Consider the following 68,362-nt stretch of genomic DNA (forward strand, 5'->3'; position numbering starts at 1 on the left):
CTAGGCTAGTAGGTTTATTTCACTCTGTTAATGGGATAAGTTAAGTGTGTTGGTTAAACTAAAGCGGGGAGGTCCAAGTTATTCTGGTTCAGGTTCCACTTTCAGCCCAGTTTGATCTCAGTCAAATGAAGACAAATACACAAAACATTTAATAACAGACTGAATATTTGTAAAATTACACTGATTTTTGTCACCATATTTCATATTGTTTGTATTTGTTCACATTTGTAGTGAAAGGGTAGTTTGTAAATGTGGTGTAATTGTCCTTGTTTTCACTGTAAAACTGACACAAGTTCACAGTCGTCATTTTTTATATTTTATTTTGTTATTATTTTCCTGTAGATCATATTATTCTGAATGTGGAACCTGAACTAAAATGATTTCAACACCACTGATGGTTAACACTTTCAGGCATTTTGTAAAGTTAGTCAAACTTTAATTAAAACCACAATATTTTCCAATAATTAGTCCAAACTAATAGTGTTAATAGTGTTCTATGACTGCAGCATGGATCACCTGATAAGTAATGCTTCTGTTATTTTAACACATTATCAACTCAATAATATAATAATCTATTTTTATTATTAGTTTATTATTATTGTTTACATTTGCATTTTTATTTATCCATTTGGCAGATGCTTTTTTCCAAAGCAACTTACAGGAGAAAAATCAAACTAAAAGAATAAAATACAAGAATAGATTAAAAAGACAGAAAAACAGTGAAATAAAAATACCAGGTAAAACAACAGAATAAACCTAATTATACATTTAAAATGGAATGTTTGAAGGTGCCAGGACAGGATAGTTATTATTATTCTGTGCATATTATAATATATCATGATTGATTTTTTAATTATTACTACTTTATTATATGTTTCCACTAGTACTTTATATTGTGTAATTGCCTGTTTTTCACTACTTTTACATAGTTGTTACTATTTTCTTGTTATATTTATTATATGTGCTGATACTGGAAGCTTAATTTCCTGAGGGATCAATAAAATTATATCTGATTTGATATTTTCTACTGATGAATACGGTGGCCCAGAGGTGCAACAACCCAAAAAATATCCACTATAAGAAAAAAAAGAGAACAGCCCAAAAAATTATCCACTCTTTTTTAAGTAACTTTACTTTTAGCGCACTCGCCTCCACTTCTGGTGGGTGACTTCGTTAGCATTAGCCACATTAGCTGAAGGCCTTAAACATTTTCAGCCTATGCTTTTATTTTTGTGGTCGCCTTAATTTTAAAACAAGAGACCTTTTGGGTAAACAGCGCCCCCTTAAGTGAAAAGGAGGATGATGGTTTTTTTTTCTTGTACTGGATAATTTTTTGAGCTGCTCTCTTTTGTTTCCTTCGAGTGGATAATTTTTTGGACCGTTCTCTTTTTTACCTCCACAGGGAGGTTCTGTCTGTTTGTCTGTCTGTGTGCAAGAAAACTCAAAAAGTTATGGACGGATTTAGATGAAAATTTCAGGAAATGTTGATACTGGCACAAGGAACAAATGATTAAATTTTGGTGGTGATCGGGGGGGTGGGGGGAGTGGGGGGGCCACTGATTGGCCTTGGTGGAGGTCTGTGCTCTACGAGTGCTGTTCTAGATAATTTTTTGGGCTGTTCTCTTTTATTTCTTAGAGTGGATAATTTTTTGGGCTGTTCTCTTTTATTTCTTAGAGTGGATAATTTTTTGGGCTGTTCTCTTTTATTTCTTAAAGTGGATAATTTTTTGGGCTGTTCTCTTTTATTTCTTAGAGTGGATCATTTTTTGGGCTGTTCTCTTTCATTTCTTATAGTGGATCATTTTTTGGGCTGTTCTCTTTTATTTCTTAGAGTGGATCATTTTTTTGGGCTGTTCTCTTTTATTTCTTAGAGTGGATAATTTTTTTGGGCTGTTCTCTTTTATTTCTTGTAGTGGATCATTTTTTGGGCTGTTCCACCTCTGGGCCACCGCAGATGAACCAAATCAGTCTGTGTTTACGAACATGTTTATGTAAAATCAGATTTTTCCCATTAAACTACTTTCAGACCGTCCATATTCACTCGTGCATCTCAGTCCAAATCAGACATTTATCTGATTGGACACATGCGTTTGTGTCTGTTTCATCATATTTCATGTATTAAAGGTGTTGTTTTTACACCCCGCTGGTCAGACTGGACCCTGTGTGGTCCGGTTTTGGTCGGTGGGCCGTATGTTTACCCCTCTGACTGTGTTTCCTGTCCCCAGTGTTCTCTAAGGAGCAGGAGAAGGAGAAGGCCCTGGAGGAGGAGCGCTCCGCCCCCCAGTCCGCCTTCCTGGGCCCCACCCTCTGGGACAAAACCCTGCCCTACGATGGCGACACCTTCCACGTCCTGGAGTACATGGACCTGGAGGAGTTCCTGTCGGAGAACGGCATCCCGTCCAGCCCCTCCCACCACCACCAAGCCCCGCCCCGCCAGCCGCCCATCATGCCCCAGGCCCCGCCCACACCCAGTCCTACAGTGATGGACCTCAGTAACCACGCCTCCACGTCCGTCCACAGCAACGCCGTGTCTCCCAACTGTCTGCGAGGCAGCCCGGGCCGAGCAGGTACGAGTCCGACACCCCCCCCCCTTAAAAAAATACAACTAAGAAAAGGGATTGGACACAAAAAAACACGCATTTAATATGAATTTATGACCAAAAAGTCTAATTATACACAAAAAATACGACTGTCATTTAAATTTTATACCACAAACACATGCATTTAATGTAATTATACAACAGAAATACTAATATAATCAAATTTTATACCAAAGAACATGCATTTAATACAAATACAAAACGGGTCATAATTTTATGAGAATAAAGTTGTAGCTAGTGTGTTGGCCCGTGTGGATCCACAGGTTCTAGATGTGGTCGTTTTTATGCTGTTGTGTATTCATACATGTTGTACCGCATTTGTCCAGCAGTCACCGCCAAAGTGCTCTGCGTAGTGCAACGTGATTGTTAGGCTGTTGTATTCAAAATTACTGATATCTCTCAAAATATTGGTCCGATCAACTCACCGTTTTCACTAGTCTGTTCACGGAGCAAAAATACACAAGTACAACAAACTGCAGCAGTCAGCTGTGTACGGGTTTAGTGTGAATCCCCAGACACACACACACACACACACACACACACACAGACCACTTGGCTTTTATAATATAAATATTTCGAAAATGAAGCTATAATATTATAAGAATAAAATAGTTTAAAAAAACCCTCATAATTTAACGAAAATAATGTCATCTTTTATGAGATTAAAGTCGTCATATTTCAAGAATAAAGCCATAATATTATGAGAATAACGTCGTAATTTAAAAACAGGTGGTAAAAATAGAATAATTTACCAGAATACAGTTGTACCCACTCATTGCATAATGGAGAACTTGGAACATTTTCTAGGTTCTACTTTCATTTGGGGTTTACGCACAAAGAACAAATACTGAGACTATTAGCCCCACCCACCAAATACTGAGACTATTAGCCCCGCCCACCAAATGCTGAGACTATTAGCCCCGCCCACCAAATGCTGAGACTATTAGCCCCACCCACCAAATGCTGAGACTATTAGCCCCGCCCACCAAATACTGAGACTATTAGCCCCGCCCACCAAATGCTGAGACTATTAGCCCCGCCCACCAAATGCTGAGACTATTAGCCCCACCCACCAAATGCTGAGACTATTAGCCCCGCCCACCAAATACTGAGACTATTAGCCCCGCCCACCAAATGCTGAGACTATTAGCCCCGCCCACCAAATACTGAGACTATTAGCCCCACCCACCAAATACTGAGACTATTAGCCCCGCCCACCAAATGCTGAGACTATTAGCCCCGCCCACCAAATGCTGAGACTATTAGCCCCGCCCACCATCAACACATTAGCATAAGTCGTCCGCTCCAACAGAAGTGAAAGTTGTTGTTTCACTTGTTGCATTCACTGTAACTGGAAACTCTGTCATCAACAAGGTTTAAGGTTTATAATTTCTAAATTATGAGATTTTATCGCACTTTTGAGAATTTATTTTCAAAATATTACGACTTGAATCTCATAAAACTACAACTTTATTCTTATAAAATTATGACTCTTCTGTATTTGACTTACGGGTTTTATCTCGATATTTTACGACTTTATTCTTGTAGTGACAAGTGTTTTTATTTTCTCCTGTGGCTCTAATACGCCGTTGTTTAAACTAAACATACGATCGAACACCTGCGTTTTTCTTTTTTTTTTTAACGAGCTGATAAAAGCTGAAGACAGATGAGCGTTAAACGGTTTCCCTCTCATCGTCTGAGTCGTGGAAAACAGACGTGTGGCGTTCGGAGGACAGGTCTGTCAGCTCTGCGTCTTTAGGTCACTGATGTCATTGATGGATGATGCGTTCAGGGACGCTGGGACGATTTTAACCCTTCGAGTTCATCACAAATAAAAGCCAAGTGTGAAGTGTTGCCTGGCGTTTGGTGTGACAGTGACATTTACATAGCAGAGGTGTCACAGTGTGTTCGTGGGAGTGATTGAATGTTTATTTCATTATGAAGCGATGACAATCAGACGTTCCCGTTCATGTTGGAATGTGTGACATCATCAAAAAAACAGATCATAGTTCAAATACTGTCAGTCACTGAGCTTCGGTCAAAGAGGACGAATGAATGAATGATGGTTTGGACTGAAGTTTTAGTCCTAGAGGACGGATCTGAGATGACGAGGTCTGGGATCCAGAGTGTTCCAAGTCCATGAGTAAATGAGTAAAAAAAAAAACACCAAAATGATCAAGACTATTAACAAAACATTCAACAAAAAGAACAAAATAATCAATAAAATGAGCAAAAAAGATCAAAATAATCAACACAGTTAACAAAATAATCAACAAACTGAAAAAATAATCAACACAATAGAAAAAAAAATTAACAAAATAATCCATACAGTGAACAAAAATGTTCAAAATATATAATAATTTTGATTTAATGATTTCTCTCCTAAAATTCCACCAGACAGCTTCATAATGTTTTAAAACTACATCTTAAAATACCCTTAAACTTAGATGGATTTTGGAATAAACACTGTAATACAAACATGTCCATTCATTATGATGTCATGTGGGCGTGGCTACATTACCAAGCCAAAACCTGTTACATAACGTGGTTTTTTTTGAAGCTGATTAGTGAAAGTTTTGCATAAATTCTTCATAAATCCTGGGTTCAGACTCAGATGGAACTAAAACCGCTGGTTGGAATGAACGTGTCAAAGCCATTTTTTCAGTTTCAGACCCGGTTCATGTGATCGACACTAATCTAGTGTTATTTCACCACCGGCTGAAAATAGTCTGAAGTGAGAGAAAAGAGTCCAACGTCCACATGTTTGACCTTTTATCACCGACAGAAAAGGAAGAGGTGGAAGGTGAAGGCCACAGCACAGAAAGACTGAACATGAACGAGTGAAAGGAGAAACATTTACAGCAGGTTCAGTTTGTAATGACGCCTGGATCAAAGAATCTAATAAAACTGATGGATACAAATATGAAAACTAATACGAATCATTCAACACATAATGGTTGAACATGGGTGGGTTTATTTTCCTCATGCTGATTCCTTTTCCTCTTCTGTTTAAGGTGAAATAACTGAATATCACACAATGAAACTAAATGATGTGATGGAAGAGGTTTATATGAGGCCATAAAAGACTGTTCTGAAGGAGAAAAAAAGAAGAAAAACAATCTAAGTAGTCGATATTGAATAGAAGCAACAAGATGGAAATGATGGAATGAGTTGAAAATGAAATAAAATATGAAGCAAAACAAATATGATGTAAAAGACGAGAAGGATTTAAGATTTAAGATGCAGAAAAGAGTCAGAGATGAAAACGTAGAAGACGCAGCAACATGGAATTAGATACAAGATGAAAATGAGGTATACATATATATATATATATATATATATTTTGCATGTAAGTAAATATCGATTTTTTGGCATATATAATCTTTATTACTGTTCATGTTAAAAAAAAAGCATTGATCTTCACAAATTACTCCTCTGTTTTGTTTCGCACTGTAACGTCTGTGTTTATATGACAATATTCATGTAACAAAGATTCACAAATTAGCTTTTTTTCTTTCTTTTTCTTCCTTTCAGTGAGCAATATTGACATCCTTTTTTCTTTAAAAAAAAAAAAAAAAATAGAACAGTGGTTTTGGTTCCAATGATGTCCTGTGCAATATGTTCTGAGACTGTTTTGAATAAAAAAAATTGAAAATTTTATATATATATATATAATTTTCGATAAATATATATATATATATATATATATATATACATATATATATATATATATATATATATATATATATATATAATGAAATATAAGACGCAACAATATGAAAAACATGTAAAAGACATAAGACAAAAATGAGGGAAAAGACTCAAAAACACAAGATAAAAAAGTTGATTTAATATAAATGAACATGATGTAAAAGAAGTAAATAAACTAATGTAAAAGGTTTAATGAGATGAAAACGTTAACGATTCAACAAAATGAACTTATTTTAAAGATAAAAACAGTCAAACATGGATGTGTTTTCATCTGGAGTCAGAGGGAGTTTATCAGTGGGTGTGTCTGTGGATCGGTCACAGCTGAGTCCTTCCACTCCTGTATTTTCACTCCACAGTAGAAAATGAGTGGAGTTTTTCCACATCTGCCCACTCTGAAAAACTGCACCACCTTCTGTTGAACCCACAGACGGACAAGAGTGGGTTCAGACATGAGTGGGTTCAGACCCACAGAGACATGAGTGGGTTCAGACCCACAGAGACATGAGTGGGTTCAGACCCACAGAGACATGAGTGGGTTCAGACATGAGTGGGTTCAGACCCACAGAGACATGAGTGGGTTCAGACATGAGTGGGTTCAGACCCACAGAGACATGAGTGGGTTCAGACCCACAGAGACATGAGTGGGTTCAGACCCACAGAGACATGAGTGGGTTCAGACATGAGTGGGTTCAGACCCACAGAGACATGAGTGGGTTCAGACCCACAGAGACATGAGTGGGTTCAGACCCACAGAGACATGAGTGGGTTCAGTCCCACAGAGACATGAGTGGGTTCAGACATGAGTGGGTTCAGACCCACAGAGACATGAGTGGGTTCAGACCCACAGAGACATGAGTGGGTTCAGACATGAGTGGGTTCAGTCCCACTCATGTCCGTCATGTGCAGGGCCATAGAACAGCGTCGGTGTGGATCCACATGTGACTGAGTGTTTTCAGAACACAGTGTTCCAGTGGAAGTAGGTCAGGGGGCGGCGGCTCTTTACTGCCTGTTTACATTTACATCCAACATGTGGTTCAACATGTGGTTCAGTGTCCAACACAGGCCCCGCCTGCACACAGACACCACAGACAGAAGAGAATAGAATAGAATAGAATAGAATAGGCTTTATTGTCATTATACAAGTTGTGCAACTAATAAACGACACAATAAAATACAGATAAGTGTATAAATAAATATAAACACATTGTAAAACCTGTCTGTACAGTTTACATTTGGGATCATCAGGTTATTACAGTGAAATGTTCAAAATGACGTTAGTTTAAATCAGACAGAGTTCTTGTACAGTGGATGAAACTGAAGAAAACATGTGGTATTCAGTAGTTTTAAATCAGTGAAACAAGACAAAAAGTTTATCAGAAAACCCGAAAACTGTAAAAACAAACAATAACAGGAGAACCTCATAAAAAGACACTAACACAAAACCAGTTTTAAAAAAACACAGTAACATGAAAACTGTAAAAAGACGTAATAACACAGAAACACTATAAAAAGACGCAGTAACATGAGAACTTCATAAAAAGATGCAATAACATGTAAACTGTAAAGACTCGCTAATGTGTAAACTGTAAAAAAACGTAGTAAGACGAGAACTTCATAAAAAGATGCGACAGGATGGAAACTTTGTAAAAACAAACAAGATGAAAACTTTGTGAATGACAATAAAACAAAATCTTTGCAAGAAGTTTTTGTCCTGTTACGTCTTTTTACGAAGTTTTATCCTGTCTTATTTTTCGTGTTATCGCAGGTTTTTCGGATGTTTTTTTTATTGCGACTTCTGATGAACTTTTTCTCCTGTTTCTTTTATAAATGATGTAAAACCGCTAATAACCACCTTTATTTTTTAACTTTAACTCGAGTAAAAACACATTAATTTGACATTTTTATGATAATTAATATTGACTGTTTTATTCTAATACGAATAAAACCACTTTATTTTATGTTCTGATCGGTGTTTGGACTCTTTGAGTTGGAATATTTTAGCAAATTTAGGTGAAAATCAGATTTTTAATGCAACATAGTTTAGTTTTTTTTTTTTTTTTTTTTTTAAACGCTGCAGATGTGAACAGGTCTGTTTTCTGTCCATCCTGACGTTGCGTTCAGGGTTTTATCCTGGTCCACGGTGATGTTCGCTCTGTAATCTGCCTCTGCCTCAGGTCTAAAAATAGCAGATAATCTACAGAATAATCTGGAATATTTGGATTTCCCAGAAGGCCGAGCGTCACAGAGTCAGATAAGGAGCAGAAAGAGAAAGAGAGCAGGTTTAAATGTGGTTCAGCTGATAATGAAAAAGAAACTGAGGAGGAGGAGGAAGAAGAGGAGGAAGAGGAGGAGGAGAAGGAGAAGGAGGAGGAAGAAGAGGAGGAAGAGGAGGAGGAGGAAGAGGAGGAAGAAGAGGAGGAAGAGGAGGAGGAAGAGGAGGAGGAGGAAGAGGAGGAAGAAGAGGAGGAAGAGGAGGAGGAAGAGGAGGAGGAGGAAGAGGAGGAAGAAGAGGAGGAAGAAGAGGAGGAAGAGGAGGAGGAAGAGGAGGAGGAAGAGGAGGAGTAGGAGGAGAAGGAGGAGGAAGAAGAGGAGGAAGAGGAGGAAGAGGAGGAGGAAGAGGAGGAGGAAGAGGAGGAGGAGGAGTAGGAGGAAGAAGAGGAGGAAGAGGAGGAGGAGAAGGAGAAGGAGGAGGAAGAAGAGGAGGAAGAGGAGGAGGAGGAAGAGGAGGAAGAAGAGGAGGAAGAGGAGGAGGAAGAGGAGGAGGAGGAGGAAGAGGAGGAGGAGGAAGAGGAGGAAGAAGAGGAGGAAGAGGAGGAGGAGGAAGAGGAGGAAGAAGAGGAGGAAGAAGAGGAGGAAGAGGAGGAGGAGGAGGAAGAGGAGGAAGAGGAGGAGGAAGAGGAGGAGTAGGAGGAGAAGGAGGAGGAAGAAGAGGAGGAAGAGGAGGAGGAAGAGGAGGAGGAAGAGGAGGAGGAGGAGTAGGAGGAAGAAGAGGAGGAAGAGGAGGAGGAGAAGGAGAAGGAGGAGGAAGAGGAGGAAGAAGAGGAGGAGGAGGAGGAGGAGGAGGAAGAGGTTAAAACCCAAACCTTCTCATCCTGAAGCAGAACCAGCAGAACCAGCAGAAGGTCCAGATGTGAAGGTGTTCCTCTGGTTTCAGACGCTCACTCATTCTTTGCTTTCATGGGTTCGGAGTAAAACAGGAAATTAAAAACACACATTTCAGACAGAAGACAAGTTTCTTCTGGACCACAGTGGAGGCAGAAGGTGTGGAAGTCAGCAGAGTCCTTCTAAAAGCTCCAGTGTGTGTTTGTCCGTGACGCTTCACAAATGATGGTGTTAAATGTCTGTTTGCACGTGAACATTATTGGATGTAAAAGGTGAAAAAACATGAAAACAGACTGAAATGACAGCGGATGTGACGTCACTTCTGTATGAACTCATCCTCATTTATGTGAATCTGAAAAGTTCAGTTCAGTTCTTCACGTTTGCACATTAATCACCGTTTCTGTTCATTTTATGATTCAGTTAAAAAGACGTGAAACAGCTGGAGAAGAAAAACAAACCAAATCTCACGTGAAAACCCATAAAACGACAAACAGAACTTAAATTCTGTTCGGTCTCAGTTGGACTGTGTTTTTTCGGAGCCTGGAAACGTCAGGTTAAAGGTGACGGTCCAACAGCTGAGACCACCTGAGCTTTTCACACAGTTTAGGAGGAGTTCCAAATAAAAACAGGTTTCATCTGGTGTTTGTGTCTCCTCCTGCTGGTCACAGGCAGAACTGCAAAAAAACAACATTTATTAGTTTTACCTTGAACATGGGTCAAATAATCAAGAATAAATAAAACAATAACAACCAATAAATGTACAGGAAATGTTCTGATTCACTAGTGATGATAAACTTCTGTCTGTGCAACAAATGAATGTCATATTTTAGGGGTTTTTTTGTTAGTTTTTTTTTTTTTTGCAGGCATTGTTATGATCATTTCTGTAAAGGAATAAAAATATAACTAATCCAAATAGTCCATCACAATTTCTTATTTTATTTTTTCTATCCATAGTTTGTGAACAAAAATAATTGAACATTGATAATTTGGAAAAATAAATGAAATGAAAAGAGAAAATCTCTAATATTCACCAAGATTAAAGTAGTAAATTATGAGAAAAATGATAATTTTCAGGAGATTCAAGTTATATTTTTTAAGACTGAATTTCTTTTCATAAGCATCAAGTTTAGTTTTGAATAAAAACATAAAACAGCTTCACTGACTGAAATGAAAAAACCTTAAGTTTATTCAACATAAAATATGAGTATTTCAGGTGGATATTCAAACTATATATTATTAAACAAACCTTACATTAACACTAAACTTAATAAAACTGAACAAAAACAAACTAAAACAAATGAGGAAACTTGATTTTAAAGACCTGAAAAACCTACACAACAATGAAACTAAAGACAAAACTCAAACTGTTTTTTCATCTAAATTAAACTCAAACTCAGACTAAACCTGAATGCTCCTGGTTTCCTTCAGGACACCCCAGCTCCAGAAACACTCCAAGCCCCATCGATCCAGACTCCATCCAGGTACCGGTGGGCTACGACCCGGACCCGGCGGACCTGGCCCTGTCCAGCGTCCCGGGTCAAGAGATGTTCGACCCACGGAAACGGAAGTTCTCCGCTGAGGAGCTGAAACCGCAACCGATGATCAAGAAGGCCCGAAAAGTCTTCATCCCAGAGGATCTGAAGGTAAGTGGGATCTGGTTCTGACTAAGACCTGGACCTGGATCTGACTAAGACCTGGATCTGGTTCTGACTAAGACCTGGACCTGGATCTGACTAAGACCTGGATCTGGTTCTGACTAACACCAGGACCTGGTTCTGACTAAGACCTGACTAGTGGATTTTTGAAGATTAGAAACCGATAAATTAATATCAGTTCAATAATTGTATATATTTAAGTGTCACTCATCTGTAAATCACCCTTATCCTCATCATATTTTTACAAAATATAAAATCACAGCTAAAAAAATCGAAATAAAAACTTAACAATAAACCAAATTTTACATTTAGATAAATTTGAAAATACTGTCATTTATGTGGTTAAATTAAGTGAAAAATACTATTTCTACCAGATTTCAGGTGTTTTACTTGATCCTTTTTCATTATTTAACCCTGTTTTTAACTTGATTTTTTGTAAATTATGTCCCAGGTTAAATACACAATATGGAAAAAAGCTAATGTACATTTAATACAAAATACATATTATTTACTGTGTTAATGTGTAAAACTTAATTTCCATGTTACTTTATTTTCTGACACTGATGTACAAATGTTTTCACCAAAACCCTTTCACATGGTGGCAAATAAACAGTTAGCTTAACTCACAGTTAGTGATTAGCATGAAATAAACATTAATTTGGCTTATAGTTTTTATCTTTTCTGCATATTGTGATAAGAAAGTCAATGTTAGCGATAAATACGCTCCATATGGATGGAAATACAACAGAAGGAGGTCATATTTAAAGAAGAAAGCATGCAGCTAAAGTTAGCTTTAGCTTGTATAGCTTTATTCTGCCAGTCTGTGTTGTTCACAGTGGTTGAACCGACGATAAAATGTCAGCTTCACAACATTTAAACAGTATTACATGAACAGTGAAAGTGACGCTAACTGTACATGGAAACTAAAATCATTCATTAAAAAGATTTACATATACAGAGGAGTTAGAGGACATAATGCCAATTAGCAGTTAGCTTTCACCTAAAATCCTGCAGTATGAGCCAAGAGTTCACAAAGTTCACTAGCATGGAGGATAATTAGCAGTTAGCTTAAATTGCGGTTAGTGATTAGGATGAAATAAGTGTCAGTCAGGCTCTTATGTTTTATCATGACCACGTATTATCATTATGGACATAGAGCAGCTAGCATTAGCATTAGCATTTATAGCTTTATTCCATGGTATCTGAATTTTGACAAACTAAAATTAGCACAAAATTAGCATTAGAAAATTAGCATTCCTCAGCCATCTCTCTCTCTCTTTTTTTTATTATTCCTAAACAGGTTTTATTGAACAGATTAAACTAAGATGGAAATAAGAAGAAAGAAACACAGTGAATTACAGAATAAAACCGTAATTTAGGCTAAAAAAAAACAGCTCATGTAAGTTAAATAAACTGGAAAAACAGCTTAAATGTGTTATTTTCCTTCTTCTGATCTGTTTGTTGTAGATTTTATTAATTTTTGACCCTTTTTCAGTGCATAGAGGGTTAAAAAGTCTTTAAATTGCCTTTAAATTTAAAATAAAAACCTTATGATAATTAAATCAAAGTGACAGTGAATGAAACAGACACATGGAATAAACGCACTCTGTGTTATTGTCTGTTCGTTTCTTCTGCTCGTCTGTTCTTGCATCACATCAAACCATTAGTGTGATTACTGTCCACCTGGCTTTAAGCCACTCGGCATTCTGGGAAACGAAACAGGGAGCCTCTGCCGCTCTGTGATTGGTCTGATCTCACTCAGGGGGGCGTGTCCTGGAGTGTAAGAGGATTATGGTGCGTCCTGCCCAGAGGTCGGACTCAGGGATTTGGATTTAATTTAGTGAAAGTCCAGTGAGTGTGAACAGACTGCAGTACTCAGACTGACCACCGGGGGGCGGAGTCTGTCTGCACTGACCACCAGGGGGCGGAGTCAGTCCGCACTGACCCCTACTATGACCACAAACACAGATGTGACCGTTACTGGTGGAGGTTTGACTTCATTTATTTGAATAATTGAACTGATGATAAACAGAAGACTGAAGGACATGAGGTGGTTTGCACCGTCCGTTTTCTGTTTCGAAGAAGTTTGACTTTGATTTCAGTTCATATCCTACTCTTTTTTTTCTTTTTTTTTTTCTTTTTGCCAGTTTTTGTTCACCTTTAGTTCATTAAATCTACCCTTTTTTCTATTATGACCCATTTTACTCTATTTTTTATTTTATTTTATTTTGCTTTATTTTGTGTTTCATCCCTTTCTATTAACTTCTGTTTGTTTTTGTCTCAGTTTTTGTTAACCTTCTGCTTCTCTTTAACTGATAAACTTACTTTTAATGCAGGTTAGTTTGTAAAAATTTGCTTTTTTTTTTTTATTTATTATGACCCATTTTTGACTATTTTAACTAATATAATTTTATTGGTTTTATAGTTTACTGTCATTCTTTTTTTGCTGTATGCATTTTCCCCCTCATTTTATTGTTTTTAAGCATTTATGTTACTATCTTTCAGTGTTATTTTGTTATTTTGTTTTATTTATTTCATGTTTCATCTCGTTCTATTCTCAGTATGAACTAGTTCATTTAATTTCTGTTTGTTTTTGTCTCAGTTTTTGTTAACCTTCTGCTTCTTTTTAACTGATAAACTTTTAATGCAGATTAGTTCAGAAAAATGTGCCTTTTTTTATTATGACCCTTTTTTGAATCATTTTTTTGTTTTAATAGTTTACTATCATTCTTTTCTTAATTTTTGTTTTGTTTTATCTCATTTTATTGTTTTTATTTATGTCGCTATCTTTCAGTTTTATTTTTTATTTTATTCTGTTATTTTGTTTTATTTATTTCATTTTTCATCCCTTTCTATTCTCAGTATGTACTAGTTCATTTAATTTCTGTTTGTTTTAACTCTGGTTTGTAGCTTTTAATTCTTATTTTATGCAGTTTTACTCTTGATTTCCACGTAAACTCACATTAAATCACTGGTATTATGTATAAAATTTATGGAAAACATGATGTAACTTGGTCCTAGTGGCTACTCTCCATTTTTTTTTTTTTTTTTTTTTTTGTAAAATTGCAAAAAAAAAAAAATATATATATATATATATATATATAAAAAAAGCACTGGCAGAAATGCATCCAGATCTTTTCTTGCTCTGTTATTCTATGATTTACTTATCAGTTCAGTAGGTTTGTTTTTCTCTTACATGTTCAAACACCAGGGTTTAGTCTTTATCTCTGAGGTCAAATTTTAGTCGCAGTTTTCCGTCTAATAAACCTGTAACGGTCTCTTTCATGTCCTTTGTGTTTTTTGAGCAGGATGACAAATACTGGGCCCGACGCAGGAAGAACAACATGGCGGCCAAGCGTTCGCGTGACGCCCGGCGGCTGAAGGAGAACCAGATTGCCATCCGAGCCGGCTTCCTGGAGAAGGAGAACTCGGCTTTGAGGCAGGAAGTGGCCGAGCTGAGGAAAGAGCTGGGACGAACCAAGAACATCCTGGCCAAGTACGAGGCTCAGCACGGACCGCTGTGACCGCCCACGCCAGGCCACGCCCACACCTACACACAACAACGTCCACACACAGCAGGCGCACGGTTCAGGACACGCCCACTTTGAATCCGACACCCAAACTGCCTTCAGGTTCATTTTAGCGCCTGGGTTCTAAATTCAAACCTCCGTAAACCACAGATTATTTAACAGACGCAAAGTTAAAACTGTTTTTTTCCGACTTTTTGTCTTAAATATGACGTTAAAGGCCTTGAATGACGCGCAAATATATGAACGGAATATCATCAAATCCACATTAATGCTGCTGATCATCTGCAGATGGAGTTTGTCACATTCTCATAAATGCTCATAATCTGAAAATGCATCTCCAGATGAAATTCTAAAAGATGTTTGTTTTCCCGTCGTGTTTCGGACTCAGATGAAATGAAAAACTCTTTAAACTTATTAAACCAAAGCAAAAAAAAGGTCTAAATATCCGACATTTTGTGCTGAATTTGACAAACTCTCAGGTATTTTCAGCAGGAAGTCGTCTCCTGATGATGTTTTGGGGGGGTTTTTGCACCAGTTTCCATGGCAGCGGTTGCCGAGCAGCAGCAGTAGAAATAGACAGATGATGATGATGAGGAGGAGGAGGCGGAGCTGCTGATTGCGAACCGTCGCCTGCTGTGAGTTGACGACAGCGTTTAACACGAACAGACAAATCCCACAAACCTGAGTCCCGAGTGCGTCTCCTCCCCGACCTCTGACCTCCGACCTCTGACCCCTCCCAGTGTTTGGTGTCAGAACTGCAGGACTGCTGACCCCTCCCACCTCAACTCACCTGACCTGACAGACTCCGCCCCCTGCAGGTGAACGTTTGCAGACGATGATGTTAGTGAATGAACCGACGTGTGCTCTGCTTTACACGAAAAACACACAAGGATAACACGAGAAACACACGTGCAACTGTCAAATGTGGATTTATGACATGTTTGTGGTGTCGTGTACGTAATTCACATGTAAAACTACTGAGTACATGTGACACGAGAGGAAATACATGTGGAACTATTCATATCACATGTGAAACCATTGGAATTACACATGAAACCATTGGAATTATAGGTGAAACCATTGGTAATACATGCAAAAGTATTGGTAATGCATGTGAAACTGTTGGTAATACATGTGAAACCATTGGAATTACACATGAAAACATTAGTTTTACATGTGAAACACCCAGTATTACATGTGAATGTTATGTAAAACATGACTCGACATGGCCACGGACCACATTACACCATGAAAAGTTCCAAAACCACAATGTGACTGAAACATTTGGCTAAAACACATACTGACCTGCAAAAACATGTGAACTTGATGTGTTTTTCCGTTAAGGGCTGCTCTCCTATTGGTCAGTTCCGTCTGTAGTTTGACTTCAGTAGAACCATTTTTTTTAGGAAAGTGAAAAAAAAAACAAAACATAAAAAGTAAATGTTAAGTACAACCTGAATGCCAAAAATGTTCACTGCTTCTCCCAAAATGTTTTATTTTTTTATCCTGAAAACCCAAAAACTGTCCCAGGTTTAATTTTCCAGTCATTTATTTATTTTTTATAGTGTTGTAGGGCTGCTTTTCTACAAAATGTAGTTAAATAAATAGACAAATATTTACCAGTAAGGCAGAAAAAACAGATTTCTTGTCGTGAATATGACATGAAAAGCCTTTAACCATGTTTATTTATTCAAGGATAAAGTAGAATCGTTCTATAAAAAACAAATTAAATGCCAAAAAGACATCTTAGTTTTATAGAATTTATGCTGTGGGCCAAATCGAAATATTAAAATTAAAATTAAAAATGTACCTGAAGGGTTAAAAAACAAACAATCAATGCTGAGGCAATGAATATTAATAAAAAAACAACCAAAAAACACTCAAATACTTGTGTGTTTTTAGTCCCTCTGACTCTGGAGTTCAGTGAGTTTGACAATAAAAGCTTTAAATGTATTTTACAATCACAGAGTAAAAGGTGTTTTATATGATTTAACAGAAACCGTCACCCACATTCATCTGCATCAGGTCAAAACATACGAAAACATGCATTTAAACAAAGGAAAGAAAGCCTTGTTTTTGGGAAAGATGTCATACTTTTCAACAACAGTGTTAAAATAAATAAAAAAAAACTGATAGAACCAGACTAAACAATGGAAAAACCAACAGAAAGATACTGAAACCAGTTTAAAGTTAATCAAATCAAACTGAAAAATGGTAAATCCAGACTAAGAGTTGCCTAAACTTGTCTTAAAGATGGTAAAACACGACTGAATTCTAAGACAATAAAACCAGTGTTAAAGTAGATGAAACCAGACTAAAAGATGACTAAAATGGACTCATGGATGGTAAAACCAGTGTTAAAAATCGATAAAAGCAAATTATGAAATAGTTAAACCAGACTGAATGATGGTAAAACTGGTCTAAAAGATGGTTAAACCAGACTAAAGGATGGTAAAACTGATCTAAAAGATGGTTAAACCAGAATAAAAGATGGTAAAACTGGTCTAAAAGATGGTTAAACCAGACTAAAAGATGGTTAAACTGGTCTAAAAGATGGTTAAACCAGACTAAAAGATGGTTAAACTGGTCTAAAAGACAGTTAAACCAGACTACAAGATGGTTAAACTGGTCTAAAAGACGGTTAAACCAGACTACAAGATGGTTAAACTGGTCTAAAAGACAGTTAAACCAGACTAAAAGATGGTTAAACTGGTCTAAAAGATGGTTAAACCAGACTAAAAGATGGTTAAACTGGTCTAAAAGATGGTTAAACCAGACTACAAGATGGTTAAACTGGTCAAAAAGATGGTTAAACCAGACTAAAAGATGATAAAACTGGTCAAAAAGATGGTTAAACCAGACTAAAAGATGATAAAACTGGTCTAAAAGATGGTTAAACCAGACTAAAAGATGATAAAACTGGTCTAAAAGATGGTTAAACCAGACTAAAAGATGGTAAAACTGGTCAAAAAGATGGTTAAACCAGACTAAAAGATGGTAAAACTGGTCAAAAAGATGGTTAAACCAGACTAAAAGATGATAAAACTGGTCAAAAAGATGGTTAAACCAGACTAAAAGATGATAAAACTGGTCTAAAAGATGGTTAAACCAGACTAAAAGATGATAAAACTGGTCTAAAAGATGGTTAAACCAGACTAAAAGATGATAAAACTGGTCTAAAAGATGGTAAAACTGGTCTAAAAGATGGTTAAACAGGACAAAAAAAAAAAGTCAAACCAAATTAAAGGTGGAAAAACCAAAAGAAAACAGATTTAAACCTGACTTAAACATTGTTGAAATAAACTAAATCATGGTAAATAAATCACATTTTCTTCTAGATGTATTTTTTCGACAGGATTCTTCTTCTTAGAAAAAAGCCTGTTCTGTTTCACGACGTCCCTTTTGTTTGTTTTTTTTTAAACCGTCTGTGATTGTGTACCTGTTTTAAATGGAACCTCATTTTTAGTCCGGTCTAAAGGTGGAACAGTCCAGTTCATGTTCAGCTCCACTGATGGTCTAACTGCAGTTCAGCTGTGGGATCCAGACGGTGCGTTAACAGTGCAATAGTCTTCTCCTTCTCCTTCTTCTTCTTTGGTTTTCCTGTGCGTGGTGTTGCTGTTTTTTGGCAGTGGTGGGTGGGGGGGTGGGGTGGGTGGGGTGGGTGCCCCCCCGCTGGCGTGTCACACATGAATGTAAATGTAAACCAGTCACTTTCTTTACTACAGACCAAAAGACGAGCAGAGTCTCCAGAGGATATATTGATATATGAAAGGTTTAATGTTTCTACAGATCTTACTATTCTTCTTGTTTTTGTACAGACTCTTTTCCTACGTAGATACTGGGTGTATTTTCCAGGGTTCGACATGTGGATCTAAAGCTCCAGCTGACTCCAGCTGATGCATGGGCATTCAACCCCTGTGTGTTGGTAGTTCCACACCTCACTGTGCAGCTTCATTTATTTACTCCTGTTTTTTCTGTGTAAATTCGATGATGAATGTTTTTACCCCAACGTGAAGCACTTATTCTCATTTAATTTTTTTGATTTGTCCGATTTTCTCCTCATCCTGGTGTTTTGTTTTTGTTGTGCTCAAAGATATTTTTTTTTCCTATATTTGTCCTCGATTTTGTTTCTCATGATTAAATGAATTATTACAATGATGATGATGATGATAATAAAAAGAAGTAAAAAAACAAACAAATAACTGTGTCTGGATTTGAATTTGTGTTTCCTGCTACTTATTCTTTATTGTATTTGGGATTTTAACACTTATACATAATGAATCAACTCCAAATTGTGTATTTATTTGGCAAAATCAGTCACAGTATTGTCACGTCTTAGATCAGGGCTGTCAAACTCATTTTCTTCTACGTTCCACATTCAGCCCAGTTTAATCTGAAGTGGGCCGGACCAGTACAATAATAGCATGATAGAAAAATAAATAATGACAACTCCAAATTGTGTTAGTGCAAAAAATAATGTTCATTTATGCCAATATTTACATTTACAAACTATCCAAACAAAAAGGATGTGAATAACCTGAAAAAAACTGAATTTATTAAATAATATAAAGTACAATTTTATCAATATTATGCCTCTACTTATTTATATTTACATTACATTTTACATGTATGCATTTGGCAGACACTTTATTGCAAAGCGACTTACAGGGGAAAACCAAAAACTGAAAAAATAAATAAATAAATAAAATAAAATGCAAGAATAGATTAAAAACATAAAGCAGCTGTACAATTAAAAATAGTGTCGTACAGAAGATTAAAAAGCAAAATTATTGACTAAAAGTACAAGAATTAGATTAAGAAGACATAAAAACAGCTGAACAATTAAAACTGAAATAAAAATACCAAGTAAAACAACAACATCACTTACACATATGCACAAAACATTTAGTAACAGGCAGAAAACTGTTAAAATTGCACTTAATTTTCTTCATTTCTCCATATTTGTTCAGGTTATTCACATGTTATTGTGAAAGGATAGTTTGTTAATGTAAACATTTTCATAATTTAATGTTTTTTGCACTAAATCAAAGAAAAAAATCAGTGTTGTCATTATTTCTAGGTTATTGTGATATTATTTTTGAGTTTGATGCACTAACTTTCACTTTGCAAATTCATCCCAGGGCCGGATTGGAAACTTTGGCGGACCGGTTTTGGCCCCTGGGACGCATGTTTGACACCTTTGTCTTAGATCAGACTCACATTATAATATTAATACTAAATTCCTGAACTTTATAATGAACAATAATAGACAAAATAACGTAAAATAATCTACACTATATGGACAAAAGTATGTGACTGTAGAATCCAGGTGTTTGTTTTCTAACGGGGGTCTGGGATCCAAAACAATAATGACTAATGTCAGAATAGTTTTATATAATGGGATAAATATCAGTGCATTGGTTTGGTTTAAACTGTTTTCTTTGATTCCAAAATGAAACACATTTGTAAAAAAAAAAAAAAAAAAAAAAATGAAGCTCAGGTATAAACGACTGAATGTAAGAACAAACAAAAAAACCCCCTCAGAGATGGTTTTGACCTCATTTCTATCAACATTTTAATTTTTTTTTATTTTTTAATTTTTTATCCATGACTGATTTTAAATGTTCTTCCTCTAAATTTCTATAATAGTTTTCCTGCTCTGACTGTAAATAATAATTTTCTTCCTCATCTAACCGTCTACTGTCATCACATCTGACTGAGGAAGAGAAATCTACCATTAAACTATAAGGAAATACTGATGTGGTAGTTTTTAGTTGTGGTAGAAAATTATTATTCACAGTCAGAGCAGGAAAAGTATTTTAGAAAGTTAGTGGTAGAACATTTAAAATCATAGTCATGGATAAAAAAAAAATTAAAATAAAATAAAGTTGAGAGAAATTACGTAAAAGCCATTTGAGTCATTTTGGAAGCAGAGATACCAACTAAACCCAAACTAACCAATGCACTGATGTCTATCCCATAATATAAAACTCTATTCTGACATTAGTCCTTATTGTTTTGTATCCAGACCCCTGTTAGAACAGAAACATCTGAATTCCACCTGTCCACATACTTTTGTCCACACAGTGCAGTTGTATTCCAGCTGTACTTCCTCATGTGTCCACCAGGTGTCCTCATAAACCACCTGACTCCACTCACACACCTGAACCTCTGCACTTAACTCACACACAAACACACAGCTGAGTTCATCTGCAGTCTGACATTCAAAGGTAAGGAAACATTTGTGTTATTATGACTTTTACCTGTTTTTCCCCCAGACAAGACTGGAAGATCAGTTTAAACAATGATAAAACCAAAACTAAAACAGATTAAAATGTGACTGAATCCACCTAAAAATGAGAAATGGGTCCATCTGTCTCAGACTAAAACATGGTTAAAACAAAGTAGGTGTTTTAAACCCAGTGTTAAAGGAGATCAAACCGAACTGAAACATGCTAAATGTCCGCTCAGAACCCCAACCTGCTGCTCTGTTTATTATTCACTTCAGTCCTGTGTGTGTCAAACCTGCTAAAGTCAAATATTCATCAGATCAGACCATTTCCTCCCAGTCGAAGGCAGCAGAGGCGGAGGTTTGTTCATCCACCTGTTCCAAACCACTGACACAGAAAGGATTTACCACAGACCCAAGCAGAAATACACCCAACAGACGGGTTTAAAACAGATTTTATAAAGACAACAAACAAGTTAAAGCACGCATCACCTGTTTTTAACGAAGAAATAAAACAAATACTACATGCTAAGATCTCGTAGCTATTACTGTTTTTAAAATTAAGACAGGATTTCGTCTGTAGAAGCTGTTAGCACGCTAATATGTTAGCATATGTAAACCGCAACATTTAATAAGTTAGCATGCTAATAGGTTAGCATGTATAACCCGCAACATTTAATCAGTTAGCATGCTAATAGGTTAGCATGTATAACCCGCAACATTTAATAAGTTAGCATGCTAATAGGTTAGCATGTATAACCCGCAACATTTCATCAGTTAGCGTGCTAATAGGTTAGCATGTATAACCCACAACATTTAATAAGTTAGCATGCTAATAGGTTAGCATGTATAACCCACATCACTTCATCAGCTGGCGTGCTAATAGGTTAGCATGTATGAACCACAACATATCATCAGTTAGTGTGCGAATAGGTTACATTTATTGATTTAGGAATATGCATTTTTTCCAAAGCGACTTAGAGGGGAAAAAACAGAAATAAAAGAATAAAATACAAGAATAGATTAAAGACATAAAACAGCTGTACAATTAAAAACAGTAGGTTAGCATGTATAACCTGCACCATTTCATCAGTTAGCGTGCTAATAGATTACATTTACATTTGTTAATTTTGGCAGATGCTTTTTTCCAAAGCGACTTACAAGGGAAAAAATGAAATAAAAGAATAAAATACAAGAAAAGATTAAAGACATAAAACAGCTGTACAATAAAAACAGTGTCATACAGAAGAATAAAAAAACAAAATGATAGACTGAAATACAAGAATAGATTAGAAAGACATAAAAACAGCTGTACAATTAAACACAGGTTAGCATGTATAACCCGCAACATTTCATCAGTTAGCATGCTAATAGGTTAGCATGCATAATCTGCAATGAAATTAGTTTTAAATTGAATAAATAAACTATTAGTTGCTTCAAAATATCCTACTTTATTAAATATTTTAATAGCTCTTTTTTTTTTTTTTTTTTTTTTTTTAATAATTTTATGAATGCATCTATACTAGTTTTTCCTGCATTTCCTCATATTTCTGCACGATATGTTGAGAACCAAAGAACAGTAGATCATGTATAGGCTGTTTTTATTTAGTAAGTCCCTTGTTTTATACAGTATGTCTAGATTTGGACAATTTAATTTTAATAGACTTAATATGGGGTTTCCAACACAGTTTACTGTGACACCTAAAAATTTAGCTTCATAACCTCTTTCTATTTCCACTCCATTTAAATATAGTTTTGCATTTTCAACATTTCTGTTACCGGAAAAAATCATAAACTTTGTAACAAACACAAAACAAAACAAAAAAAGGAAGGGGTGGGCACAATAATTTTCATTTCATTTCATTTATTCATTCCAATCTAAATGATTGGAAAGGAGCAGAATGAAGAAAACGTATAATACCTGCCCCTTTCTTCAAGCATCTGCTTACATCAGATACGTTGCCATTACAGCTATTACAAGAAACAGTTTACACGATAGTCAATGCAAATAAAACAAATCCAAAATCTGTAAGTAAAATTATAAGTATTATTAATAGAAATCATGTTACGGGTAAATTAAATAAAGGACACTTTCATGCGTTCTCTCTATCGTACAGGGTATATGATGCTATGGGAGGGTGTTGAGGCGATCAAAATACAACATTAAGGGTCCCATAGCTTATGAACTTTCTAATTGATCGTCTGGTGAAGTACTTGTTTTTTTCTAATTTTAGGTAAAACATCAAATACCCAAGACAACCAGATGCTTTTGGTGGGTCAGGAGATTTCCACTCTAGAGCTGTTCTCCTCCGAGTGTGAAGGTAGGTAAAGGCATTGGTCCTGTCTGTGGACAATAAGAACTCATTAATTAGTATTTACAGTTTATGTGGACCACAGGGACATGTTTGAAAATGAAGAATTCCATTTAAAAAAAGCAAAATATCACTCCTTTAACACTTGTAGCTGTGGCTACAAATGTAGTTTACCACCACTAGAGGGGGAATGTGAGAGTGAATGAATAATGGGTCAATAACGCAAAGCGCTTTGGGTGTCTAGAAAGCACTATTTAAATCCAATCCATTATTATTATTATTATTATTATTATTATTATTATTATTATTATTATTATTACTTACAGGAAATTCACAAACAACAAAAAATTCCAGAACTGTTCATAGTGTTATTTAGCAGAACTTCATAAACCGGTTTATTTTATAACATGAAGTGCAGAGTGAGTATAATACGCTCACTTGGATACTAGACGGTAAATCAGACATGGCTTGAACAGGGTTTGTTACTGTGGTGTGTTCACTGACAGTGGGACTCTTTAGCGTCCTGTCCTTTACCATCAGTCTGGATTAAACCTGACGTCATGGACAGTTTTTCGTCAGCGTTGCGTGCAGCGAAGCCCAGTCCGGTTTCTGAACCAGATCAGACCTGAACGCCACAAAATCTGACAACCTGAAACTTGCATAACCGAAAAAAAAAACAAACAAAAAAAAACATCAGCAGCAGCAGCAGCAGCAGCTGTACAGGGGACAAATGAATACATAATACATGCTCCTAATACTGTGGCACTCAGTTTATAATCCACCAACATGAAATATGGGCCTGGATAATTGTACGGTTCATATCATGGATGAAATACAGCCAATGGCGGCGGCTCTTGGCTGTTTTTATTTATTTATTTATTTATTTATTTTTTCATGTAAGAGGATTGAGTCTCGGTGGCACGAGTCCTGTAAAGTCTGGCTTGGGATCATCTGTCAAACGAGTCCAGAGCCAATGAACGGACCGAACTCAGATTAAATCTGTTTGGACAGTTTTTAGCATTTGTCTTTTTGTGTTTTTCAGTTATTACATCAGTATTTATGAACCAAAACCTTCAAACAAAAGGACAGACTGAACCTTTAAGCCTCAAACACCTGGAGGACCATTAGCAGAGTTTCGTTTTCCTGCGTTCTTTTACTTTTTCTAATGTTTTCAGCCACTGTCAAGTATCATCTGATTCAGGGTTAGGGTTAACCCTAACCTGCGAAAACATGAATAACTGTATTTTACACCAATTATTGACATGTATTAATCAGATTAACGGCTCAACAGGAATTACACAGTTTAGATCAGTAGATGGTTCTGGTTAAAGGTGGATTTTTGGGTCTTTAACCCTTTCATACCCAGTGGTCACTCCAGTGGACAGTTCTTCTACAGCTGTTCTCTTGTATATTCATGGGTTTTGTCGTTTTAATTCCATATCAGCTGACACAGTGGACGCTCATGCACCATCCCATACACTGTATACGTTCATAAACCTGATCTGCACTAACATGTTTGAGTGACAATCAATTGCTTATTATTGTTAGACTGTAATTACCAGTTTGGGGTTATTTTGATACAAAAAGTTTTTTTTTTTTTTTTTTTTAACATATTATCTCTTAAAATGTCAGAAAACATCAGATTAACTGCATGAAAAAATGTTATTTCATACTGTTCTCACAATATATCAGTAAATATGTTTCTTTACTTCAAAAATTAAATGCATGGTTTCCAGCTGAGTGGACATTTTTGCAACTCCATGAAAAAAGGGTTCACGAAAATGCTTTAATCGCATTGTTTTCTTAATGCCTAGAGGAATAAAAACACTCGGGGCGGGGGGGGGGGGGGACTTGATTAAGGCTCTCATAAGTCGTGCACGAAAGGGTTAAAGGTTTAATGTGATGCAAACTTTTGTGTCTTAAAACATTGTGCAGTTTTCTAATCATTGTCTACTCGCTGTTTCATGAATTTTATTTCACAGGTTTGACAATAAAATAACAAAATAAAATCCTAAAACATGTAGACACTTAAGTACCACACTTCTGTAGAATTTTATTCCATAGTTCAGTTTAAAACCACATCCTTAAGCTAATGTGGGATAATTACAGTAACTCTGACAAATACAAACACGTTTCCCTTTGTTCAAAGTGAAATAAAAGAAAATGTATATTGTGTGCAGACGACTATGCGTTCTTTGTACTATGATTTATTTCAAATCACATTTACAGTATGTCTTTTCTACCATTATATGGTTTAAGTGGAGCACCAAAGTCACTCTGGGAACCATCTGAGGTAGGGTGTGGAACTCATTTTAGTTCAGGGGCCACATTTAGTCCAATATAATCTGAAGTAAAATAATAACAGTAAAAATAGTAAAATGACATGAAAATGTTTACATCTATAAACTATCCTTTAACTTTGTTTTGGTGTAAAAAAAAAAGTGAAATTACAAGAAAAAGTGTTACTTTACAAACTAATCTTTCACAAGAAAATGTGAATAAACTAAAATTTAGTAAGAAAAACAGGTATGATTTTAACAATATTGTGCTTCAGGTCATTTACACATATGCATTATTACTTATAGACTGTAGTGGATCTGAAAATGTACAACATTATTTAGTAAGAGGCAGAATATTATTAAAATGGCACTGACTTCTTTTTTTTTTTCCGGACATTTCAGGTTCATATTTGTTCAGATTATTCAGACTAGTTTGTATATTTACACATTTTCAAGTAATGTCACTTTTTTTTACACTGAAACAAAGAGGAAACATTTGGTGTTGTCATTATTCATAGATTATTATTCCATTATTTACCTGGTCTGATCCACTTTAAATCATATCCTCCTGAGACCCAGGAATAGGAAAGGTTTGGCTTTTTTATATTAAACTAGAGCTGCAACCGATTAATCGACTCAAAGTGATCCAAAAAAAATCATTCAGCCACGGTTCTCCTGAATCAAAGCTTTGTTTCCTTCATTTCTCTGCTGTTAAACATTGGTTCCACTGTTGTGTTTCAAATGGATGCTTATTGTGACGCACAAATAAGCTTCGATTCATGAAAACTGCAATAGAATATTTCCCTTCAATCAATTCGAGTCGATTAATCGAATCGTGAATTTTTGCATTCACTTCAAGCGCCTAATCGATTCATTGGTTGCAGCTCTATATTAAACAGTTATCTTGATTGGAACCTGCATAATACAACAGTTTCAGGTACATTTTTAAATTATTTGTATTTATTTATTTATTTTTTAATGGAATGTCCTTGGCAATGGACAGCATTTTGTAGGTAAAACTGAAACTTTTGTTTGTCCTACAGAGGACAAACATGCACCACTGGGTCTCAGGAAGATATGGGTCTGTGTGTGGAACCTCAACTAAAATGATGAATGGTTAAATATCTTCAATGTCATTTCTGCATTTTACAAATTCATCTCATGGGCTGGATTGGACTCTTTTGGCTGGGGGGGCGGTTAGCCCCCAAGCCATATGTCTGACACCCCTTATCTATAAGGTCATGAAAAATCAATGTGAAGAACATCAAGACTCATTAGAACACTGAAGGTCATCCTTAGGCGACTTATGGGAGTCTGGTTTTTAAGTTTTTTTTGATGCCTAAGTCTATACTTTTTACTAAAAACTGAAATAATTCTTTAGTAGAAGGACTTCCAGACTTAAAGGGAAAATACTCCAACCCAAATATCATCTGTTTATTTCCTTTTGTTAGATTTATATGTAATTATGAACTGAAACTTAACCTGTGTATAAAGACACATATCGTCACTGTTGGGTGGAAACGTCATAAGTCCATTTTTGGCCTTTTTTTTTATTTATTTTTTTTTTTATCATAAAATCATAAATAATCAAAAACAGACCTATTGGTTGGCCTGACAGTTTTAAAAATATTTAACCAATGGAAAGTGTTGAAAATGGCTCGTGACTACATCTCTGAACTCCATTTATTTATTTTGAATATGCATCGTTTTTGCAGTTTCCTGAAAAATAACCGTGTTGGACATAAGAGGTTTCCACCCGACAGCGTAGATATTGTAGTGTTTTCCCTCCGTGATGACACTCAAACACAACATGTAAGTGGTACGTTACAGGAATTAACTACTGCGTCCTGTATATTGTACTAAAGTTTTATAGATGATGCACATTTTCCGGTTCTTTTGCTGCATTTACACGTTGTGTTCAAACTCCTGTTTTTGAGTTTTTTAATTTTGGGACACAATTTTTAGAAAGTCATAGACCATGGAAAGTTGTTTACAGTGAAAATACTTAATGTTAGAAATGATGATGTAGATGTAAATCCACATATTTTTTCCTGATTCCTTTGTCCCTTTTCACAGGAATATTTCCAGAAATAAAGGGAAGATGTCTGGAGCAGCTTTTGTGAAGGTAAATCCTGCTTTTTATCATAAAACTGACTGAAACTCACCTCATTTTATCCACTACATGGACAAAAGTATGTGGACACGTTGAATCCAGGTGTTTCTTTTTTAACTTTTTTAACAGAACATTCATCCACACTAAAGTATGTTCTGAGATTCCTCATTAACCTTTAAGTACATTCACTGTGTGGACTGATGTCTGTGGACATACTGAATTCAGGTGTTTCTTTTCTAACAGGGGTCTGGGATCCAAAACAATAATGACTAATGTCAGAATATAGTTTTATATTATGGGATAAATATCATTGCATTAGGTCGTTTGGTTTAAATAATCTTTGTTTCCAAAATGACTCAGATGATTTGGACTGAATTTCTCTGAACAGTGATTTTTTTTTTAGTTTTTTTTTTTTTATCCGTGACTCTGATTTTAAACATTCTTCCTCTAAATTTCTAAATATTTTTCCTGCTTTGACTGTAAATAATAATTTTCTACCAAAACTAACCATCTACTTTCTTCACTTCTGACTGAGGAAGAAAATTCTACTTTTAAACACTAAGAAAAGATTGATGTTTTTATCTCCAATCCTCATGAACAGCAGGTTACAGCTGTAGACATATGTCCCAATATTTATGTCCATGTAGTTTAGAAACAACAATATTTCAATGAAAATATCTTAGAAATCTAGAGGCAGAACATTTAAAATCATAGTCATGAATAAAAAAAAAAAAGTTAAAAAACAACACAAAGTCAATGTTGAAAGAAATTCAGTCCAAACCATCGGAGTCATTTTAGAAACAGAGATAATTTAACCCAAACTAACCAATGCACTGATATTTATCCCATATATAAAACTATATTCTGACATTAGTCATTATTGTTTTGGATCCCAGACCCCTGTTAGAAAAGAAACACCTGAATTCAGTATGTCCACAGACATCAGTCCACACAGTGAATGTACTTAAAGGTTAATGAGGAATCTCAGAACATACTTTAGTGTGGATGAATGTTCTGTTCCACTTCAGAATCCAAATGCATTACAGTTGAAAAGGTTGAATTTTCTAAACTTTCACCCTTTCACTGACACCGAATCCAACCACGTCCTAACAACAGAAGCAGCAGCTGAATCCGGTCACATGTCAAATTGAACTCCCTCGTCTAAAAACACACCTCTGTCCAACCCCCAGTTTTAAAATGGTCCAGTGTTTTGACAGAACTCAGATGTCCTTAAAGGGTTAAAGTCGAACCAGGAAGTGTTTAAAGTCCTCACACTGGACTCAGTGGACGTCTGCAGACTGGACCTTCAGTACTTAAGGAGGATGAGTTCTACATGAGTCCTCAGGGGTCTCTGGGTCTTCAATCTCATGGGTGTCCATCAGACTGGTCTGATCGGCGTCTGTTTCGGTTCTGTCGTGTTCTGGTTTCAGTTCAACGTAAACGTCTACAGATAGTGTTGACGTTCACCTCGTCACTGTCTTTTCCTTAAACTGAGTCCCATGTGGACGTGTTCAGGTCCATGGTGGTCCATGGTGGTCCATGGTGTCCTCCATCGGTCCCATGTTCTGCAGGTGGACAGGTGGGAGTTGCAGGGGCTTCTGGGATTTGTAGTCTTCTCAACAGGAGACCCTTCAAAACCAAAAGAACAAATTAGTTTCATGGTTCCATGTTTCAGTTTGACTGTTACGTCCATTTATTTTACATTTTTAAGATAATTAAATAAAATACTACATATGCTCAAGGAATGGAACCAATAATAACATGTCAGTGATATGTCAAATACCAGTTTGCTTATTTTCATTTTTTTGTAACTTTTTCTTTATTGGAAATCACAGGTTATCACATGACCCTCAGCTACCATTGGACAAAAAAATAAAAATAAAAAGATATACAGTAACATAATACATTTGTTATTGTACAAGATTGTACATAGAATAGGTTGGTTGACATGATAACCATTAGGCTGAAAAAACACTAAGAAATTATTAATAATAAAAATAAATATTTAAATAAATAAATAAATAAGTCACAGTTTGCTTATTTTCCTTCCCTTATCCTTTCGGTATCTGCCCATAGATGCTCTTCATAATCACTAAAAGTGCATAATCTGCACAGCGCTGTAGTAAGGTCAAAATATTTTCATAGGTTTTTTTTTTTAATCTTTTGCCATGTTTTTTTTTAGTATTTCATCAACTTGAGCCATAAATAAAAATACCAAATACTCAAGAACGGCCTTTTTTTACACTTTAAAACTGCGAGAGACTTTGATGACTAATTTTTCATCAAATCTGTGAAACCTCAGTCATAGCCTAAGTATCAAAGTGCCATCCACCATGAACAGATCATATGTTTACATCCAGAGCTGGGAGGTCACTTGGGCATCTTCAGAATTTTGTTGCGACGTGCATTGTGGGAAATGCTGATTTGCTCCGCTGTCTGGCAGCGGCAGCTGCTACAGACACGAGGCGGAAACGGCAGGAGCTCCCTTCCCTCTATGCATGTTCCTCCAGCCGTTTCTGCGTTTCAGCTGTTTCTGTGTCGTGTTTTTTTCATCCATATAATATCATGAGGTTGCGCTGCCTTTGTCAGGTGGTGGCTCGAGCCTTCGCCTCCCACAATGCACATTGCGACAAAATTCCGAAGATGCCCGAGTTACCTACGGGCTCTGTTTGTAAACATACGGTTTGTTTCTGGTGGATGGCACTTTGAAAGTGTTCACCGTAATGCAAGAGATACAGGTGAGTAATGACAGACAGACTGACAGATTCATGAAACTGAGGATATGACTGAAGTTTGACACATTTGTGAAAAATTGGTCACGAAAGTTTCCCGCAGCTTTAAATGCCATGTTTGTAATGTAATAAACCATATTTTTTGATGCAAAAAACTTCTTTGCACACATGTGTTTCAGTCGGTCGATGGTGGGGTGGGGGCTCAGTTGCACACATGCATTTCAGATGGGGGGTGTGCATGCGCATGCATTTCAGTCGGTAACCGCATGCATTTGTCAGTTTCTGTCCTACTTGTAATATTATGGGGGTACGCGGCGGTGCGGTCTGTGCCCCCCCCCGCAGAAGTGAAAGTGAAACTTTACACTCATTTATCTTTTCTCTACCTGAACCTTCACAAACTTTCATTTGAGGGGGTAGGACATTGTATCATATGTATCATACATATGTATCGTAAGTCTATTATACTGCGCCACAGTAAACCTATACCAGCAGAAACGCTGCAATAACATGTTCTAAAATGTGGCTCTTGTGTTTTGTGGTAAATCCAGCAGACAGTGACTAAACGACCACATCTGAAGTAGAAAAGCTTTGTCCCATAAACGTATAAATGTCATATATTTTTTATTCCACTGGTCGTGAACAGATGTTCATTTGTGCTGCTTTGTGTCTGTCGATGGATTTCCCTCCAAACAAACATCATCTTTCTTATGAGCCTCTTTTAACACCACGGTGTAATCTGTCTGATCAGGGACATCTGCTGCCGACACATCTGTAAACCTTAACCCCGTCCGTCCATCTGTCCATCCGTCCATCCGTCCTTCTGTCTGTCCATTCATTCATTCATTATTTCTCCGTCTCTGAGGCTTTACGTCCTTTCATCTCCCTGATGGAGGAGGAGGATTTAGAGGATGCCGGGCTTCGTGCATCCGGACGAGGAGCTTAGAGTCTGGACATGGGTCGGACATCGTGTGTGTGTGTGTGTGTGTGTATGTGGGGGGGGGTAAACAACAACACATGGATAAAGCCAGTCGATGCTGCTGATGTTCAGCTGTTAAACACTGTTGAACATCAGCAGGATGATGTTGTTGTGAAAATACCAGACAGTTCTCCTCTAATGTCTTCAGTCTGAAGTGTGAGATTTAAAGGGAGATTTTTGATTCCAAACAAGTTTATCTGTATCTACAAAAAAAAAAAAAAATTAACCCCTTCTACATTTTACCTGGATGAGTGTACTCTATGTTGGATCATTTATGACCATTTGATACTGTACATTTATTTCATTTTACATCTTTTTTTTTTTTTTTTTTTACTCAAATTCAGTTTCTCCAAAGAGGGTCAGGGTTCCATTGTGTATAAAAGGAATCTAGAATCAGACCAGAAAACTAAAGGACCACATTCTTCTGTAATTGTCCATTTTTACATAGATGAACTGTAAAAATGTGAAACAAACGCACAGAATAAAAACTACAGTCATGGTCATACACTAGTTTACAGCAGCAACATGGGATCATGAGTCATGTAAATAAACCTGCTGGTTTGAATTGGTGTGTTCTCTGTACACCTTAGAAGCTGAATGTGGAACCTGAACTAAAGTGAGTTCTAATGTTCTAAGGAAAAATACATGTCATTGTGTTTGGAAAAAAGTGAACGACATCAACCAATCAGATGTGTATAGTTGTAATAGTTGTATATATTTGTGTATAGTTTTGTTAGTTGTAAAAATACTTTATTGAACATGTTTCATCATATTTTGACACCAGATTGTTTTTATAATTAGTTGTATATAGTTGTGTGTGTGTGTGTGTGTGTGTGTGTGTATGTATATATCCTGTACATATATATGTGTGTGTGTGTGTATGTATACATATATATATGTATGTATGTATGTATGTAATGCTGCATTCCAGAGTCCTGGGAGATGGGAAGTTTCTGCCATCCAACTCGGTCAAATGCAACGTCTGTCTGGACCGGAGGTCCTAGTTACAAAGTGAGTCCAGATCGAAGTACCCCAACCTCACAGTGAACTACAGTGTGATGTCATCACAACAGTGGCGACGCAGTGTGCAAGTTTGCAATGAAAAGAACCTTCACAGTGTATAAGTAGCTCATCCGTCATTTGGCCTCTTCCGTCTCGTTTGTGTATATGAAAACACTGTAGTGTCCACAGTCAGAATGTCTGTAGTAACAAAGCACACAGGAGTTTAGATCTGCCATCTCCATATTTGTTGTTTATGTTCAACATGGATCATCTGGAACACTTTGAGGTGGGATGGAGTTAACTCTGAGTGAGATATATTCTATGGAATGGAGCTGGAATGGAACTCTTCCAAAATAAGTAAATAAAAAAGTGAAAAATCAAAAAATTAAATTAAAAAAAATTAAAAAAAATAGAATAAAATAAATAAACGGAACTCTGGAATGCAGCATAACTCTAACCCTAGCCGCTAATCGTGCTAGCCGCTAATCGCGCTAATCATGCTAATCACGCTAATCACGCTAATGGCGTGTTATTTTACGCAGCGTAAAATAATAAAGCTTATAATGTGTACAGATAACACACCAGTTAAAAGTGGCATGTTATCTGTACACAATTCAGGATATCATGTTGGGGACTGAACGTAGAAAACCGTCAGATTTTAACGTCTTTTATTTAGAATTAAAGACACCACGGAGGCTCCATTTAGAACTCTGTTCACGGAAACATCCATCATGCATTGCAGCTACAAAATCCCAGACTAAACCACAGTGTAGACGCGTAAATATAATTAGTTTATCAGCGTCGAACCGCAGACTTGAACTAATTCCTAAGTTTGTGTGTGTCCCTAATGTGATTAAACAGATGGATCGGACTCATATGTGGAAAACATCAGTAAGAAGTGACTTATGTGTTTGCTAATGCACGCTGGATTATATCAGCCAGTGTTGGCACATTATGTCCATGTATGTATGAGATGAACAGATGTTTGGATGCACAACAGTCCAGCAGATGTGGATTATTTCTGCATTTCACTTATCTGTTAACTCTATGAATCTAATGGTCGTCATTTTACGTCTGAAATTTCCTCTGATTTTTTGTTCGGAAGCGTCTGAAATGTTGTTTAAATCCTCCCGGGACTGGCAGACGTCAACGTGAACAGACGTTTGTTGTTTTTCTTATGACCGATGTACCAGAACTGATGTCGAACACAATATCAACGTCCAGGGAAGCAGATGTGATGGTTGAACCAAAAAAAAAAAAAAAAAAACCCCACAGACAGTGTTCCTGGGGGAGATCCTGTCTGACGCAAGGATTCCAAAACCCAAAACTCTCCCCAACATCAACTCAGAATTAAAACTGTACTTTAAATCAAACAGTTTCACCTTCATGTATCCGGGTGAGCATATTATGCACACTCTGTACTTCATGTTGTAAGAGGTTGTATTATTTTTCATAGTTAGTTTTAGGTTGGAATTCAAAAGTTGTTGGTTTTTTAACCTGATTTTTAACCCATAAAGACCCAAACATCCACCACTGACCAAAACCTTCTACTGATCTAAAATGTTTAATACCTGTTGATCTGCTAATCCTATTAATACATATAAATAATTGGTGTTAAATGAAGTTTGACATCTTTTCATGGTCATCAGATAAGCTATAAATTGAAAAAAAACCTGAAAATAAAAATAATAAAATAGGCAACAAAATGTAGAAAAAGAAACATAAGTAACAAAATTAACAAAAACAAATAAAATAATAAATAGAATTAATTAAAAAATTACAAGATATGACCCATTTGGACGTTGAGGGTCTGTAGTTACCATGGAAACACCGTCATCTTCTACAACATTGATTCCCCAGTAAAACCCATGGAGTTGGATCAATGACAGTGGATGGACACACTGGGTTTATGTACAATAATAAGCAAAATGAACAAAAGTGAATAAAAAATAAATAAATATATAAATGATGTGAACAAATAAGCAAAAGTTTTACTAAAATTAAGTTAAAAAAAAAAAAAAACTAAATTAAGCAATAAAATGTACAAAAGTGAATATATAGTTATAATATATAATATAGAAGAATGTGGAAAAATATAATATTATTGTGTGCTGCCTATTTGCAATTAATTAAATACAGACTATCATGATAAGGAGATATTTTCACATTTATTAATGATTGTATTTGTAGTAAATACTTAAAGTGCATATAAATATTACAGTTTATATTTGGAAAAAAAGGTTGATTATGCAAATATGATTGTGTGTGAGGTGACCAAAAAAAGTGTATGTCAGTGGTTTGTACAGATGTTTTGTATTATTGTAAAAATGTATTGAAAAAATGTGTTATCAAAGCAAAGGAAGCAGAATTTAATTACTAGTTGGTAAAAAGGGGGTGGAGTCTATGTTTTAAATTTTGTTTGACTATGTTTATCTGATGATTCTGTGCTCGAAATAAAACTAAACTAACTAACATGCCAGGATGAACAAATTAAAAATAGCTAATCCAATTTTTTATGTAGAATATTGAGAAAAAAAAGTTTTTGGTGTTCTTTTTGCATCAAAAAATGTGGTTCAACATGACAAACATGGTATTTAAAGGGTTAAAAATATGGCCGTTGTTGGGTATTTGGTATTTTTGTTTGATGAGGACAGTAATGGTGTGTGTGACTGTTTTGGATGCATGAGTGGAGGGTTGGATGTGAAGGATTATGTCAGGGATCAGATGATGATGTTCTGCCAAAAAAAGGGGAAAAAAATGTATTTTACGTAAACACTGTAAATGATCAACTTTTCTTCAGTGGTTTTTCCAGTCGTTGGTTCCTGTTTGGTTTCTTGGCATCACTTCCTCTGTGTTTGGTTTAATTTAGTTTTAATTGTTTTGATTGGTTTGATTCAGTCTGAGTTTTGTTTGTTAGAGGTTTTTTGGGTTTTGGTTTAGTTAGGCTTCAACTGTATTTGCTTTGGGTTTTAGTTTGGTGTGGGTTTGTTAGGTCGGGTTGGTTTACATTGGGTTTAACTTTGGTTTGTATTTTATTAGGAAGGGTTTGTTTTTATTTTAGGTTTGGTTGGATATTGGTTCGGTTTGGGTTGTGGGTTTATTGGGTTGGATTCTGGTTTAGTTTGGTTTGATTAGTATTTGGTTTTTAATTGGGTTAGACATTTGATTTTGTTGGTTGTGTTTGGTTTTAGTTTGGGTTTTCATTGGGTTTGGTTTGGTTGGATGGTGGTTTAGTTCAGGTTTTTTTGGGTTGAGTTGGAATTGACTATGGTTTAGTTGGATTTTGGTTCAAAATGTGGTTGGATGTTGGTTTGGGTTAGTTTAGGTTCTGTTGGTTTTGGTTTTATTTGGGGTTTTTATTGGGTTTGGTTCGGTTGGATGCTGGTGTGGTTTAGATTTTTTTTTTGGTTGAGATGGAATCGACTATGGTTTAGTTATTTTTATTGGGTTTGGATACAAGGTGGTTTGAGTTAGTTACATTTTTGTTGGGTTTTGGTTTTATTTGGGGTTTTCATTGGGTTTGGTTGGTGTGGTTCAGGTTTTTTTGGGTTGAGTTGGAATGGATTTTGGTTTAGTTATTTTTATCGGGTTTGGTTGGATGTTGGTGTGGTTTAGGTTCGGTTTTGTTTTATTTGGGGTTTTTTGGTCAGATGCTGGTGTGGTTTAGGTTCGGTTTGGTTTTATTTGAGGTTTTTATCAGGTTCAGTTGGATGTTGGTTTGGGTTAGCTTAAGTTTTGCTGGGTTAGTTTAGTTTTTGTTAGTTTCATTTTAATTGAGGTTTTTATCGGGTTTGCTTGGATGTTGATGTGGTTCAGGTTGGGTTTTGTTGGGTTTTGTTTTATTTGAGTTTTTTTTTTTGATCAGATGTTGGTGTGGTTTAGGCTGGGCTTTGTTTAATTTTGGGTTTTTTTGGTGGGATGCTGGTGTGGTTTAGGCTGGGCTTTGTTTAATTTTGGGTTTTTTTGGTTGGATGTTGGTGTGGTTTAGGTTGGGTTTTGTTTAATTTTGGGTTTTTTTGGTTGGATGTTGGTGTGGTTTAGGTTGGGCTTTGTTTAATTTTGGGTTTTTTTAGTGGGATGCTGGTGTGGTTTAGGTTGGGTTTTGTTTTAGTTTGGGGTTTTTTTTGGTTGGATGTTGGTGTGGTTTAGGTTGGGCTTTGTTGGGTTTGGTTTTATTTGGGTCTTTTGGTCAGATGTTGGTGTGGTTTATGTTTGGTTGGGTCAGTCCTTACCTCCTGCTGGTGTCCTCAGCTTCTCATCATCCAGTTTTGTTCAAAAATAATAAAAACATCAGTTCAAAACTAAATACTGTTCACAAAGTGACAGAACAGATCTTCACGGTCGTCCATCAGACCTTCCTCCTCCTCCTCCTCCTCCTCCTCCTCGTCTTCAGACCAGAGTGCTCCTCTTCTCCCTCTCTCGGTCCCGGTTCAGGTCCGGCGTCTGCAGCTCACCGGGTCCCGCCGCCGCGTTGTTGGGTTCGTAACGTGACGAAGCCGGCGAGTTCTGCATGACAACCAGGCGAATGGGCGACTGGCTGGGCGGCGCCGGGGCCTCGGGGGCGTACTCTTTGGTGGGATCTTTGCCCCGGCAGTCGTAGAGGATGCAGGAGATGAGGAAAACCAGGAGCAGGATGACATAGCTGGCAACCAGGATGATGAGGTTCAGGGTGACGGGGTCAATCTCCAGGTAGAACTCCATAAAACCCATGGTGACGCTTCATATCTCTGAGCCCCGATGATGGAGAAAAGAAAAAACAGACTAAGAAGGACGGAAAAAGATGCAAAAAAACAGAAGGCAAGCAAATAAAAATGGGGAAAAAACTCAGAAAATTAGTCAAACTAAAGAGGAAAATGTAGATAAAAAAGAAAAACAAGCAAATAAAGAAGAAAAAAACAGTCAAAAATGGACCAAATGATGCTTGGAGGCTGTGAAAAAGCCTGAGCTGATGGTGACGGATGGACAGCTGGTTGGAAAGAGAGCAAAAGGCAGCAGAGATGAAATGAGAGGATCAGCTGATGACGGAGGGGTGGGGGGGTGGGGGGGGGTCGCAGCTTTGTGCTTTAAAGGACGTTAATCCGCGCTGCTCCTACAACCTTGAATTTCAGCAGCCAATGATTAAAGCTGCTCAGTTTTAATAACTTAAGCCACTGTTTTGGGTTTGAACTACGCATAGAAAGCAATGAACAAAATTACACTCTGACAAAATGGAGGCGAGGACTCCGACACACCTGTTCGACCGCCGCCGAACGGAGACTTTTAGGGGATTTTCCAGTCATGTAATGTGTATTAAACCACTGCTTTATTATTATGTCACTGTCGGTGATTATTCTGACATTAGAAATGAAATTAGATTAAAAGCATATAAGGTCATAGCGTGACATTTTTAGAGTTCGGATGTGAAAAGGCATCCTGCTAATGACAATGACAAGAGCTCAGCCTTTTATGTAACTCTCACCTTTTTTCCCCCACTTGTTTTTGTTATTTTTATATTGTTACATCATTTTTGTCTTGTGTCTTGTATGCGTTTTTCATCGATTACGTAAAATGTCGTTGTAGTAGATGCCATTTTGTAGATTTTTTTAAAAAACTAGTTAATGAAAAAAACAAATGGGTTTGAGTTGGAGTTTCAGAAGAATCATTCAGACTCAAGTGGAAATAAAAGTTCACTTTTCCTGTAGTTTTCTTAATGATGTGTTTATTTGAACTTAAACCATAATCTTTTCTTAGATTTCTTAGATCTTTTCTTTTCTTTCTTTTCTTTTCGTCAGCTATTTTTTTGTTGTTGTGGTTGTTCTTGTTATAAGTAGCCATTCTAGACAAAAAAAAAAAAAAAAAATTCAGTATAAAGGCCCGCCCCACAGTTTGACAAACACAGTATTAGTGGAACCTGTTAGGTCATGGATCCATGTATCCGGATACTTAAAGAAACTCATATTTCAATAATAACACGGATGATAACATGGTAATGATAATTATTGCAATATATACTTATATCACGAGAAGTATCACAATATATGCTCATGTCATGATATGAGCATATATTGTGATCCAGTTTTTTGGGGGATTAGTTTTGCCGATATTTATCCAATACCAACTTTTTACAATGAATTTTTGATTTAAATTTGGAGTCATTATTTCTATTTTATTATGCTGTTATTTGACTGTAGATCCCAGTTGGTCTGAATGTGGAACCTGAACTAAAACAACTATGACACCTTTGACGCTTAGTATTTATTTTATTTATTTTTATTTTACCTTTATTTAAGCAGGAAAACCTCATTGAGATCAAAAATCTCTTTTCCAAGAGTGTCCTATCCAAGACAGGTAGCAGTACTTTAAATACAGGGTGGGGAAGCCAAATTTAAAATGAACATTTAGTTGTTTTTTCTCAGCAGACACTACGTCAGTTGTTTTGAAACCAAACATATACTGATGTCATAATCATACCTAACACTATTATCCATACCTTTTCAGAAACTTTTGCCCATATGAGTAATCAGGAAAGCAAATGTCAAAGAGTGTGTGATTTGCTGAATGCACTCGTCACACCAAAGGAGATTTCAAAAATAGTTGGAGTGTCCATAAAGACTGTTTATAATGGAAAGAAGAGAATGACTATGAGCAAAACTATTACCAGAAAGTCTGGAAGTGGAGGAAGCAACAAAAAACGTACCCATGCTTTTATTAAAGCTCTCAAATCCAGAATCCTAAAGGATCCAACCAAACCCATGAGAAAAATGGCAATTGAACTTGAGGTAGACAACAAGAGCGTTAGAAATGCAGTAAAATATGATTTGAAGTTCAAATCTTACACAAGAACACCAAAACACTTGTTGACAACAGCAACAAATCCAACTTTAGCAATTTTTGGGAATCATGTTTATGGCCGCCTTCTAGCCCAGATCTAAACCCTCTGGATTCTGCTGTTTGGGGCGTTTTAGAACATGCTACCAATAGAACATCACACAGCAATGTCGATTTTCTTAAAGATACTGTTAAAGAAGAATGGGAGAAGTTGTCACCTGAATATTTGAGGAACCCTTGCGCAAGTTTCAGGAAGCGTGTGAAGGCAGTTATTGAGAAAGAAGGAGGACACATAGAATAAAAACATTTTCTATTTATACATTTTCTTGTGGCAAATAAATTCTCATGACTTTCAATAAACTAATTGGTCATACACTGTCTTTCAATCCCTGCCTCAAAATATTGTACATTTTGCTTCCCCACCCTGTAGTTACAAAGTTTCATACATAAAAACGAAAACAAGTTTTCAGTACATAAACACACACAGTCAAGTCAAACCTTCCAAAGTCAACTTTGCTGAAAGTGCCCATGAGATGAAGACAAAGTGCATCAGATAAAACGTCTGCAGACAGATGTCTCCCTCTCTAAGTCGTACAACATCCTCTTAAGTGTTCAACAAAACCAGATCCTTCAGTTTCAGGTGTTTTTGTAGTTCGTTTCAGGTGAACGGGGCCGCAAACCTGAAGTCCTTTTTCCCCTGTTCAGTTCTAACTTTAGGAACAGACAAAAAGAAAAGATCCTGAGAACGAAGATTATAGTTGTCTGTGGTTCTCCGACTGATGTAGGTTAGAAGGTCGGATGGAGCAGACCTAGAACAGACTTATAAATTAGAATATGCCAGTGACTCAGTCTGTGAGCCGACAAAGACCATCCTACACGATCATAAAGCAGACAATGATGAGTGAGAGATTCTTTATTATGCTGTTATTTTACTGTAGATCACAGTTGGTCTGAATGTGGAACCTGAACTAAAACAACTATGACACCTTTGACTCTAAATGACTTTAGTATCATTTTTGCACTTTCCAAATTCATACTTTAGGCCAAATTAGAACCTTTGGTGGGTCGGTTTTGGCTCATGGGCCGTATGTTTACCACTGCTGTAGCTGGTCTATAGGACAGGTCCGTCCAGGGATTATATGAGGGTGCGTTCAGTGCCGTTTCTGATGCACACATCAGTGGGTTACTCGTGGGTCGGGTTGGGGCGGGTCAAAAGAATGTCAGTTTATTTGTGGGTTGGGTCAAATAATTCCACAAAAGCCTCGTGGGTTGAAAAAAACCCAACTCGTGCATCACTACCGTATGAACCTCATAATGAATACACGCAGACCTGAAAGTGAAGGTGAAATTTATACAGGGCGTGTCAAAAAAAACTATGCATTTTGAAAAATTACCCCCAGTTCTGCATTTGATAATTTGGGGAATTTTGTTTTCTGGACATCGGTAGGTCAGGGATTGGTGGATATTTGTCCACATTTACAGACCCAGGTTTTCATGAGTGAGCAGGGGCAAACTGCACAGTCCAAGTTAAAACTGGTTTGTGCGAAGTAGCAGTGGGATTTAAATCCAATCAAAGGTCATGGGAGGGGCCAAGGGGAGGGGCCAATGGGCATCCATCTTGTTTTCCACCTAGTGACCAGGTTACAGCATTAACACTTTGGACATCATGTCAGTTTCATTTCTTTGCCCATGGCAGCTGTTCCTGCCTTTCAAAGTTAATTCAACTTGTTTAGGCCTGAAAATGTCACTGAGTACAGGACAAGTTAGGGTTAGGGTTACCCACCACCACCACCAATCCCCTACCTACCGACGTCCATAAAAGAAAATACCAAAAATTATCAAATGCGGAACTGTGGGTAATTTTTCAAGATGTATAGTTTTTTTGATACACCCTTTAGATGCTTTACTAATTCCTTTAAGCCTCACACTTTTCTGGGCCAGGAAGAGTCCCCCCCCCCAAGAGCTGGGCCTGGATCGGCCCAATCTTGTGACTAAATACGATCTTCTAAAAAAAGACAGATCGGCAGCCGATACCGATCTTTACATCAGGTCAGGACATCCCTACAATAATTGTGGTTCCAGATGCCTGATATTAAATGTTTAGTGTATTTGTAGATCTGCTGGGATCTGTACGTTATAATATACATGTGGAAATGATAAACGGAGGTAAAATATTGGTAAAATTACACAGATTTTGCTTTGGAAATGTCAGGCCGTTCATAGATGTTCAGGATATTCACATTTTGTGAAATATTTTTACTTTTTACTTTACTTTTTGCACTAAATCATAGACAAACATTTGGACTTTTCATTATATTCTACTTGTTTTGCATCTTTTGTCATTCTCATGTTTTGCGTCTTTTACAACTTTTTTCAACTTTAGCATCTTTTACAACTTTTTTCATCTTGTTGCATCTTTTTTCATTTTTTCATCTTTAGCGTCTTTTACAACTTTTTCCATCTCTAGTGTCATTTACGACTTTTTTCATCTCTAGCATCTTTTATGACTTCTTTCATCGTGTTCAGTCTTTTACATTGTTGTGTATGTGTTTTGTGTCTTTTATCATTTTTATGTTTTGTCTCTTTTGCGACTTTTTTCATCTTGTTGCATATTTTGTAATTTTTTTCATCTGTAGCGCCTTTTATGACTTTTTTCATCTTGTTCCATCTTTTGCATTGTTGTCTAAGTGTTTTGTGTCGTTTGTCATTTTCACGTTTTGCATCTTTTACGACTATTTTAATCTCCAGCATATTTTACAACTTTTGTCATCTTGTTGCATCTTTAATATAATTTTCATGTTGTTATTGCGTATTTTATGACTTTGATCTAGTGTCTCAGGATATTTTTTCATCTTATTGCATCTTTTACATCGTTTTCATTTTATTGTCTTATTTTGTTTTCGTGTTGTTTTGCGTCTTTTGTGTAGTTTTCATTGTTTTCATCTTTTACATTGTTTTCATTTGGCTGTCTTTTACATCATTTTCATCATTTTTACCTTATGTCTGTTGGACTTTTCATTCTTCTGGGTTATTATGTTTTTCTTTTACTGATCCGGTCCGTTTGTTAAACTAAAACTTCTTTGACAGTCGTGTTTTAAATGATCTGAGGTGTTGACTAAGAACATGACGGTCTGAAGCAGGATGTCACATGACGCCCGTCCACCTCATGACAAAATGCGAACTCAGCAGGTCAGCTCCGTGCGAACATGTGTGTTTTCTATTTTCAGTCTGTTTTCAATGAAACGCTTTGACGTGAACGCGGTCTTCATGACTCATCTGTTCTGCATTAACATCTGAGCTGCATCTGGAACAGACTTTTCCCATGTCTTTGAACGCCTCTCAGCCCAAATATAAGACAAAGAAAAGCCTCAAATGAGTAAAAAAAAACCCAAAAAACCCAGAGTTAAAGGAGTTGAACTGGGTCTAAACCTGTGTCTGTCGACCCCTGGACCTCCTCATGTCTAAATAAAACACTGAAAAATTAAAAGAGGATATCCAGTCTGTTCAAAAATGTTGTAAAATAACAGAATCAGGAAATACCTTTCACTTAAGTACTGTCCTCGACAGCAGATGGTGAACGACGGCCCGAGGAAAAAAGGCCGAGTAAAAATAACAGAGAAGGAAAAATATAGCAAAGCGGATATTGGACTGAAGACAGAGGACACCCAAACAAGACCAGACGGACGGGGGACGGACCAGGATCCAACTGACCCGGTAAACTGAGACGGACTGTGGACCACCTCGAGCTCGGACCCGGTCCGGGTCTTTATCTGTTCCTGTTTAACTGTCAATAATCAGTGGTGTTTGTAGTCGATCTGTGTAATTACTGATATTTTAAGACTTTTCTTTATTCATCTGAACCTTCAAAAGCACAAACAGGTTTTATTTTTCATCGTAGTTCATAAATGGTTCGACTCTGTGTAGATGCTGTTTGCCCAGAGGTCAAAGGTCAAAGATCACGGTGCATTTAGGTTTGTAGGGGATTTAAAAACTGTGGCACGTTTGAACGTCGACTGTATAATACAGGCAGAGGTTTAATGTTTTTAATGTTTTTAAAGCTTTTTCAGACGTTAATGGATTTGGCTAAAACTACTTTAACTGTTTATGTCAGGAAAATGTCACATTCTGAGATTTGATCTGTTTTTCTTTAAAACCTAAAAGTATATTTATTGACTTTCATTCTTTAATCTCGTCCTAAAAACCTGTTTTCCTCTGAACTGAAGGAAATAAAACAGGTCAAATACATCACGTCATTTACTTTCACTACTTTAACACAAATACGTGGACTTTCTATTTCGTATATTTTCGACAAAGATTTGAGTTTTAATGCCTTTGAGGTGAATTATGCATTATATTTATTTTACAATATCAAGACTGAAGTAAAAGTTGAAATAATATGATGTGGAATCTATCAGTGATGTAAGAAGATGAAAAGGATAAAAAGTAAAGCAGAAAAAAAGATGAATATAACATAAAAGATGCAAAAATATCAGGATAAAAAATGATGGATGAAAAATTATGTTGATTAAATAAATAAATAAATAAATAAATTTTAAAAATCCAATGAGATGGAGATAATTCAAAGGATAAAACTGGACAAAAAGAATAGAATGTAAAAAAAAAAATAAAAAATAACAACAACAATAATGTAACAAAATAAAAATGACAAAAAACAAATTAATGCAAAAGACAAAAATAAAACAATGGGTAAGATATAATGAAAGAACTTACAAAAAAAAGAAACAGGAAATGACAAAAAACTGATTAAAAGAAAAAAAAAACATCCAAGATAATAAATTAAAATAAGAAACAAAAAAAGCAAAACCAAACAAGATAAACTGACAAAGATGTAAAATATTAAAACCTAAAAGATGCAACAAGAGGAAAATAATGAAATAATGAAAAACACATAATGACAAAAAATGATGTAAAATATGCTGCAAGATTAAAAAAAAACAAAAAAACACTTAAAACCCAATAAAACAAAGACACGACGTCATGTTTTTAACGTAGTCGACTCCTGTTTTAGACTTGTTTCTTTTATTGTTCGTCACAACTGTTTTACCTCTTGTATTTTTTTCTCCGACTCCACTCGATTTTCCATTTTCTGTCTTTTAATGACTGGACTTCACTTCCCATCATGCACCTGTGCTGCAGGATTCAGCTGGAATGAGGCTGTTGATTGACAGCGTGAATATAAGTCTGGCTTCATTAACTGTGTTCAGACTGAGGATGATGGTTTTAATGTTAAAAACACGTCTGAAACTGTGGGAAATGTTCTGTTTTTACAGTTTTTTTTCTGTTGGGTTTTCTGTATTTTATGATGATGTTCAAAATGTCTTAATGCTGTTTTCAGCCGTAGTTTGACAAACTCAGAAAAATAATCCAGACCCATTTCAGCATTTTCATTTTGTTGCGTCTTTTTACGACTTTTTTTCATCTTGTTGCATTTTTATATCGTCTACTTGTTTTGTGTCTTTTGTCACTTTCATGTTTTGCGTCTTTTTTACAACTTTTTTCATCTTGTTCAGTCTTTTACATCGTTTTCTACTTGTTTTGTGTCTTTTGTCACTTTCATGTTTTGCGTCTTTTTTACAACTTTTTTCATCTTGTTCAGTCTTTTACATTGTTTTCTACTTGTTTTGTGTCTTTTGTCATTTTTATCTTACTGGCCGACAGGCTGTAAGCTACTGTCGTCATGCGGCGTCCATTGTCATCGTCTGTCGTCCGTTAAAAAATTTCAATCGTCTTCTTCTCCGAAACTACAATTCTGATTGACTTCAAACTTGGTATACAGCTTCTTTATGATGATGTCAACAAAAGTTAGTGAAATTATTTGGATCTGGATCTGATTCTGGATTTGGTGCCACTTTGAAAAATGTCCCCATTATAACAGATAGGAAGTGGATGGATGCAGTAACTCAGTAAATCTAAATGATCTCCAGTGTAAATGTCTCCAGTCCAGCCCTGATGGGGAGATGACCCAAACATAATGTCCACATGCTGATCAGGATCTTCTTCTGGATCTGGAACTGACGCAAAATTTAACATGGGGTCTTATGGGGAAAACATTTCAAACGTCTTTTTCTCTGAAACTCCAGTTCAGATTGACTTCACACTTGGTATACAGCTTCTGTATGATGATGTCAACACGAGGGATTGAAATTATTTTGATCCGGATCTGATTCTGGATTTGGTGCCACTTTGAAAAATGTTCCCATTATAACAGATAGGAAGTGGATTGATCCAATAAATCAGTATCAATGATATCAAGTGTGAATTTGAATTTTTTACAGATCTGATCAGGAATATGAGCAAAACATGGACTATTTCTGTAATAGAATAAATACACAGAGCTGGGGGAGAATAAATGACATCTGGATACATTTCCCAAAGCTTTGAATTTGGCCGGTAAGCTACAGGGCCATTGGTCCGATTTTCATGTTTTGTCTTTTATGACTTTTTTCATCTTGTTGCATCTTTTGTAATTTTTTCATCTCTGTCTTTTACGACTTTTTCCATCTTGTTCAGTCTTTAACATCATTGTCTACTTGTTTTGTGTCTTTTGTCATTTTCATGTTTTGTCTTTTACGACTTCTTTCATGTCTAGCGTCTCTTTTGACTTTTTCATCTTGTTCCATCTTGTGTCATGTTTTCATCTCTGGTGTCTTTTACGACTTTTGTCATCTTGTTCAGTCTTTAATGTCATCTACTTGTTTGGCATTTTTAGTCATTTTCATGTTTTGCGTTTTTTACGACTTTTTTCATCTCTAGCATATTTTACGACTTCATCTTGTTACATCTTTAATATAATTTTCATGTTGTTTTTGTGTCTTTTATGACTTTAATCTTGTGTCTTACAATATTTTTCATCTTTTGCATCATTTTCATTTTATTGTCTTTTATTTTGTTTTCGTGTTGTTTTGTCTTTTATGTAGTTTTCATCGTTTTCATCTTGTTGCGTCTTTTCCATTGTTTTCATTTTGTTGTGTCTTTTATGTCATTTTCATCTTATGTCTTTTATGTTATTTTTGTTTTGTCGCATAATAAACATCGTTATCTTATGTTATTTTCATTTTGTTTTCTGTACATTATAAATAAAACTGAAGACAGCAGGAGTATATTGTTGATCTATATTTTTTCTAATTCCATTAATTATTTAATTAGACGTTTCTATCTAAACGTAAAGCACATTCGTTGTGACCCGTTTTTTACAGTAAACGCTGGACGCTGCAGTTCCACAGGAAGTAAATGAGATCGACCTTTGAGCCCACAGGATGTTCTCCTGCTGATGTTTGACGATAACACGTTCATATTGTTATTGTTCGATCACATGACCTGAAACAACGGCTGTAGAGGAAGTCGCAGATTTACAGAAACAACAGATCGAATACAGACCGACAGTTGAGTTTAAGGTTAAAGGGTTTTTATTTAAGTCAAACTGACGCTGATTTAAGAATGAATTAAACTCCATAAATAAACTGTAAACACTTCAATAATTAATTATTAAGGAGAATTTAAAATGGGAATGAAAATATAGAATTAAACCGGTTTTATCGTGTATCTTTTTTGTCTTTTAAATTATTTTTGATTTTATCTTTTGCATTTTCATGTTTTCATCCACTTTTATATTTTTATCTTTTATGATATAATATTCTTTTATAAACTTATGAATTTAATAGTTTTTTTTGCCTTTTCCTTTTATTAAATATTGCCAAAAACACAGGAAATACTACAGAAATATAAATACTGCTTTCATCCTCTTTTATTTTTGTGTTTTATATGTTTAATATCCTTTTATAAACTTATGACTTGGACTTTTTTTGTGCCTCTTACATTGTTTTTATTTGGTTTTGTTTTGGATTTTCACCTTTTTGTGTCACTTATGAAGTTGTTTTTGTTGTGTTTTCTGTGTAATTTTTTTCTTTTATGATGTTTCATGTTTTTGTGTATTTTTGTTTGTTGAACTTTTTTTTGTGCCTTTTTAACATTATTTTAATTTCATTGCATCTTTTACATCAGTTTTGTCTTGTTATGTATTTTATGATTCATGAAGTTTGTTTTTATTGTTGCGTCTTTTATGTTGTTTTCATCCTCTTTTACATTATTTTTGTCTTATGTTGTATATTTTCACCTTTTTTTGCTGCTTATGAAGTTTTTTGTTTAGTTGCATCTTGTACGTTGTTTTCATCTTATGTTTTTTATGATGTATCGTTTTTTTTCTTGTTCCTTTAACATTATATTAATTTAATTGTCTTTTGCATCTTTTACATCAGTTTTGTCTCGTTGTCTTTTATAATTTTTTGTTGTTTTCATCCTCTTTGACATTATTTTTGTTATAGACGTTTTATATTCACCTTTTTTTTTGCCTGTTATGAAGTTTTTTGTTTAGTTCTTTGTTCTGTCTTGTATAATTTTCTGAAGTTTGTTGTTTTGTTGCATCTTTTTCATCTTAATGTGATTCTTGTCTCACTGTGTTTTTTTCATTTTCATTTTTCCTGTTATTTTTGTCTAATTTTCCTCTGACGTGTCGTGTTGTAGTATTTGTTTGATTATTTATATGATAGTTTATGGTGGTTCAGAAGGATATCTGATGCCTGTCTTGTGTTTTTTCCATCAGGATCATGTGTTTGGATCCAGGTCAGTCCTTCTTCTTCTGTCCTTGGATCCGATCTCACGCCTGAGGGGGAATTGGTTCAAAGTTTTGGTAAAGGGTGTGTCCAACACAACCCACTTCCTGTTCTGCGCCCGTTCCCTTTCATTTGCCGTGTCCCGGTCTCGTTGCGTGTCGGGCCTTTTCCGACTCAGTCCGTTAAACCTCTGGATTCAGGAAGGGAGGGTCGGACCGGGATTTCCCCCCTGGACCCAGACCTGGGCCTGGACCAGAAACACAGAGAAATACTAGAAATACGACAGAAACACTGAAAATACTACCAGAAACACAGAGAAGTACTAGAAATACGACAGAAACACTGAAAATACTACCAGAAACACAGAGAAGTACTAGAAATATGACAGAAACACTGAAAATACTTCCAGAAACACAGAGAAATACTAGAAATACGACAGAAACACTGAAAATACTACCAGAAACACAAAAAATACTACCAGAAATACTACAGAAACACAGAAAATACTACCAGAAACACAGAGAAATACTAGAAATACGACAGAAACACTGAAAATACTACCAGAAACACAAAAAATACTACCAGAAATACTACAGAAACACAGAAAATACTACCAGAAACACAGAGAAATACTAGAAATACGACAGAAACACTGAAAATACTACCAGAAACACAAAAAATACTACCAGAAATACTACAGAAACACAGAAAATACTACCAGAAACACAGAGAAATACTAGAAAGACGACAGAAACACTGAAAATACTACCAGAAACACAGAGAAATACTAGAAATACGACAGAAACACTGAAAATACTACCAGAAACACAAGAAATACTACCAGAAATACTACAGAAACACAGAAAATACTACCAGAAACACAGAGAAACACTAGAAATACGACAGAAACACTGAAAAGACTACCAGAAACACAAAAAATACTACCAGAAATACTACAGAAACACAGAAAATACTACCAGAAACACAGAGAAATACTAGAAATACGACAGAAACACTGAAAATACTACCAGAAACACAGAGAAATACTAGAAATACTACCAGAAACACAAAAAATACTACCAAAAACACACAGAAATACTAGAAATACGACAGAAACACTGAAAATACTACCAGAAACACAGAGAAATACTAGAAATACGACAGAAACACTGAAAATACTACCAGAAACACAGAGGAATACTAGAAATACGACAGAAACACTGAAAATACTACCAGAAACACAGAGAAATACTAGAAATACGACAGAAACACTGAAAATACTACCAGAAACGCAAAAAATACTACCAGAAATACGACAGAAACACTGAAAATACTACCAGAAACACAGAGAAATACTAGAAATACGACAGAAACACTGAAAATACTACCAGAAACACAGAGAAATACTAGAAATACGTCAGAAACACTGAAAATACTACCAGAAACACAAAAAATACTACCAGAAATACTACAGAAACACAGAAAATACTACCAGAAACACAGAGAAATACTAGAAATACGACAGAAACACTGAAAATACTACCAAAAACACACAGAAATACTAGAAATACGACAGAAACACTGAAAATACTACCAAAAACACAGAGAAATACTAGAAATACTACCAGAAACACTGAAAATACTACCAAAAACACAGAGAAATACTAGAAATATGACACACAGAAAATTCTACCAAAAACATGAGAAATATGACCAGAAGGACAAAAAATATTACAGAAACATGAGAAATACAACTACAAACACAAAAATCCAACATAAACAGATGGAGAACAAAGACAGAAAAACACAAATATCATCTCTTTTTTAGTTCTATTTTTCTTTGTGAAACTGAATGAAAATGAAATGAAAGTGAATGAAACAGAAACAGAATCTCAGATTAAATCGACTTTAATGGAACAAATGCACTTATTGATCATTTAAAGGCAATAAATAAAAGTAATTAGTTAAAGCTACATGTGAACTGTTTAATACAGTGAATAAACGACGTGGTTATTTATCAGGACGCATTAGAGGCATGCACAGAAAACACAGAAAACACATTAAAAACACATAAAACGCATTAAAACACATTAGTACCTTTTCCATGGTGGAGTTTCCATCAGCAGCGTTTACATTTACACACTTTACTTCAGGACTTTAAGGCTTTTTATGGAAAAATCCTTGTGTTTCACAGGTATTTATTCATTATTATATCAAATATTCATCAAATTTAAGGGAAAGTTAAAGTAAATGAAGTGTTTTTGTTGTAAAGTCATCAGATATTTGTCCAAACTACTGACAGTATTTTTTACTACAGGCCGTGTTCACGCCTTGAAAATCCTTTGGTCCGCTTATCTGGGTCGGATCAAATGTGGACTTACCAAGAGAATTTTCACTTGTTCCATTGCAGAATTTTTATTTTTTTTTTTGCTTAATTTAAGATTTTTTTTGCTTAATTCCGGATTGCTTTTTTTTTTTTTTTTTTTTTTTTTTTTGCTGAATTCAAGATTTTTTTTGGCTTAATTCAATTTTTTTTTTTTTTTTTTATTTTGCTTAATTCAAGATTTTTTTATTTTGCTTAATTCAAGATTTTTTTTTTGCTTAATTCAAGATTTTTTTTTTGCTTAATTCCAGATATTTTTGTTTTATTGGGGAATTCAAGATTTTTTTTTTTTGCTTAATTCCAGATTTTTATTTTTTATTTTTTTGCTTAATTTCAGATTTTTTTTATGCTTCAAGATTTTTTTTTTTGGCTTAATTCAAGATTTTTTTTTGGCTTAATTCAAGACTTTTTTTTTGCTTAATTAAAGATTTTTTTTTTTTGCTTAATTCCAGATATTTTTTTTTTATTGGGGAATTCAAGATTTTTTTTGGCTTAATTCAATTTTTTTTTTTTTTAATTTTGCTTAATTCAAGATTTTTTTATTTTGCTCAATTCAAGATTTTTTTTGCTTAATTCAAGATTTTTTTTTTGCTTAATTCCAGATTTTTTTTTTTTATTGGGGAATTCAAGATTTTTTTTTTTTTTTGCTTAATTCCAGATTTTTATTTTTTATTTTTTTGCTTAATTTCAGATTTTTTTATGCTTCAAGATTTTTTTTTTTTTGGCTTAATTCAAGACTTTTTTTTGGCTTAATTCAAGATTTTTTTTTTGCTTAATTCAAGATTTTTATTTTTTTTTGCTTAATTCAAGATGGGTTTTTTTGCTTAATTCAAGAATGTTTTTTGTTTTTTTTTTTTTTGCTTATTTCAATTTTTTTTTTTTTTTGCTGAATTCAAGATTTTTTGGTTTAATTCAAGCAAAAAATCTGCCAGTGGAACAAATGAAAATATCGTGGTAAGATTTCTTGAATTCATATTTTCCAGATGTATTGTCTATAAATCAGTTCTTCTATCTCACTGAAAAGTTCCTCTTTAGGTGTTTCTGTCTGATTTGAAGTGTGATGAGATATTTGGACTAGAAATGAGAAAAACCCACTTGGTCAGATTTAGATTTTTTCCAGTGTTGAAACGGCATTAAACGGTCGATCAAATGGTTCCGTTATTTATGAAGTAAATCCGTTTCTTTTGTCGCTGCTGCTCTGTTTTGTTGCGTTGACCTCCATTTTGCTGATGATTCAAACAGAATTATGGGATGTTTCTCATACCCCTCTGTTTATAGTGTGGTCTCTGTTTGGAGGACCAAACAGCCCCTCCCCTCAGACTCAGGAGAATGGGGACACCCCTACCCCTTCATGTGAATGTGCAAAATGGAGGGGGAGGGGTAAGGGGGAGGAGCCAAGGGCTGAATTGGGATTGGCCAGTACAGTACAATTTAGTGATGGTGAATGTAAAAGCGCTCTTGTTTGGATGTTTCTACTGGATTATGCTAACTGTGGAGCAGCATCGTTAGCATTGTTAGCATCTTTAGCTTTAAAACATCATCTTAAACATGTCGGACATTTTAAAACCCTTAAATGTTGTGTAGCTTCAGTATCCGGTCCACCCCCAAATCCATCCTGTGTTCAGACCTTTACATTAAAGCTGAACATGTGGTTGTTTTTTCCAGAACTGATGTTAATACTGGGTCTGTAAAAACCTGCATCCACCATCAGAGTCTCCTGATTCTGGTTCTGGTTCTGGTCCAGACCTTTACATCCATCATGTGAGCGTCACCGTGAAGATCTAAACGACGTAGAAATGTGAAATACTCGCCTGCAAATATTTCAACCCCAGTGACCGGTTCAACAGTGAAGGTTCTGATCTAGTTCTGACTGAACCGGGTCCTTGTCTTCAGTTCCTTTGGTTGAAGTAACGTCCTAATGATCCTGACAGTCGAGGTGTTGGGTGACGATGCTCCATGCTCCTTCAGTTCATTGTCTTTTATTGTATTTAACATTTTGTTGATGTTCTCAGTGGGATTTAAAGTTAATTATTTACCGGAGAACACTGAAGAACTCCACACATTGTGTTTTTACTGGAGTTACATGAATATGCTAATGGAACTAGCATTATGCTAACGGTTCAATGTGGACTGTACAGATGTGGATCAGGTCTGGTTCTTCAAACAGGTTCCTAGTGAACCAGTCTACGATCAAAGGTGTTTAATCAGCAACGGATGGTGTAGATCAGGGGGGTCAAACATATGGCCCCTGGGTCCAAACCGGCCCCCAAAGGGTCCAAACCGGCCCCGTGGGTTGAATTTGTGAAATGCAAATATTACACTGAAGATTATATGAACTAAAGTGGATCAGACCAATAAAGTACTATCATAATAACCTAGAAATAATAAATACAAATGTTTCTCTTTATTTTAAAGTAAGAAAGTTAAATTACGTTAAAGTGTTTACATTTACAAACTGTACTTGTACAAAAAAGTGTGAATAACCTGAAATAACTTAAGAAAAATAAGGGTAATTGTACGAATATTCTGTCTGTTATTAAAGGTTTTGTGTATTTTTAGATCCACTGTGATCTGTTTGTTTTTACCTCCGCCAGGAGGTATTGTGATCACTTTGCTTTGTGTGTTTGTTTGTTTGTTTGTTTGTTTGTTTGTGTGTTTGTTTGTTTGTTAGCAAGTTTACGGGAAAACTCTTCCACCCATCTTTCCCAAATCTTCCCCACAGATAGGCCTAGGCCCTGGGACCAACCCATGAAATTTTGGTCCCAGTAGGCCAAAGTTCAAGGTCACAGCAAGGTCACAACATCTACAATTTTCCATCTGTCATCATTGAGACATTTTGGAAGATTCATCAAAAATTCAAAACGACTCTGATTAGCCTCCAATTGGATCCACCTGTAGCTTAGAACAATATCTTGTATCTGGAACTAAATTGTCCACATCCACTGTGGAATGTGGACTCTGTGGACATTTACATTAAGCATTGAAAATCCCATTTACCACACATTTAAAATTAGAACTCAACTAATATTGACATTGATATCGATTGATTAATTGGACAGACACATGACTGGTACCAAGCTTCCACTGTTTCTGCTGTATGGAACAACCTGGAAACTGTTGAGTTTAAACAGACAGAGTCGATCCACACATGCACACTGTTCAGGGTGGTTGGTGGAGGTTTGCGTTCTGAACACTTGTAATGAACATGTGGAAATGATAAACTGAGGCAGAATATTGATAAATTGCACTTTTCTGATGTAATTTCAGGCTGTTCATGGTTGTTCAGGTTATTCATATGTTTTTAAAGGATGGTTTGTAGATGTAAACATTTTCATGATGTAATTTTTTTTCCCCCCACTCTAAAACAGATATAATAGTTTGGAGTTGGCATTATATTAATAAAAATATATTAAATGTATTCATATTTATTATTTTGTTTTTATTTTCCTGGTTGATGGGATCATTTTGGGCTGAATGTGGAACCTGAACTAGAACGGGTGTAACACCCCTGGTTTAGAACATCATATGGGAACATGTTCTTTATTTACCTGTCACTGTTAGTTTGTATTTGTTTGTTGTTTATTTGTTGATGTTCAAGTTAAACCAGTCTGTTTAGTTTGAGTCTAAACTTAAACCCTGGTTCAGGGTTTGGGTTCTCAGAGTTCTATTTGGTTGTTTTCTGGTCCACTGAACCGTCTCAGATCCAGTTTGGGTCCAAAAGCTCCAGTTTTAGAATCATGTGGTTCCATGTGGGTCAAAGGTAGATCCGGTCCAGTCCAGTCCGGTCTGGTGTGGTCCAGGTTGGACCTCTAGGCCACGCAGTGACCCTGGTTAGCCATGAGCGCCGTCTGACTCTCCCTCCGTTTGTCCTTCTTCTTCCTGGTTCTGAACCTCCAGCAGAGGGCGCTGGATCCCAGCAGGCCCAGTCCGGCCGACAGCAGAACCAGGCCCAGAACCGAGATGGTGGACCCGTGGGAGTTGAAGGTGTAGGCCACCGCCGTCACCACCACGCCGGCGATGAGGACCACCACGCCGAAGGGCACGGTGCAGCGGTAGCAGGACATGTCTGCGCCGCCGGTGGCCGCCGTCAGCTGGACCTCGTTGACGTGGGGGACGCGTGTCGTCACGACGACGCCGTGGTCCCTCCTGGACTTCTCGCGACTCAGCTTCTCAGCGGAGATGGACGTCGGGATCCTGGAGGCGCTCCGAGGAATCCGAGCCCCGCCCTTCATGTGCGGGTCGTCCGGCATCGTGATCTTACTGGCCAGGAACAGGTGCGCCATCTTGGTGCTGATGTCAGCCAATCACAGAGCAGCAGCTAAAAAACAGGAAACAGGCACGATGTGAATCTGAAAATGAATGAAACAAACGCATGCAGGCTTTTCTCATGTCAAAGTGTAGTTCCTGGAATCCTCTCTTCATGTCCTAATCCCTCCTACCTGAGTAGTTTTGGCTAAAGCTAACCAAGTAGCATTAGCTAGTGAGCTAACATTAGCTCGTGAGCTAATGGTAGGATTATTTTGCGTCATTGTGGTGGCTTCACAACATTGATAACACACAGAAAAGACAAACGTTTGGTGAATCCATCACAAGAAATTAAACAAGGTGACAATCATGCAAAAATTAATCATTGTACAAGACAAAACAACATGAAAAACTCCAAAATCAGGTACATAAACACAGTATTAAGACAATAACCTTTATCCTGACTCAACTTCACCTTTTAAGAAAGAAGCTAAAACTGTAAAGTATGTGTAGAAATAAAAGCTGTAGCTTAAAAAAATAGAAGGTCAAATACTGTCATGCATCTACAAAAAGTACAGCATTTAGTGTCAGACGTCCTTAAATCTGTTATAATAGACAAAATGAGTCCCTGCATCTTCAAAACACTGATAACATTTGAAAAGAGGATCCTTGGTGAATCCATCACATAAGAAACAAACAAAACCAAACAAAACAAGATGAAAATGATGCCAAAGACAATTATAGCACACAACAAAAACAGCATAAAAGACAAAAATCAGGTTAAAAAAAAAAAAAAGTAACTTGGAAACAACTTTTAACCAGACCTTAGCCTGACTGGCTAATATTAGCTAGTTGTGCTAATCTGTTTACCAGTTTAGACTGAAGGAAAAGATGAAAAGTTGTAAATGTTGTAAAAACCAATAAAAACCTTTGTGTTGTAGAACATGAAACTGCTGAGGTACAATTTACTGTGATCAACTTTTCTACCAGTGAAGATTAACAGCAGTATTAGCATTGAAATGAGCTAATAATGCTAACGGCTAAAGCTAAGTATCCATCTCAACACCTGGGTCAATCCAAATCATGCAGATTTATGTGTTCAACTATAATGTAAACAGTTTCCAACAGCTGCTGGAAATGGTTGCCATGGTGATCAGCCTGGCAGTCACTGCAGGGATGTGTATATTCAGTTTGTCTGTGTGCAGTACATATACTATATATGCAGTACATATACTACACATGCAGTACATATACTATATATGCAGTACATATACTATATATGCAGTACATATACTACACATGCAGTACATATACTATATATGCAGTACATATACTATACATGCAGTACATATACTATATATGCAGTACATATACTACACATGCAGTACATATACTATATATGCAGTACATATACTATATATGCAGTACATATACTACACATGCAGTACATATACTATATATGCAGTACATATACTATATATGCAGTACATATACTACACATGCAGTACATATACTATATATGCAGTACATATACTATACATGCAGTACATATACTATATATGCAGTACATATACTACACATGCAGTACATATACTATATATGCAGTACATATACTATATATGCAGTACATATACTACACATGCAGTACATATACTATATATGCAGTACATATACTATACATGCAGTACATATACCGTAAATGCAGTACATATATATGCATTACATATACTGTATTTGCAGTACTTATACCACATATGCAGTACATATACTATATATGCAGTACATATATATATATGCAGTATTTATTCCATATATGTAGTATTTGTGTCCAGTTTGTGAGTCGGTACCTTCGATGGTGTTGAACTCAGATTTGTCTGAACAGCATCATCGACCCGAGTTGTCCTGAAAACTGTCAGAAGAAAACATTCCTGCAGAAACACACACACACACACACACACAAAACAACAGAATCTGATGTTGAACAGAGTCTGGATCATGGTCTGAACCTGGATTAACTGGACTTGGAATCTGTGCATCTAAAGAACAACGACATGTAAAAGGACGAGTTTAGACAAAGACGCGTCTGTTTGTAAATTTATTCAGTTTAATTAACGACACACCCCACATTTAAACAGGGACAGAAATGTGTGACCTAAACCACATCGACTGGACATTATTTATGAAGACGCTGCAAAAGAACTACAAACAGGAAAAACAACAGAGGACAGTCCTTTTACTGGTCTGGACCAGGACCAGGGCTAGAACCTGGACTAGAATCAGGATGAGGACAAGGGCCTGGACCAGGACAAGGACTAGGATCAGGAGTAGGACCAAGACTACGACCAGGATTAGGATTAGGACCAGGACTAGGACTGGGACCACACCCATGACTAGGACAAGGACCAAGAACTGGTTCAGGACTAGGACCAGGAACCAGACTGGGACCAGGACTAGGACCAACAATCGGACCAGGACTAGGAAAAGGACTGGGACTAGGACCATGGATCTGGTTTCTCTATAACAGTGATTTCAAGTTTAATTCTCATCCTGCTGAGGAGGTAAATAATAGTTATACTGTACATTATTTTATTTTGTATAATTGTGAAAAATTATTAAACCACAAAAAATGGAACAAAAACAGCGAAAGTAATGAATATAATGAACAAAATAAATTTTAAAAAGCTGTAAAAAATAAAATAAAATGTCACATGAACAAAATAATGTGACTTTTTTATGCTCAGTTTATGATATGTTTTACCAAAAGTTACATTTTCTTCAGTTTATCAGTTTTTGATGTAATAACCTCTGAATTTACTTTAATGACCATCTACATGATCAGTGAATTAAATATAGAAAACACATGATTTATACTGAAAAATGCAAAATACAAAAGATAATATAATAAAAGTCTAGTTGTTGAGAACAGTTTGTTTGGATGTCACCACAAAAACACACATTTTAGCTTCTAAGGAGTTAAAACTGTAAAGTATAAATGTAGAAATAAAAGTTATAGCGTACAAAAAATGACAAAATGTAAAATACTGTGATGCATTTACATGAAACATTAATTTAATGTCTGTCAGTTTATTGGCTTCATTTGATCATTGAAGGTAAAAACATCTGGACTGTAAATATCTGTTTTTCTAGTAATAATACAGTAGTTTAGTCCAAAAACACAATAAAAATACAAAATCATTCACTCACGTCTCAGGTGAAAACACACGAGAAACATGAAGTATGTTGACAAAATACAACTGAATTAAATGATAAATGAACTGAAAATGAGCCGATAATGATTCAAACTCCATTACATCGACCCGTGTCTGAGTTTTTCTGTCAGGTTTCTCTTCATTTTCAGAATCAGATGCAGAAAATAAACCTCACATGACATTGTTTAACAGAAAATCATTGCTGTTGATGCAATTTTCTACTGTTTCTACAAAATTATGGCTCATTTTGTTCCAAAAATCTGAATTAGATTCACAATTAATGGAAAATAACACATCAGACGTGTTAAGTTTTATAAAAATCTGTCCACTTCAAACTTCAATTCTATCAAAATATCACATTCACTGCAAAGAATATATTTAATTTACAATTTTATGTTTGTCTCCATTTACAGAATTAACTTAATATTTATTTTGACACAATTATTTAATAATGTCAGAGCAGATTGAGGAGAAAACGATAATTTCGCCCACAATTCACTGCAGTGTTAGTATTAAATGCAGATAAACTGATACAGAACTTGTCTTTTACCCTTAAATTCTCATAATTTGCTTGAACTGTACAATAAAAGCTCCAGAAATGGTTTTAAAAATGGTATTTTTACGTCTAAATTAGCAGAATTATAATCCAAAGCCTCATTAAACCCTGATTTCATTCACTTTTCAGCTTAATCTGATATTTAATGTTTAATGAAAAAGAGAAAAAAGTCCAGTTTAAGTCAAGAATGAAACCTTTAAAGCTCCTCAAACTCTGTAAATCCTCATTTCCGTGTTAATAACTGATCCAGATTCATTCCATGTGTGAAAGAAAGCGTCTTACTGCTGCCGTGGGTCCGGTCCAGGTTCCTGTTGGTTCTCCTCAGGTTCTTCATGGCTCTGTCGGCAGAATAAATGTGGGAAACGTCTCAATAGAAGAAGTTCCCTCCCCTCGCTCAAACCTCCTCCTTCTGGAAAACTTTAACCCTTTACCCCCTGAAGCAGCTGCAACTGGAAACACTTCCAAAAAAAAAAGAAAAAAGAAAGAAAAACAGGGTCGGTTAACCTTCCAGTGTCTGTAAAAAAAACACATCAGGCTGGTGAAAGTCGCAACAAGACGCTAAAAAAAGCAACATGGTGGATGAAGTTGCAACAAAGTGAAAGAGTCCCAAAAAGACGTATGAACTGCAGCGATGAAAAAAAGTCACAATTAGTGGTAAAAGAAATGCAGCAAGGTGGAATAAGTCACAGCAAGGCAAAAAAAAGCAGCAAAAAAAAAATCTGCAACAGAGCAAAAAGGTCAGAATAAGACATATAAACTGCAACCATGCAGAAAGTCGCAACAATGCAAAAAAGCTGCAATTAAAGTAAAAAATGCAACAAGGTGAGAAAGTCAGGGCAAGATGTTAAAAAAGTAACATGATAGGAAAAGTCGCAACAATGCAAAAAAGTCACAATTTAAGTAAAAAATGCAGCGAGGTGAAAGACAAGATATAAAGAAAAAATGCAACAAGGTGAAAAAGTCACGGCAAGATGTCAAAGTAACAAGGTAGGAAAAGTCACAACAAGGCAAAAAAAAGCAACACGGAAAATTTTGCAACAAAGCAAAAAGCTCAGAATAAGATGTATAAACTGCAACCATGCAGAAAGTCGCAACAATGCAAACCCCCCCACAATTTCTCAAGTTAAAAAAATGCAGCAAAGTGAAAGACAAAAGACGTAAGGAAAAAATACCAAGTGAAAAAGTCGCAGCAAGACATAAAAAATGCAACAAGGTGAAAGAGACATGACAAGATGTTAAGAAAGTAACAAGGTAGGAAAAGTCGCAACAAGGCAAAAAAAAAAAAAAGCAACAGAGAAAACTTTGCAACAAAGCAAAAAGGTCAGAAAAACATGTATAAACTGCAAACATGCAGAAAGTTGCAACAATGCAAAAAAAAAACAACCCACAATTAGACAAGTAAAAACTGCAATGAGGTGAAAGACACAAGATATAAAGAAAAAACACAACAAAGTGAAAAAGTGACAGCAAGACGTTTAAAAAAAAAAAGTAGGACAAGTCGCAACAAGGCAAAAAAAACAACACAGAAAAAGTCCCAATAAGACGCATAAACTGCAACCACGCAAAAACTGACAACAATGTAAAAAAAAAAAAAAGTCACAATGTCGTAAAAATGCAACAAGGTGAAAAAGACACCAGATGTAAAAAAAAAAAGATGCAACAAGGTGAAAGTTGCAATACGATGTTAAACAAAGTTGCAACAAGGCAAAAAGAATGTAACAGAGAAAGTGACAACAAAGCAAGAAAAAGTCCCAATAAGACGTATAAACGGCAACCATGCAAAAAGTCGCAATAGGTCGTAAAAAACACAATAAGGTGAAAAAGTCGGAGTTCGACGTCATCTGTTTGTTTTGTTGGTCGTCAGATCTGGGTCATTTCATCCGTTAAATATGACCCAGTTCCAGGTCCAACTGTTTTAACGGCCTCCATCTGGTCCTCCTGTAGATCTGGACCACATAGACTGGATCTGTAAAAGTGTCCCTCATGGTCCTCTTCCTCTGGAGACGCAGGTAAAGTTTGTGGTGGACTCAGCAGATCTAAACCCAGAACTGGAGCTGAATGTGGGTCACACCTGCACCCAGACCTGCAAACGCCACCGGATCCAGATGTGGGACCCGACGGTTCAGAACAACAACATCCATCACATGAAGAGTCTGAACGGACCAGGACACATGAGGACGGTCCGACCCCCCTGAGGACACATGAGGATGGTCTGACCCCCCTGAGGACACATGAGGACGGTCCGACCCCCCCTGAGGACACATGAGGACGGTCCGACCCCCCCTGAGGACATGTGTGGACGGTTCGACCCCGAGGACACCAAAACGCTCAGTTCACATGGATTCAACACAAACAGGGTTTTACAGCAGAAGAAACTGGAATCAACTGAGCTGTGGTTATTTATTGTATTTTCTTTCTTTCTTTTTTTTTGTGACTCATTTCATCAAATGTTTTTACTGTCATTTTTTTCATCCTTTATCTTTTGCATCATTTCTGTTGTTGCATGTTTTATGTTTTAATATTTTTAATGACTTATTTGACTATCTGTTATATTATGTTTGTCTCTTTCATCTCGTTTCGTTTGTGTTTTTTTCTGGTGGATTCTTCGTAGACTGTTCTTCTCGTTGTTCGTCGGCGTCGCCTGAACTCGTCCTGATGTTTGAAGGCATATGTGTTCGTAGGGTTAGCCCAGGTGACCCTTCAGTCCAGATCAAAAGGCTCCTCAGGGGCCTCATCAGGGCCTCATCGGAGCCTCCTTTGGGCCTCCTCTGGGACTTTATTGGGGCCTCATCAGGGCTCCTCAGGACCTCCTTGGGGTCTTTGTCAGGGGGCCTTGCCATGGTCTCATCGGGGCTTCATTGGGGCCTGGTTGGGTCCTCCTTGGGTCCTCCTTGGGGCCTCCTTTGGGGCTTTGTTGGGGCCTCATCAGGGCTCCTCAGGACCTCCTTGGGGTCTTCGTCGAGGGGGCTTGTCAGGGTCTCATCGGGGCTTCACTGGGGCCTGGTCGGGTCCTCCTTGGGGCCTCCTTGGGGACTTTGTTGGGGCCTCATCAGGGCTCCTCGGGACTTTCTCGGAGTCTTGTCGGGGCCTTTTCTGGTGCTTCAGTAGGGCCTCGTTGGGCCCTCTTTGGGTCCTCTCAGGGGCCTCATCAAGGTCCTGCTGAGGGCCTCCTCTGGGGCTTTGTCAGGTCCTCTTTGGGGCCTCGTAGGGGTCCTTCTCTGGGTCTTTGTTGGGGCCTCTTTGGGTCCTCCTCGGGGGGGGCCTCCTCGGGTCCTCCTCTGGGGCTTTGTTGGGTCCTCTTCGGGGCCTGGTAGGGGTCTTTCTCTGGGGCCTCCTCAGACCCCGTGACCCTCCTTCCACCCAGATCCGGAGCAGAAATCAAAGCCTGTTTGTTTCTGAACAGATGTTCCCAGCTGGAGCCGACGCTGCTGCCAGAGCCTGGAAACCAAACCTCCTCCTTCTTCTTCTGCTTCTTAAATCCAGGTCCATGAAGTTCAGCACACGAAGGAAAAGTGGAAAATGTGCAGATGTGTGCGAAACATCTGGAGGAAAACCACAAAACATCACAACATCAAAGGAAACGACAATAAAACAACCGGAGAAAAGTGGAAGCTCACATTCAGAGTCAGGATTTATTCTTTCACAAAGTCACTAAAAGGAAAAAAAACCATAAAATACACAAGATGAAGACGACAGAAACTGCAAAGAGACAAAAAACTCACAAGATGGAAAAAAAAAGGATAAAACAATGTTAAACAAAGGCAAAAAAAGCAACAAAGTGAAAAAGTCCCAGTAAAACGTGTGTAAACCTCAACACTGAAAAAATATCACAAGTCCCTATAAGTCATAAAACTGCAACATGAAAAAGTCAAAATGAGACGTAAAAAACACAGTAAGGTGAAGAAGTCGCAGCAAGAAGGAAAACAACAGAACAAAGTGGAAAAAAGTCACAATTAGACCAAAAAAAAACAAAAACAGCAAAAACATGGAAGAGTCACAACAAGATGGAAAAAAAAGTAACTAAGTGGAAAAAATCAGGTCTGGATCTGGTCTTGTTCTAGTCTGGCTCTGGTCCCATTGTGGTCCAGGTCTGGCTCTGGTCTTGTTCTGGTCCGGTTCTGGTTTTGTTCTGGCCTGGCTCCGGTTCAGTTGTGGTCTGGTTCTGGCCCAGTTCTGGTCTAGTTCTGGTCCAGTTCTGGTCCGGTTCTGGTCCCTGGAGGCCTGGTCCTGCTTCCTCTTCCCCACAGATGTTTTGTGACTGTGCATTCAAGTTACACTGGACCATGTGACGTTCAGGTGCGTTCGGCGCCGTCGGTTTTCTTTGGCTCGGCTCTGAATGGAAACGTCGACTCTGCAGATCCACGGTCACATGGTCCAGGTCCCAAAATAAACCCGGAGTCTGGAATCGGACTCACGACCCCATGAGGAGACGAACCAGCTGGAGTCCACCAAAACTTCAACAACACACATCATCCTTTTACTGAGATGATTCAGTCCAGGACGGAAAAAAAGAAGAGGAGGAAAAGACCGAGAAGATGTGAAGACACGACAAAGTAGAAGATGAGACAAGATGGAAATGAAATGAACATGATGTGAAAAAGAAAAAAGATGAAAAAGAGTAAAAAAATAGGTCAAAGAAGAGATGGAAATGAAATGAACGTGAGAAAAAAATGTAAAAGATGAAAATGATGAAAAACGGATGAAAAATTATTTTAAAAATGACACGAAAATGATACAAGACAAAATGAAAAAAGAATGTAAGACATAAGAAAGAAATGGAAAAATATATGAAGTATGCAACCAGAAAAAGACGAAAATAAATGTAAAATGTGAAAATAAAAATAACAGATCAGAACATGAAGATGTGACTAAAAAAATAAAACAAGAGAAGAACTAAGATGAAAACAATTTAATAAAAGACACAATAAGATGAAAATTATATAAAAGTAAGAAAAGACAAGATTAGACAAAAACCTAAGATGTAATGAGATGAAACAGAGAAAAAAATTAAACCAAAGATACAATCATAAAACGAGATGAACTGATGGAACAAAGGATGTAAAAGACATGACAAGAAGGTAAAAAATGAGATGAAAAACAAAAGATGGGATGAAAATGTCATAAAAGACTCAATGAAAATGGAGGAAAAATGCAACAAGGCAAAAAGACACAATACGGTGAAAATGTCTCCATACAACGTAAATACAACAAAAAGACAAAGTTGTAATCAAACAAATAAATGCAACAAAAACTTGCAATAATACATAAAAATACAACAAAGTTATAACGTCACAATAAGACATAAAAAATACAACACAGTAGCAATAAGATGGGAAAAAAAGTCAGAAAAACAAAAAAATACAACAGTTGCAATAGCATAAAAAAAAAACAAAAGTTGCGACAAGACATCAATCAATCAGTTTATTTACATAGCGCCAAATCATAACAAGAAAAGCACTTGGAGAACACAGACCTCTGCCAAGACAGATCTGCCCCCCCCCACCCGATGACCGCTAAAATGTAATCATTTCTTCCTTGTGCCAGTATCAACATTTCCTGAAAATTTCATGAAAAGCTGTCTACAACTTTTTGAGTTATCTTGCTAGAAACAAACACACAAAGCAAAGTGATCACAGTACCTCCTGGTGGAGGAAAGAAAAGTTCTCACATAAGAAAGATGCAACAAGGTAAAAAAATTCCAATATTATTATCTTTCAGTTTGTTTTTGCCTTTTTGTATCTTTTGCAAGTTTTACATCATTTTGTTTTTTGTGTAATTTTTGTCCTTATTAGCTCTGCCAGGAGGTATGGTGATCACTTTGTGTGCATGTTTGTTTCTCTGTTAGCAAGTTAACTCCAAAAGTTCTGGACAGATTTTCATCAAATTTTCAGGAAATGTTGATACTGGCACAAGGAAGAAATGATGACATTTTGGTGGTGATGGGGGGGCAGATCTGTCTTGGCGGAGGTCTGTGGTCTCAGAGTGCTTTTCTAGTTTTTCTTTAATTTCTTGCCTACTTTTCCTTAATTTTAAACCCCTTTTCCGTCTTTTACATTCTTGAAAACACGAACACCGTCTTGTATCTGTGCACCTTTTATTCCCTCCACCAGCAGGTGTGGTCAACACTTTGCTTTGTGTGTTTGTTTGTTTGTTTGTTAGCAAGATGACTCCAAAAGTTATGGACGGATTTTCACGAAATTTTCAGGAAATGTTGATACTGGCACAAGGAAGAAATGATGATATTATGGTGGTGATTGGGGGGGGGGGCAGATCTGTCTTGGCGGAGGTCTGTGCTGTCTGAGTGCTTTTCTTATTTATTAATTTTCCCCCGAAACAGAAACAGAAGGACTGTAAAAATCAGAAGTAAACCTTTCTGATGTAAAAGTGGAGTTAACGTGGCCCAGTTTGTGTTTGTTTGTTCAGGTTCAGAAGCTGCTGACGAACAGTAAAGCACGAAACGAAAACACATTCAACAGAAGGAAACGTTATTAATGAACCGACGGACGACACAGACCCACTTCTACCACAACTGTGTCCTGGATAACAAGTAGAACACAACACACACACAACACACACACAACAAACACACAACACACAGACATACAACAGACAGACCCACTTCTACCACAACATTGTCCTGGATAACAAGTAGAACACAACACACACACAACACACACACACACACACACACACACACACACACACACACACACACACAACACACAGACATACAACAGACAGACCCACTTCTACCACAACTGTGTCCTGGATAACAAGTAGAACACAACACACACACACACACACACACACACACACACACAACAAACACACAACACACAGACATACAACAGACAGACCCACTTCTACCACAACTGTGTCCTGGATAACAAGTAGAACACAACACACACACAACACACACACAACAAACACACAACACACAGACATACAACAGACAGACCCACTTCTACCACAACTGTGTCCTGGATAACAAGTAGAACACAACACACACACAACACACACACACACACACACACACACACACACACACACACACAACACACAGACATACAACAGACAGACCCACTTCTACCACAACTGTGTCCTGGATAACAAGTAGAACACAACACACACACACACACACACACACACACACACAACAAACACACAACAAACACACAACAGACACACAACAAAAACAACACACACAGCACACACAACAGACACATAACAGACAGATCCACTTCTACCACAACTGTGTCCTGGATAACAAGTAGAACACAACACACACACACACACACACACACACACAACAAACACACAACACACAGACATACAACAGACAGACCCACTTCTACCACAACTGTGTCCTGGATAACAAGTAGAACATAACAAGTAACACAACACACACACACACACACACACACACACACACACACACAAAAAACACACACACAGACACACAACACACAGACATACAACAGACAGACCCACTTCTACCACAACTGTGTCCTGGATAACAAGTAGAACACAACACACACACACACACACACACACAAACACACAACAAACACACAACAGACACACAACACACAGACATACAACAGACAGACCCACTTCTACCACAACTGTGTCCTGGATAACAAGTAGAACACAAAATGTAACACAACACACACACACACACACACACACACACAACAAACACACAACAGACGCACAGCAAACACAACACACACAACAAACACACAACAGACACACAACAAACACACACAAGACACACAACAAACACAACACACACAACAAACATACAACACACACAACAGACACACAACAAACACACAAAAGACACACAACAAACACAACACACACAACAAACACACAACAGACAGACCCACTTCTATTACAACAGTATCCTGGACAAGAAGTAGAACACAACAGACACACAACACACACACACACACAACAGATGCACAACACACCATACACAACACACACACAACAGACACACAACAGAGATACAACACACACACACGCACACACACACACACACACACACACACACACACACACACACACTGAACCTGTTTAATTTCCACCTTTCTCAACACTGACTCCTGGTGGACAAAATACAAACTACACTTTACCCTCAAACCTGTTTTTAATCTGATTTAACTCTGAAATAAAACCAACATTTACTGAATTTAATACATGTAAGTAGTTTGAACATAACATTACATCTAATTAAACTAATTTTAGTCACTAATCAACTAAATCAAATCATTATTTGTTACAGTTGACTCAAGTTAAAGTCAATTATTGCTTAATTTCTGCCTTTTTTTTTTTAGATAAATGTGTTCAATTATAGGATATTTGACACATGATACTGAAACAAAATGATAGAAAAAAATAAAATACAGAAGAATAAGAGATTAGTCACTTTAAAGCAAATAAAACGTGAAATAATTAACAAAATGAATAAAAATTATATATTAAAGGAACAAAAATGAAGACAATAATAAAGTTCAATCAATAAAACTAACAAAAATCAAGGAAAATCAATAAATTAAATAAAAGTTAACAAAACCATAATAAAATGAGGTAAAGTGCACAAAATAATGAATAAAAATAGTAAAAGTGAATAAAATTATTGTAGGAAAGTTTATTTTTTGTTTAGAATATATTTATATTTTGCTGTTTTTGTTTTTTTTTCTGTGGATTTTTCTGTATTTCTTTTTTAATTATTATATTTTATTTTCATGATTCTACTTACAAAGATTTATTGACTTAATTACATTTTTAACATTTATATTTTACAGCTTCATCAAATCATCGCATCAAGTAAAAATGAAACCAAACATTAACATTTGTTTACTGTATTTATTTATTGTAAGTATTTTATTTATTTGCTGAGTAGATGTTAATGTTAAACTCATTTATTAAAGACTGTGATGTTTGTCTTCACGATAATATTTCAGAATTAAATACAGTTTAATGATATTAAATAAGAGGAAAAATAAAACCATTTCACCACAAACACATCAAATTAAATCTGTCTTCTCTACAGTTTTTTTTTTTTAATTATCAGTTTAATAATGTTGTGTTTTGTTGTTTACAGATGTTTTTTTCTTCTTTTTTAGTTAAATGTTCATGTGTTTCCTGTTTGTGGTTTATAACTGGGTGACACTGACCTCTGCTGGTGGAAAATGGAACTGCAACAACATTTTAATCTAAAACATTTATATTAAACGTGAATTAAAGTAGAAACTATAAAATAATTTAAATACTAGAAATAAAATAAATATGAATAAACTGAATAAAGAAAACTGGAATTATGTTGGACTGTTTTTAGTTGATTTTATTTTTTATTTTCATTTTCTTAATTATCGAGGTTTGTTTTATTTTATTGGTTGTTTTGTTCACTGTTGTTCATTTTCTTAATTTTTCCATGCTACGTTGTATTTTTGTTCATTTCTATTCATTTGTTCATTTACTTTAATGATCATTTTTGTTCATGATTTTGTTTTTTTTTTATTTTTGTTTATCTTGTCTTTTGCTTTGTTTATTTTCACAAGTATTTTCTTCATGTTTTTCATTTATTTGTCAGGTTTTGTGAACTTATTAGAAATATGTACTTTTTTTGTTGATAATATTTAACACCATTTAATTGCTGGAATATTTACTAATTTATGTCTTATTTTTGTTGATTTTCTTGATTTTTTTTTTTTTTTTTTTTTCAATTCTATTAGCTCCTACTGTTTGTTAATTTTGTGTTTATACATATATATATATATATATATATATATATATATATATATATATATATATATATATAAATTTTTCCCTTGATTATTTTGTTGTTCATTTAATCCAAATGGATTTATTTTGTTAATAATGTGAATGGTTTTTATCTGATCCTCTAATCCAGATAATATGGTCATTAATCTTAATTATTTTATATTATTTTATTCAGTTTGGTTCATTTATTGTCATTTATTTACAACTTAATTTACTGTTGTTTTTTTTTCATTTCCTCCCTTTGTTCATTGTTTTGTTAATTATTTTGTTATTAATTAGTTGTTGTTTTTTTAATTTTGCAGATTCTCTTCATTTTGTTGATAATTTTATTCATTTGTTTATTTTTGACATTTATTTTTTAGGTTTTGATCATTTTGTTGATTTTATTCTTTTTCATTATTTTCTCATTTATTATGTTTTTGTAATATGCATTTTTGTGATTTATTTTTCAGTTCTGTTAATTTAATGTACCCTATTTTTTCATTTTAAAACAACTTTA

General features: G+C 36.1%; 3 protein-coding genes and 1 long non-coding RNA gene across 6 annotated transcripts in view; 1 reads left to right on the plus strand and 3 right to left on the minus strand.

Annotated features, from left to right (window-relative positions):
• Nucleotides 1–17,040, plus strand: part of hlfb (HLF transcription factor, PAR bZIP family member b) — a 20,774-nt gene extending 3,734 nt beyond the window's left edge. The window contains exons 2-5 of one of the 3 annotated variants that reach the window (XR_003938262.1): nucleotides 2,226–2,567; nucleotides 10,842–11,056; nucleotides 14,374–15,606; nucleotides 15,670–17,040. Coding sequence is in view for 2 of the 3 variants with exons in the window: in XM_030163351.1 (XP_030019211.1) it covers nucleotides 2,226–2,567; nucleotides 10,842–11,056; nucleotides 14,374–14,592 (776 nt within the window). In the remaining variant the exon portion in view is untranslated. Of the gene's footprint in view, nucleotides 1–2,225; nucleotides 2,568–10,841; nucleotides 11,057–14,373 lie in introns of all 3 variants that reach the window. The other 2 variants (XM_030163351.1, XM_030163353.1) reach the window with 2 other exon arrangements.
• Nucleotides 17,041–27,345: 10,305 nt separating this feature from the next.
• Nucleotides 27,346–27,814, minus strand: LOC115439519 (uncharacterized). The gene is made up of 2 exons (XR_003938263.1): nucleotides 27,773–27,814; nucleotides 27,346–27,648 (listed from the first exon to the last, which is right to left on the minus strand). It is a non-coding gene; the product is annotated as an uncharacterized LOC115439519 (long non-coding RNA).
• A 1,176-nt stretch (nucleotides 27,815–28,990) lies between these two features.
• Nucleotides 28,991–37,276, minus strand: smim36 (small integral membrane protein 36). Its single transcript, XM_030163354.1, has 2 exons — nucleotides 36,474–37,276; nucleotides 28,991–29,160 (listed from the first exon to the last, which is right to left on the minus strand). Exon 1 carries the CDS (start codon nucleotides 36,949–36,951, stop codon nucleotides 36,631–36,633), a length of 321 nt encoding a protein of 106 aa, XP_030019214.1. The 5' UTR covers nucleotides 36,952–37,276; the 3' UTR covers nucleotides 28,991–29,160; nucleotides 36,474–36,630.
• Nucleotides 37,277–53,459: 16,183 nt separating this feature from the next.
• On the minus strand, nucleotides 53,460–58,437 carry LOC115439342 (transmembrane protein 100-like). The gene is made up of 3 exons (XM_030163174.1): nucleotides 58,354–58,437; nucleotides 56,154–56,234; nucleotides 53,460–54,379 (listed from the first exon to the last, which is right to left on the minus strand). Exon 3 carries the CDS (start codon nucleotides 54,342–54,344, stop codon nucleotides 53,871–53,873), a length of 474 nt encoding a protein of 157 aa, XP_030019034.1. The 5' UTR covers nucleotides 54,345–54,379; nucleotides 56,154–56,234; nucleotides 58,354–58,437; the 3' UTR covers nucleotides 53,460–53,870.
• Nucleotides 58,438–68,362: the final 9,925 nt, after the last annotated feature.

This window comes from Sphaeramia orbicularis, chromosome 19 (genome assembly GCF_902148855.1).
Source record: "Sphaeramia orbicularis chromosome 19, fSphaOr1.1, whole genome shotgun sequence".
In the NCBI taxonomy this organism is placed as follows: Eukaryota; Metazoa; Chordata; class Actinopteri; order Kurtiformes; family Apogonidae; genus Sphaeramia; species Sphaeramia orbicularis.

Coding starts and splice junctions, on each gene's coding strand:
- LOC115439342 (XM_030163174.1), bottom strand. CDS start 54,344: ATGGCGCACCTGTTCCTGGCCAGTAAGATCACGATGCCGGACGACCCG.
- smim36 (XM_030163354.1), bottom strand. CDS start 36,951: ATGGGTTTTATGGAGTTCTACCTGGAGATTGACCCCGTCACCCTGAAC.